This window comes from Anarrhichthys ocellatus, unplaced genomic scaffold (genome assembly GCF_004355925.1).
Source record: "Anarrhichthys ocellatus isolate YVR2014 unplaced genomic scaffold, GSC_Weel_1.0 scaffold59, whole genome shotgun sequence".
Taxonomy (NCBI): Eukaryota; Metazoa; Chordata; class Actinopteri; order Perciformes; family Anarhichadidae; genus Anarrhichthys; species Anarrhichthys ocellatus.
The window spans coordinates 438,211-509,517 of record NW_022280089.1 but is presented as its reverse complement, the minus strand read 5'-3'; the positions used below and the strand labels follow the sequence as shown (position 1 = coordinate 509,517).

The 71,307-nt window shown below is 43.0% G+C and overlaps 5 protein-coding genes across 13 annotated transcripts in view; all 5 read right to left on the bottom strand.

Moving 5' to 3' along the window:
- Window positions 1-17,738, bottom strand: part of mark4a (MAP/microtubule affinity-regulating kinase 4a) — a 24,720-nt gene extending 6,982 nt beyond the window's left edge. For 3 of the 6 annotated variants that reach the window (XM_031871549.1, XM_031871552.1, XM_031871553.1), the window contains exons 1-13: window positions 17,038-17,737; window positions 14,283-14,480; window positions 13,502-13,555; window positions 7,948-7,996; window positions 7,514-7,579; window positions 4,887-4,957; window positions 4,739-4,795; window positions 4,095-4,331; window positions 2,007-2,126; window positions 1,819-1,918; window positions 1,598-1,707; window positions 1,008-1,194; window positions 312-538 (exon numbers count right to left, since the gene is read on the bottom strand). In XM_031871549.1, the coding sequence (XP_031727409.1) occupies window positions 312-538; window positions 1,008-1,194; window positions 1,598-1,707; window positions 1,819-1,918; window positions 2,007-2,126; window positions 4,095-4,331; window positions 4,739-4,795; window positions 4,887-4,957; window positions 7,514-7,579; window positions 7,948-7,996; window positions 13,502-13,555; window positions 14,283-14,480; window positions 17,038-17,091 (1,530 nt within the window). In that variant the 5' untranslated portion in view covers window positions 17,092-17,737. Of the gene's footprint in view, window positions 1-311; window positions 539-1,007; window positions 1,195-1,597; window positions 1,708-1,818; window positions 1,919-2,006; window positions 2,127-4,094; window positions 4,332-4,738; window positions 4,796-4,886; window positions 4,958-7,513; window positions 7,580-7,947; window positions 7,997-13,501; window positions 13,556-14,282; window positions 14,481-17,037 lie in introns of all 6 variants that reach the window. The other 3 variants (XM_031871550.1, XM_031871554.1, XM_031871555.1) reach the window with 2 other exon arrangements.
- A 17,864-nt stretch (window positions 17,739-35,602) lies between these two features.
- exoc3l2a (exocyst complex component 3-like 2a) lies at window positions 35,603-46,281 on the bottom strand. Its single transcript, XM_031871648.1, has 13 exons — window positions 46,069-46,281; window positions 43,408-43,943; window positions 42,305-42,522; window positions 41,091-41,841; window positions 40,870-40,984; window positions 40,677-40,787; window positions 40,495-40,595; window positions 40,199-40,309; window positions 39,981-40,116; window positions 39,556-39,678; window positions 39,291-39,446; window positions 38,277-38,398; window positions 35,603-36,457 (listed from the first exon to the last, which is right to left on the bottom strand). The coding sequence occupies exons 1-13, from the start codon at window positions 46,159-46,161 to the stop codon at window positions 36,136-36,138; spliced, it is 2,895 nt and encodes a 964-aa protein (XP_031727508.1). The 5' UTR covers window positions 46,162-46,281; the 3' UTR covers window positions 35,603-36,135.
- A 3,733-nt stretch (window positions 46,282-50,014) lies between these two features.
- On the bottom strand, window positions 50,015-54,871 carry ppp1r14aa (protein phosphatase 1, regulatory (inhibitor) subunit 14Aa). Of its 2 annotated transcripts, none has more exons than XM_031871546.1 (4): window positions 54,637-54,871; window positions 52,764-52,844; window positions 52,461-52,506; window positions 50,015-50,385 (listed from the first exon to the last, which is right to left on the bottom strand). In XM_031871546.1, exons 1-4 carry the CDS (start codon window positions 54,838-54,840, stop codon window positions 50,261-50,263), a joined length of 456 nt encoding a protein of 151 aa, XP_031727406.1. In that variant the 5' UTR covers window positions 54,841-54,871; the 3' UTR covers window positions 50,015-50,260. The 2 variants fall into 2 exon arrangements, with proteins under 2 accessions (XP_031727406.1, XP_031727405.1); XM_031871545.1 differs by having other exon boundaries at window positions 52,474-52,506.
- Window positions 54,872-55,954: 1,083 nt separating this feature from the next.
- Window positions 55,955-60,684, bottom strand: dlb (deltaB). Its single transcript, XM_031871625.1, is given in 8 exon segments — window positions 55,955-57,121; window positions 57,242-57,458; window positions 58,077-58,268; window positions 58,270-58,439; window positions 59,576-59,833; window positions 59,956-60,013; window positions 60,115-60,354; window positions 60,455-60,684. Coding segments are annotated over 8 exon segments (1,905 nt in total). The 5' UTR covers window positions 60,506-60,684; the 3' UTR covers window positions 55,955-56,402.
- A 9,761-nt stretch (window positions 60,685-70,445) lies between these two features.
- Window positions 70,446-71,307, bottom strand: part of LOC116396791 (uncharacterized) — a 3,694-nt gene continuing 2,832 nt past the window's right edge. For all 3 annotated transcript variants that reach the window (XM_031871627.1, XM_031871626.1, XM_031871628.1), the window contains exon 5: window positions 70,446-71,307. This exon is cut by the window's right edge and continues 259 nt beyond it. In XM_031871627.1, coding sequence (XP_031727487.1) covers window positions 71,130-71,307 — 178 coding nt within the window. In that variant the 3' untranslated portion in view covers window positions 70,446-71,129.

Below are 71,307 nucleotides of genomic sequence, written 5' to 3'. Positions count from 1 at the left end.
AGGTGAAAATGACAGCTGTGTCACATCAGTCAAGCTTTATCCCGCACTCCACAATTAATCTCGTGAAAACTGAATTTCTGAACATCATATGTTTTTTGTTTACATTTTGGCAAACTATTGCTGCTTTGGCAACAGCTTCTGTTCACACTGTACTGATAACAATCCCCTGGATTATTTCTGTACAAAAGAAAAAGTCTTAATGTGACGACTATGGGCCTAGATCGCAAATTAGAAGCACTGCCTTTTTTTATGATTTATAAATCATACTTTTTTCTTCTCTCTGCTTCTTGAGGAGGACATCTGTCACTTACTGTGGTGGCCGTCATGTCTTTGCGGCGGTCTGGGATCTCAGACTTGTTGGGGTTGTTGGCACTGCTGACCATTGGGCTGGAGGGAGGGAGGCTGTGGCTCCCCATCACGCTGCAACTGGTCTTACGTGAAGGCATTCGTCCCTCCCGCAGCTCACGCTCGCCCGTGCTAGTGGGGCTCCGTTTGGGGTGCATGACGGGCATGGAGGGCCCGCCTTTGTTGTGGAGGACAGCAGAGCACAGACACACAGAGACTCGTATAAGGAATATTCTGCAAATACACTCTAGTGGGTTATGAAAGGTATGTCCCCTCCATACAAACAGTCAAAGCCCTGCACTAGAAAAAGGGTTCCAAACGGGTTCTCGGAAGCAGCTCCTGGCTGGGTTCGAGATGAAACCTTTAGAATATAAAAGGGTTCTCGTTAGCAACCCCTGCATGGGTTCCAGATTAAACCATTGCAATATAAAAGGGTTCGCTGTAGCACCTCCTGAGGGGGATCTAGATGAAACCTTTGGAATATGAAATATGAGGGTGGAAAGGCTCTGGATAGAGCCTCCAGAGAGTGTTCTTGGCGGAACCATTACACCATAGAAGGGTTTTCCGAAGAACCTCTCCCAGGGGTTTCTGGGTAGAACCCTCTGAATGGGTTCCAGGTGGAACCTTTATAAAAGGTTAGAGAAGTTAGAGAAGAGACTCACAGAAGTCGCTGTGTCGTCGCTGCCTGTGGTAGGTGGAGGCACTGCGCTGGGTCTTGCTATGTGAGGAGGAGGTGGATGACGAAGAGGAGCCGGTGGCTGAGGAGTGCTTGTTGGTCCCATTGGTGATGGGACTGGGTCGTACCCTTGCCAGGGACAGGCTACTAGCTGTCCGAGCCTCACTGCCCTCCTATAACGACACAGTGATATTAGTGTTTGAGAACAGATATTTCTTTTTCCCCTTCCATGCTTTATTTCCAAAATGTTCTTATAAGCAGCTAACACAGTAGAACAAAGCTGACAACATGGAAAGAAAGAGTGGAGATACATTCCAGATATTGTGGTTTATTTTATTTAAGGCTGTTTGTTTTCAGATGACATTTAACACATGCATTTAAAAAGTTGAAAAATATATGTCAATATTTGCCAAGTAAGGAATTCAAAAGTACTAAGTATTATAGTTTTCTATGTGCTACTGGTGATCAAGGAAAAGGTCAACCTGGTATTTCATTCATTGTCAATTGCTCTGGTTAGCATGTCAGCCAAATACTTTATATGCAAAAATAAATATTGGGTAGATCTATATAACTCACATCGCCTTTACGGCCCAGTAGTAAGTAGGTGGCGGTGACTTCATTGTATTTCTGATTGAGCAGAGCATCCTTGATTTCCTCTGAAGTGAAGCCCATCCCCACCATTACCTCTGAGGAACACAAAACATCACATATGAAAGGCAAGAGAAGAGACAGTTATAGAAAACATCGACCAGGTTTCTTATGGTCTCTTAGCAGTAACAGCGGTCCAGCTGACTCACCTATGCGAGCCGGATCGCTGAAGTCTTCAACAGGTTCTATGTGGGGCTTCAGGTCATCAGTCTCGTAACCTGAATTTATCCACTTGTCCTTCATGACTTGCTGTCGAAACAGAGACACAGAAAAGCTTCAGTTGCGTTTGAATTTCCCGCAACACTAATTTGTGCCTCATGTGCTTGTGTGTACTTACGTCGAGGGTGCAGCGTTTGGTGGGGTTGAGCACCAGGAATCGGCGAAGGATCCCCTCACAGTCTGTGGACATGTAGAAGGGCACGCGGTACTTTCCTCTCAGCACGCGCTCCCTCAGCTCCTGTTGGCCAGATCCATCACATGTTAGACATACAGCTCTTCAAATTCCAACTCTGCAACCAGACCAGGCGGCAACCTCCATTTCTGAAGCCATTGCGGAAGTGTCTTAAATTTGCATTCTCTCTACTGGCCAGCAGGGGGCAACTCCTCCGGTTGCAAAAATAAGTCAGATTGTATGTCTATGAGAAAATGACTCTACTTCTCTCTTGATTTATTACCTCAGTAAACATTGTAAACATGAGTTTATGGTCTCAATCTCTAGTTTCAAGTCTTCTTCAACACAACATGAAGTTCATTTAGTAAATGATGGCCCATTTAGAGTCAAACAGACCATAAAGTAGGGTATGCTTTAGGGCGGGGCTTACTGTGATTGACAGGTAACGGCCGCTACCAGAACCGTATACAACGTCTCTACGTCACTCCTCCACTTTCCAAATATGGTAACTTCCATTCATTGGTTGCGAAAAAAACAACATGGCAACGGCCGTAATCCAAGATGGCGACGAACTCAAGGTTTCAAAATGTCAGTCCACAAACCAATGGGTGATGTCACGACGACTATGTCCACTACTTATCTACAGTCTATGAACCAGATGCACATATGCCATTTTTTACATCAATATGGTAAGAAGAGTACTTTTGTATTGGGCATTATGAGAGTGACAGCATGATGCATCACAACACATTCTGCACATTCTTTCACTCGGACGAGGAAATTCTGACTCCCCCACTCATAACCACCACTTTGGTTTATGTTGAACTTTTAAATTACAACATATCTAAAACAATTAAGACCAGTCAGACCAGTCAGATGTGTCTGTTGCATAAAAGTCCCCAGGTCCCTCACTGCATGCAGTACTGTACGCTGGGATGCGGTCGGATATGAGATGGGTAAAACACACATTTGTCTCCATCCTCTGGTCTCGAGCTCTAGGGGGCCACTCATTGCCATCTGCTGGATTTTGGATAGAAATACTATATTTTTTAGGTGTTGTTATTTAGCAGCGGGTTCTATTACACAATAACATTACAGAAGATAAAGACAGAGAATAATGCTTTCACACTACTCATCATTAATCATGCCTACTTCAGTGGATCATAACATATCACCTATGGAATTAATCTGCAGATGCTCAAACTTTTATGTGGATGAGCCACGACAAAGGCCGAAAAAGGCCTGCAACAGACAAGGTAAGGCTTGTTTTATCTTTATCTGATTGTTGATCACTTGCGGCCCACTACCTTAACATTTTAGGCTGATGGGTCCAGTAGTACGCAAGATTATGCGTGGACAGACAAGATACACACATACACTTGGGCTGTCCTCGACAAAGGAAATTCTTCGTTGACTTACACTCTTATGATTTTGTCGACTAAACGATTAGTCAAATTAACAGATCTGTAAAAATGAGTATCTCCACAAAGAATCACACAAAAGCAACACTTTAAATCTTGTGTTTACCAGAGACGTGTTCGTGATTTTCTTGGAAATAAGTCAATCAGAAAGAAAAAAGCATAAAATATGACTACCGGACTAAAGAAATCTTTGTCAACTATAAGACCAAAACGACCAATAAGTTGACTAAGAGGGGGCAGCCCTAACACTCACACACGCACACACACACACACAACCTAACACATGATCTCCCCACAGTCTTACATCTGGCGGAGATCATAACATTTAAAGTAAACCAAACCACTCAGCCCTAAATGATGATAAAAATACACACTTCAAACCACATGGGTTTTATACAGCCCAATAAAATGGTTCCACAGTGTGAAAATAGCAAATATTCATATATATATATAGAGAAGAAACAGGCATCTAGTCATCTTGACTAAATCAGGTGGCTGTCGGAAACATTTCAATACATGTGAAGCCATTACTGTGACTGTAACCCCCTGAGGGAAACTCAAGGCCCTAGATGTAACCAGACAGACAGACAGTCCCTCTCTCCCATCCACTCGCCTTCAGGTTCTGCCCATCAAAGGGCAGCGAGCCGCTGACCAGCGTGTAGAGGATGACTCCGAGACTCCAGACGTCCACCTCGGGCCCGTCATACTTCTTGCCCTGGAAAAGCTCGGGGGCGGCGTAGGGCGGCGAGCCGCAGAACGTGTCCAGCTTGTTGCCCAGCGTGAACTCGTTGCTGAAGCCAAAGTCGGCGATCTTGATGTTGGCGTCGGCGTCCAGCAGAAGGTTCTCCGCCTGAGTCGCACATATATTCATGTAGAAGAGGAGGGGGGGGGGAGAAAAAAAAAGAACAGCAAATGAGAGACTGATGGGGGGTGGAGCTTGCGTGTTGTCCAACAACATGGTTACTGTACATGACTCACAGTGTTTCTATGTCACTGTGTATGTTTAGGGCTGTAATAGTCTATTAGAACAGGCCCTGGCTACCTCCTACCCTTCCCAGCATCTCTATTCACCAGCGCCTCACCGTGCGATTAAGATGGTAAAGGGCCCTTTTCACAGACACAGATTAAGACTAGTCACAGATTATAACTTTCTGTTCAGTGTAATCTGTCAGTGGAAGAAATGCCCCAGCCTTGGAAAAGCCCTAATTCACCAGCTCTCTGAAAATCAGCCCCCAAAACATCTTCAGAGCCTCTCACCTTCAAATCTCTGTGGACAATGTTCTTCGTGTGGCAGTAGTGGACAGCGGAGACAATCTGTGAACATGAGACGGACAAAACTGAAGTGCTGACGACTGAACGTGAGGATCGGTACAATGCGGGCATCCAAGAGGCAATGTATTCATACCTGTCGAAATTTGGCTCTGGCTTCAACCTCCTTCATTCTCCCATGAGACACGAGGTAGTCGAACACTTCACCTGTGAGCAACAGAGACAGATCAGTCAGCTGATGAAGCCAGAAGCATTATAGCTATTTGATTACATATTGCTGGTGCACGCAATCAATTCAGTTATTAATATTCATAAGGTATAAGTGCTGTCAAAGTGTCGACTTTATTGTCTGCAAGGGGAAGTTTGTCCTGTAGCCACGGGAAAACAGAGAATGACACAGAATTAGAAAAAGAGTTTGACATTTTGGGAAATATGCTTATTCGCTTACAGAAGAAGATCACAAACAATAAAACACACCCTTGCTTATCAAATACACTCAGGGGTTATGCGGATAATATGGCTAACGGCTAATACGGCTAAATAGCTAATATTAGCTAATGTTCGCAAAGTTTTAAGGGGCCATCCTGCTACGTTGATTTGAATGGGAATGTCCGTCCTACTACTATTCTATTTCTATGGTGTATGCACTACTGTTCAACAGACATACAGTATATCATTTTTCAGCTTATACCAATTTAGCATCGGCATTACATTTAGATAGATTCACATTTTTTCCATTGCTGCCACATAAGCTTTCGCTGATGACAGGAAATATTAGATAGAAACACAACTTCTCAATGACTGACAAGCTTTTCTGAATGACAAAGAAAAAGAAGAATGCCTGGCTTAGAGACTAGGAAGATGACTAAGGTGGGGTAGGTGGGGTTGATATTTATATTTCACTTCATAAACTAAGATGATCGCCTCGTGGCTGTATGCGCCTGCAAACCAATCATGTTGCAGTTTACGTCCATGTCTGTCCAAAATGTCATTAGTTCATCAACTGATCCTATTAATCTAAAAATACAATTTTATATTTCCTGTGTGTTTTTATGCAAATCACCACTATAGATGATGATAATAAATATTTGAGTTCATTGGTTATAGGCCTATTAGAAATGGACTGAAGTAAGATGAACCGAGTGAAAACTATATATTTTAAGATAAAACAGATGTTGACAAACTGCATAATTTGCAAATGGAAAAAGATAATAAATCGCAATATATCGCAATGTCAGCATATAGCAATATCGCAATAATATGGTATCGTGACCTATGTATCTTGATAATATCTTATTGTGGGCCTTCTGCTGATTCCTACCCCTAAATAAAACGATAAAAGGCCCTTTCCTCATGTCCCTTTCAAAACATAAAACTACTTATCCCCACTCCTTTTCTGACCCCCGCCACCCATCCACCATCATTTTTGTAGAGTCTCTTAGATGTTGTTTAATTACCACTGTGTTTGAGTGGCTGCGAGATGATTTGGATTAACAGAGTGAACCGTTGTTGGATGTCATATTATTCATGCTTGGAAATACTGTTTATGAAGATAGATAGTTCATTTTAGCCATTCAGTCACCACTGCAACTCCCTGATACATGCTTATGGTCTTTTTTATCCTCAACCTAAAGCACTTTGGGCTTGACAGAAAGCCACATTTGAAACAGAGTCTGTGACATTCTCCAAGGTCACAGTAAGCAAACGATACGGTTCGGGCCAGAACACAGAAAAACAGGATTGGTGACCGACACAAATAGAACCATAAAAGAGACTAAAGGAAGCCAGAAGAGGAAAAAAAGGAGAGCAACATTCGATACGATGTGCTACCATCACTCCTGAAACTGTGTCTAAAGTCAGTTTAAACAGCTTGGAGGCTGCTCAGTTATTTATGTTGTGGTTCCATACTCTGGCTGTTGAACTGTACAACACCTATTGGGTGGTAGTCAACAGTCATCTGATGGTGACTACATGATCCCACTATGTCAGAGTGCTGGAGCATCACGTGTTTGGATGAGTAAAGAGTCAAATAAAGTAAATAAATAACTAGTAATCTGGTGAATGCATAGATGCATATAGCTCAAAAAACTAATTCAACACTACATTGTTTAAAAGAGTGGGAAAAGACACAACAATGGTGAAATAATTTCACTTGATTTTGACTTGTTTAAATACAAACGATATTAACACTACTGAAACAGTATTTATCATTATTAACAGTACCAGCTCTCATATTTTTCAATTCCCCTCAACTGCAGAGGGAACAAAGCTGTGTATCTTAAAGAAATACTGACACATGTTTGACAAACATGCTCCCTCTTAACTTGACTGTAAATGTAAGTCTACAGCCAGCAGACCGTTAGTTAGCTTGGCATAAAGCCTGGTTTCTTTTTTGCTCTAGCGTTACATTATATCTTGCAAACGGACATCATTCTTCTCATCGAACTCTCAACAAAAAGGCAAATAAGCTTATTTCCCAAAATGTCAAACTATTCCTGGAAATTGTATTTGAGATATGGACGAAAAAAAACAAAAAACTCAAATGTACCCGTGTTGTTACAATTTTGCCCGTTAGCCATTGTGTTTCACCATTCATCCAAATGGAGGAAGTAAAGTGGAAAATGATCCAATCATGGTCACACACACACACACATGAGAATTCCCTGTTGGGAGCATGGACAAGCCGTGGTTCCACCAAACCTGTGACTTTCTGCATCATTTGCACACATAGTATTTCCCGGACGTGACAGCGGATATACCCACCTCCACTGGCGTATTCCATGATTAGGTAAAGGGTCTTATCAGTCTCAATCACCTCGAACAGCTGCACTGTGACCCAAAACAGAATCAGATTAAAATCAAATAGATATCAACAAATCCTGCTCCCATCATAAATAAACAGCGCAGACGTGTCTGCCTGTCTTAACACCAATGACCTCACCATAATGCTGTGGGTTTTTCTTTTTTAATTATCCATATGGCATTTCAGCTTTACGCAATCCAACCTGGTGACCTCCATATGAGGCGTGAGATGACGCTCGCTACGATCAACGAACGCTCTGAAGCTTAATCAAAGCATTACACTTCTGTCTGGGCACACACACACACACACAAACACGCGGAAGCAAAACACACACACACGCAGGGACCCAGCACTCAGACACACAAACACATTGAGATGCATGTATGCGCCTTACCTATGTTAGGGTGATTTAAGCCTTTCATTATTCGTACCTCCCGAAAGAGCTGGGAAGAAAAAAACAGAATTTTAATGCCTTGATGATATTAGACACAGATAGACCTTGTGTTGCAGACGCTGCATTTGAGTGTTCTCAATCTGGGCTTTAGAGTGCAGCAACGAGGGACAAGAAATGCATTGACATTGTAGAGAACCGTGTATGTTCTTTGACTTTCCTGGCTGGATACCCATGTCTTTAGGTCCCAGGACAGACTGACATGTAAAAATGAGTCGGCATTTTATTATTTTTCTCATTTTAATAGGGCGGTCGTTAATTTCAACAGCTGAAAAACATTTGTGATGATCCCTATTTTTGTTCTTCTTGTAAACATACAATTTTAAATCTCTCTCATTTTCTGGAGCGTCACCAAAATGTTAGCAAATGGTTGAGGCCAAAAACAAATCCGTCCACTGAATTCCCCTGGAATAAGTTAATGAGATTCAGCACAAACAGGGAGTAAAAACCTCCGTGTCAGAGGTGCAGAGACACACCTGGACGGAGTGAGCTGACACTAATGTCTTGTGAATCCTGTGAGTCAATTCCCTTTATCATCAATGAACAGCCAGGTCACCCAGGTGAATAGGGTCACAATGTAACTAATAGGTAGCGTTGATTACTTAAATTAAGACAATTCAATTGTAGTACAACTTTTCTGAAATGTTATGTATATAATGGTAACTGTTGGTGAATTTAGGAGAAATCTACAGACGCAAATAGACAAAGTAGTAAAATAAAACACCTAAATGTGTATTTAGGATGTTTTCTCTCCACTAGTGTTAGAGGACACGTGATATGGAAGATAAATAGCCCAAAATCTCTAAATTGAACAGTATGAAAAACAATGTTTTTGCCTTAAATTGTTTCAAAATTTAATTTTGTGTTCTGACTGCATAATTCAAAGTTGGGTCTGAAGACTACAAGTTTGAATAAAATCTTTGCTCCAGGCTAAAGGCTCCAGGCTACATGAGCTGCTGCCAGCACACACAATGCCTACATCTCCTACTAAACCGTTGGCATTCAAGTTGCATTGTGGGAAACGTAGGGTTTCAACAAGAAAGACGAAGGTGTGTAATAAAAAAAGATGATGTCCTGCAATTTTGCTGAATTGATTCCAATTCTTTTTTTTAACTGCCCATTGTGAGTCTGACAGTATCGTAGAAATGATCACCACAGTGGAAAGCAACTGTTTTAATACACCACTTCAGATGAAACGTCCGTTCAAATAAGATGGGCCCTGTGCTGTGGTTGTTTGTCATATTGTCTTTATTAAAGCACACTAATGTGCGTTCAATTTAGCTGCTGAAATAAAACAAAGACCCCCTAAGAGATCGGGGTAACCAGGACAAGCCATTTATACTTTTTGTCCTAAAAATAACACCATCCCTTGCCATCGAGGGAACAACCAACAAAGCCCCCTCGCTGTTAAAAACAACAACAACAACAACAAATGGCCCACACACAAATGGGATGAATCTGCAGTCAAAAACTTCTACTCTCCATCCGATCGCTTCTCACTGTGGTGTGGTATGTCTCCTCTGGGGGACAGATTTGTACACTTTGTTGGAGAACAGGGGGATCCGGTTTGAGCCAGCTCCCGTGGTTTCACATCTATAACGGTACACTCCCTCAACAAAAAGGCCATCGCTGAAAATGAGTGACTCTCCTCCTCCACGTCGTCAACTCCACCAACTGGGGTAAAAAAAAAAATGTTAAAAGATGGTGCGATAAGCTTTTCTATCCTCTTTTCTCAACCCTCCCCCTCTCCTGTTGTCCCTCCGTCCCCTCCTCCTTCATTCGATTCCTCTCTGGCAGTCTTCTCCTCAAGCGGCGCCCCCAACGTCACTGTTGCCATAGCGACCCAGGTATTAAGACCGGGCTCTTTCCCAGCTTCTCCAGCTGTGTTCAGAGGGAAACTTGGGATACGTAGTGCTGAAGTGTCTCATCATCCAGGCATCCCATTAATCCCCCCCCTCCCCTCAACATGCCCGTCACGGCGGGCGCTGAGCCATCAGATCCGTCAAAACAATAAACAATCCCCTGGCAACATGTTCGACCCCGGTTATCGCTAATGACCGCAAATAAATAGCAATCCTACGATAAAGCTGACCGAGAGGGACACACATGCTCCGTGGTATTAAAGGCTGCAGGCTGCAATTAACAATATAGCAGATAAAAACAAATTGTATTAAAATGTAAGTATTAAATATACTGCTGGTCATATAATTAGAATATCATCAAAAAGTTGATTTATTTCACTAATTCCATTCAAAAAGTGAAACTTGTCTATTATATTCATTCATTACACACAGACTGATATATTTCAAATGTTTATTTCTTTTAATTTTGATGATTATAACTGACAACTAAGGAAAATCCCGAATTCAGTATCTCAGAAAATTAGAATATTGTGAAAAGGTTCAATATTGAAGACACCTGGTGCCACACTCTAATCAGCTAATTAACTCAAAACAACTGCAAAGGCCTTTAAATGGTCTCTCAGTCTAGTTCTGTAGGTACACAATCATGGGGAAGACTGCTGACTTGACAGTTGTCCAAAAGACGACCATTGACACCTTGCACAAGGAGGGCAAGACACAAAAGGTCATTGCAAAAGAGGCTGGCTGTTCACAGAGCTCTGTGTCCAAGCACATTAATAGAGAGGTGAAGGGAAGGAAAAGATGTGGTAGAAAAAAGTGTACAAGCAATAGGGATAACCGCACCCTGGAGAGGATTGTGAAACAAAACCCATTCAAAAATGTGGGGGAGATTCAGAAAGAGTGGACTGCAGCTGGAGTCAGTGCTTCAAGAACCACTACGCACAGACATAGGCAAGACATGGGTTTCAGATGTCGCATTCACTGTGTCAAGCCACTCTTGAACAACAGACAGCGTCAGAAGCGTCTCGCCTGGGCTAAAGACAAAAAGGACTGGACTGCTGCTGAGTGGTCCAAAGTTATGTTCTCTGATGAAAGTAAATTTTGCATTTCCTTTGGAAATCAGGGTCCCAGAGTCTGGAGGAAGAGAGGAGAGACACACAATCCACGTTGCTTGAGGTCCAGTGTAAAGTTTCCACAGTCAGTGATGGTTTGGGGTGCCATGTTATCTGCTGGTGTTGGTCCACTGTGTTTTCTGAGGTCCAAGGTCAACACAGCCGTATACCAGGAAGTTTTAGAGCACTTCATGCTTCCTGCTGCTGACCAACTTTATGGAGATGCAGATTTCATTTTCCAACAGGACTTGGCACCTGCACACAGTGCCAAAGCAACCAGTACCTGGTTCAAGGACCATGGTATCCCTGTTCTTAATTGGCCAGCAAACTCGCCTGACCTTAACCCCATAGAACATCTATGGGGTATTGTGAAGAGGATGATGCGAAATGCCAGACCCAACAATGCAGAAGAGCTGAAGGCCACTATCAGAGCAGCCTGGGCTCTCATAACACCTGAGCAGTGCCACAGACTGATCGACTCCATGCCACGCCGCATTGCTGCAGTAATTCAGGCAAAAGGAGCCCCAACTAAGTATTGACAGTATTGACTAAGTACATGCTCATACTTTTCATGTTCATACTTTTCAGTTGGCCAAGATTTCTAAAAATCCTTTCATTGTATTGGTCTTAAGTAATATTCTAATTTTCTGAGATACTGAATTTGGGATTTTCCTTAGTTGTCAGTTATAATCATCAAAATTAAAAGAAATAAACATTTGAAATATATCAGTCTGTGTGTAATGAATGAATATAATAGACAAGTTTCACTTTTTGAATGGAATTAGTGAAATAAATCAACTTTTTGATGATATTCTAATTATATGACCAGCAACTGTATATATCATTTCTAACTGACACATGTTTGGTGTCCTCCAGCATCAGAGAGGCCAGTATATAAACCTCCTATAACCTGCTATTTCCTCTGAACAGATTGATTTTTACTTCCCTCTTCTTTTCTTCCTCCCCCTCTTTTACCCTCCCCTATACAATACATCTCCCTCTTTCCTTCTCCTCTCTACATACATTACCGTCCAGATTATGCTAATATGGGCTCTTTCATGTCTTCGGTGCTGAGGATTTTCTCTAGCCCACGGGTATGTAAAGAAGCCCCGCTATCATCACCGGCCAATAGTAAGAGCAATCTCTCCAATCAGCGGTCGCCTCTCTCCTCTCCATTGTCTCTCACGGCAGCCGGTTCCCGGCTACAGTTTACAGTTGCATTACAGTTGCTGCAGAGCATCTAATATTCAAGGCAGGTTTGGTACACGATATAAGCACCAGAAATATGATGAGTCAAAGTGTCAGGATTACAGGAAGCCAGCGATCAAATGGCCAACGGGTGGTTATGGGAAAAGAGTACTTTTATGCACTAAAGCCTTGATCATACTGTAAAAACTCAAGGTCACCGCTATCGTTGCACTGATTTACAAAAATGAAAGAGAAGTCAAATGAAAAATAATACTAATCAAGAGGGAGTTATAAGGAGATAAGAGAGGGACACACTTGTAGCTAAATGAGGGAGACACTCTGGCCTATGTGCATATATACTGTATAAGCAGCATTATGGACAAATATGAGTTGATTGATCAGTTGTCTGTGCTTATATTCCCTCACTGTGAGATACTTCTTCACCTGGCTCTGTGCGATCCAGATTAATGTGGTCTAGAGATAAGCTGGAGATATCCGAGCATGTGATCAACCCGTGACTGACGGGCCATGTGTCCGGGAGTGTCCGGGTATCAACCGGTCCAGGCCATCCTTCTCCCGAATGTCTAACATTCCAACTCCTGTGTCTGAAGCACGTGCGCGTCAGCGCCACGCTGCGGTTGCCCTTGATAAGTGGCGAAACCAAAGTGTCCACTTTTTTTTCCGCCTCTGACCTTCACGCACAACAAACCTCCAGAGTCCACCGGACAGGCTCAACACTCAAATTTGCTGACCACAGCAGGAGAAAAAAATAGGAAAAAGTCCAGTCCATCAAAAGCCTTCCTTGTGACAAACAGCGAAAGCTTTTCTGAAGACACAACGAAATGGCCACCAAACCCCAAACATCGAAGACTGGAAGACAAAATATGAACAAACGTATGAGTTCCGAGATGAGTCCCCCCCCCCCCCACCCCCTCTCAGGGCAGTGATTAGCCCCAGAGAGAGAGACAAGAGATGATCACCGGAGCAGAGGTCTCCCCTCGCTCCCATCCAGTTCCTAGCACCTGCCAAACAGCATCACATCCCACAAGCCCTCTCTCCCTCTCTATCAGCTGCTCTCTTGTTCCTGCCCCCCTCTGAGGAGGGACCAGCTGAGGATAAACCTGAATCTCTCCAAGTCCCCGACGGCGTGTCGCCTATTTTGTTGAATTATATCAATGTGACCGAAAACCATCCACATTTCTGATGCCTGGCCGCTGCCGATGAGGGCCGATTGTATTAGATGGTGTAGCGTGTGTCTTTCACTTTTTGTACCTGAAGACGCGATGCACATATTCCTCAATAAATAGGCCATCGTTATGAAGAGGGGGAACTCACCTTTTGTAGGCTGGTTGGGTTCAACTGAGTTTTGTCAATGATTTTTATTGCAACCTGGAAGAGACGTTAAGCAAGATTTTGATGAGGAGAAGTAAACAAACCACCATTTCAATTTGCCTCTCCTTATAACAGCCTCCATTCATTCCTACTGATGTCATTAACACCTCTACCTATTGTACAATACACAGCCCTATCTCAGTGTAACACAAATAACATCTATGAATATGTGCACCACTGTCAATGGAGCCATCTTTTACAATGGGTAAATTGCACCTAATGGTTTTATTTACTAAAGCTTTAACTCTTGAGTAATGTATAATAACCAATTTGGGGTTGCCAGGTTGTAAAAGATTTCCAGTGTTTGTCTTTTCTTTTTCTGTAATAATGCAGTTATAAACTATTAAGAAGAAGTGGTCATAAGGTCCTCAGTCAAAGCATCCCAAAAGTTGTTCTCAATGGTTTATTACTGATCTATTAAGCTTTATGAAATGGCTTACTAAACATTATAAAGCAATTATTTACAACATATAGACATTTCACAAAATGTACCTTATCATAAAGTGGTACCCATGCGGATTGAAATGATTTGTCTTAACTCAAACCACTAGCTTGAAACTGAAAAGGTGAGTTTTTCATGATATCTTCCCTTTCAATACTCGACCAAATCATCAACTGACCGTCGCCATTCATCACCTCGGATTCATCATCCATCAACTGCCCATCCATCTCCTTCCTCCCTCCCTCTCTCCCACCAAGGCCCTCCACTGCCCCAAAGTCTCACCTCCTTGCCCGTCAGGATGTGGCGGGCCAGCTTGACCTTGGCAAAGTTTCCCTTGCCGATGGTCTTGAGCAGGCGGTAGTTGCCAATGTGCGGCTGCTCGTCAGAGCAGGAGGCGATGGAGTTCCTGCACCGGGCGCCCAGCGAGCGGCTGGACTGGCTGGTGGCCTTGTCGGAGCGGCTGGCCCCCAACGACACATGCTGAAAGGAAAAACAAAATAAGGGTGGGGGCGGGGTTAAAAAGAGAGGAGAGAAAGAGTGGTCACTCACTGTGCCAACACCATAACACCTCCATATAGGGCTGGGCAATATGGAGACAATCAAATATCATTTTATATATATGACCACATACCGCGATATCAATATTATCGGGTTTACACAATGACATTTTGATAAATAACCATCAGTAATGTGGATATAATGATTAAGTGGGAGAAGGCAAATAATAGAGCAGCTATAACAGTCTGGTAAGTTCAGAAAACTACAAAAAACAGGAAAAGACAACACTTCTGCCATCATGACATCCAAAATCTAAGATGTTATCTAGTCACTTATCATGATATCGATATATTGCCCAGCTCTACCTTCCAGGACTGCCTGTACCCATGGTGGTCTCCAGAAGCTACATGATCTGGGTTAGTCCCTTTTGTCTCTGCAAGCTGGTTATGAACTCTGGTCACCAAAGAATATGGATACAACATACTGTTTTTAGGCAGCAGCTAAACTGTTTTAAGGCACAGGTCCGGGAGAACTCTAACTAGAGTATTTGCTGTACTTGTGGGAGTCACTGAGCTGCTACACCAGATATTTTGTTTCTCCATGTGAATACATGCCCCTTCGTTTCTGGGTTAACAGCTGTTGTCCCCCACGTGAACACATTGTTTCCATTTTGGGTTTCAGCATCATCTCCTTTAGAGGTCTGCTACTTGACCTCCGGAAGATGTCTTCATGCAATACGACAGAGCGTAAGGTAATACTTTTCTGCTGCAACCTGAAGTAGCCCTGGAGTGTTCACAGCCCTGTTAGCCGCTGCTGCATGTTACCACCTCGATTCTGGACCACAACGCTTCCGAAGCCTGAGTCACGGACAATGTTCAGAGAGGAAGCCGAGCGGAAGACAAAAGGAGGACAACAACGTGCGTTTACACAAATGAAGCCGGATGCATCGCAGTGTGAAGCAGCTTCTTGTCATGTGACCAGAAAAGATACAGAGGGATAATGATGATGATGATGGGGGGAGGAAAACAAAAGCAAGGAGATGGAGAAACCAGGATATAAGTGGAGAGAAGACGGAGACAGACGATAAAAGGGTGGAGAGAGAGGGATGTACAGCAGGAAAGAGGGAGCAGATGCCGGCACTGTGGTCCCTGGCATCACACTTCCATCCCCCCAGCATGTCATCTTGCTCTCAGCTTCACACACACTCACACAACCACGTAGCCTCACGCCCCACCTTCAGACACTCCCTCCTTCCCTGTTCTCATGCCCCACCTTGAGCCAATTTGGACCCATGTCTCTCCAAATCTAAAGACGCCGGCAAGTCCCAACCGACAGCAAGGGGGCCGGGGTGCATCAGCTCCACCGACTGTACGGCACAGGCTCGCGTCGAAGCCATTGGGCCTCAAACCTGTATTCCCACCCCCACCCCCTGTCCATTCACTCATCTGTCACCGTCGCTTAACTGTGGAAGGGACGACAGCAGGATCCAGATCCATTTTAAGTGGAAGGAAATGGCTCTGCGTTCGTAATCAATCGTGCACTCACACTTAGTGTAAACTCACACACTTGTGCACGTCCAGTTCCACACACACATACTCACATCTACTAGCTTAACCATCCCTCTGTGCTGAGAGCTCTGCTAACAAACAGATGGGGGGGGGGGGGGGAGTCTTTGCCAGAAGAGTTTAGGGCAGAGAAATGCCATAATGCAACGCCAATCAGTCATGTCACCATTTTGATGGAGGATACATTCATAAGGAGTGTGCAGATAGATAGACTCTGTCATATTCCGTCTGTCTCACATGAATAAATCCCCTTCGCCTCTGTCTTCATTAGAGGCCACTACTGTTCTCCACTGTACTGAATGTATGGCGCTGTCTGACACCCACTGGCTCTGGGGTTGGGCGCTTTGTAGGCTGCGCAGCAACGGACTGCACATCATTTTACGCAGTAATCCCCCTTCGCTTCATGCGAACAAACCTAGATATTCTCCCTACATTTATTGTGGCCTTCTGCGCTCACGTCCCACCCATCCAATTTCTGGGGAATACACGCACGCACACACACACACACACACGCGCAGGCAAACACACACAGAGGCGGCAGCAGCAGCAAGGAGTCTAATGTGACATCACTATCTCTCCACAGCCTTATAATAAGAGGTGACGGCTGGTTTTTCAGGCTTTCTGCGCATATCCGCTGAATGTTATCGTATGCGGATGGACTCATTCCAGGCTTGGCTCGCCATCGGCTCATTCCCTGCGCAGACACTCAAGGTTAGCCATTTTTTGTAAAAAATGTAAAGAAAAAAAGAGCCTGTTCTGCTTAAAAGATCCATCCGATATCACCTCCAGAGTCCTTTCCCCCGATGAGGAACATATAGCAGCATCCATGACCCCCCCCTTTCCCCCGCCTACACTGTGTGAATGAATGCCAAAGGCCACATACATATCTTTTTCTTTTTTTTTTTTGCAGGGATGCACGGTTTATCCTTTGCATGCACACAAACATAGAGGCTATAGGCTTCAATTGCACTTACATGGTCTCCAGTACTCCTGTCGTTCCCAGACGGTAATGCAGACCGAGAGGACATGTTGTTTTACTCTCTCCCCTCTTTCCCTGAGTGAGAATCGCGGTGCGTTTGCGTGGATGCTATTCACGGGGCTCCGAACGGACACAATAACATCCGCAGACGCGACCCCGACCGTCCCCAAATCAATCTGCCTCTTCTCCAGCCGGCCGAGCCGCGGTCGAGAGGAGACCTCTGCCTGTCATGGCAGCGACGGATATCTGGAGGAGAGGGGGGTGGGGGGGGTGTCCTCTCAAACAAGCTGCATTTTTTTCCACCATGCACTTTGCAAAAAATAAATAAATAAATACATGTAAATAATGAAAAACACGGCCGATCAACGATGCAGCAAATGCAATGCAATGCAAATCCCGAGCATCGAATGAAGTGCTTAAAATGCGGTGATGTTTGGCCGGAGCCCAGCGTCTCTGTGGCGACTATCCACCCCCTGCCTCATCTCGCCACACAAAACAAACACGGCTCCTTCTGGATGAGTATCTCCGTTCGTCAATAGCACTGCCCGATACGTTCGTTCACTTTAAACCCCGCGACGCCAAATGCAACCCGCTCCCCCTTTTTTGCAGCAAGCTCGCAGGAAAACACAGCTCATGGTGCGGCGGTGTGTGTGTGTGTGTGTGTGTGTGGGGGGGGGAGGCCGGAATGTTCAGAAATCGGTGTTCCCGGTCGGTGAGATGCGCACCGCCGTCAAGTCAGGAACAATGCATCGAGTAGGAAGTACCGGTCTCTTTCTTTTGACATAAAGGCATTTATGAATCAACAAGAATTCATTGTAACATGCATATTGGGCTGAAGTTAAAAGTACCACAGTCCTGCAATGAGTCTTCATGAAGGTTATGCAGTTTGTGGTGCAGCTGGTATTCTATTATAGTACTGACAGGTGTTTCTATTCTATTGTGAGGGTACACTAAAACAGCACATATCTCTCCTGATAAAAAACATCCTAACATGAAGTCTCACCTTTCAAATACAGACATACAGCTCCATCAAAAGAACATCCACATGATAGCATAAGACAAATTAACGAAGCCAAAGACAAGTATGGCCATCAGGAGGAGGGAAATAACAGGCGACTGAGTCTATAAAAGTGTATTTAGTGATACGCTGCTGATATGTATATAAATATGTAATTTCTTGTTGTTGTATATAAACAAAAACTTCATCAATAAAAACATCACAGACCTAAACAATCATTACATAAACGCTAGATTGAAGTAACAATTGAACACGCCAGTGTGCTGGTGTGTTCATGTGTATATTTATTCATCTGTTTACTTATAAAACATGGGAAATCATATTTATCTTTGTTGTATTCTTTTTTGCTTACATTTAATATTCCCTCTTGTTTTCTTACACGTGTGGATGATGTGAGGATGGATGCCCCAGTTCTTTAAAGCGGTTACAATTTTATTTTGAAAACCACCTTCTCTTCACTTCCTGTCTGATTTGTCTAACCACAGCTGAGATGCGCCACATCGGAGATGCTCACAGGTCCAGCACACAACACAACGTACCGCCGGTGTTACCAGCGTAGATTTGTGCGTAAATCAGCAGAAAACTCGCCAAAGATGGCCGAAGTACAGAACCTCTTCATCTAAAAACCTTTTGATTCATTTTAGTGTTTTCTGCTTTTATACGATCTGGTGTTTAATGACGAGTTGTGTTTGCATGCAGTGGTCTGCACAGAGAGAGGAACACTTGGGTGCCAAGGGATCTTCTCTCAGATAAATCAAATCCTTTAAAAAGACAGAGGAATAATTTGAAATTAAACCCTGTGTCTGTAATGCGATCAAAATGACAGAAAGATTGCATTGGCTTCATGCTAACCCTATCCACTTCTCAGCACACCGGAAACTGCATGTAGACTGTCAAACTTTCCTTTTTGATAGTGCTTATAGTTAGGGCTGGCTCAGGTTCATAGTTAGGGCTGGCTCGGGTTTATAGTTAGGGCTGGCTCGGGTTCATAGTTAGGGCTGGCTCGGGTTCATAGTTAGGGCTGGCTCGGGTTTATAGTTAGGGCTGGCTCGGGTTTATAGTTAGGGCTGGCTCGGGTTTGCCTCGGACTACCCACTAGATATGCTGCTATAGGCCTAGACTGCCGGGGGACTTCCTTGGATACACTGAGCTCCTTTTCATCTGTATACATCCATGTCCCATTAACGCACATTACTGTATTTGCTTCTTCCCTGGAGTCTCTGTGCTTTCTCGCCTCGCAGGTTTCCATGGACTGTGGTTACATCTGGACTGTGGTCTTGCCTTCTGCCGTGATCCTGTCTGACACCCACTCCTATATTATTATTATTATTAGTGACAATTATATTACTGATACCGTTAATGGTTTTATTATCATTATTATTCTATTATTGTCACAATCAGGCTTTGCCTTGGGTGTTTTGTGTGTGGTTTTCTGTAGCTCCTCACTTCCTTCACCTGTCCCTAATCAGTTCATTCAGTGCACCTGCCAGTCACACTCTCCCTCATCAGCACAACTCTCCTCACCTGTTCTAGTCACTATTTAAACCCCTGTCTTTCACTCACTCACTGCCAGATCATTGCTTTTGTTTCCTACCTACCCGCCCGTTTTGCTCTTCCTGTTCCCGGTTTCCCAGTCTGTCTGCCCGCCCTGTTTTTGCCCTGCCTTGTCCTGCCGGATTTCCCCCCCTTGTCTCATCCTTGGATTACCTGTTTTTGTTTCGTGAGTTATTAAAACCCTTTTGTTCACTACTCTAACCCTCTGCATTTGAGTCCTCATTATATCCACTGCTCCTGTTATTAGTTGTCATTTTTCCATTATTATTCTGCTTACTACTCATTATTTGAATAATTGATGTCATATGCATTGGGTGTGTTGTACTATGTATGCTCTGTTATGCTGTTCATTCTGTACACATGACATCTATTACACTTCTATCCATCCTGATGGAGGGATCCCTCCTCTGATCTCCCTAAGATATCTTCCCTTTTTCCCCCTAAAGTAGAGTTTTTCCTGTTCCGATGTGAGGGTCCTGGGACAGAGGATGTCGTATGTTTGTAAAACCCTCTGAGGCAAATTTGTGATTTTGGTCTATATGTCACGGGGCATGGTGAGGACTCAAGCACAGACAGCCAGATGCAGTGAGATAAAGGGTTTTAATGAAATACGAACACACAGGGAATCCAAGGACGAGACGAGGGGGCAAATCCAGCAGGGCAGGCAGACATGGGAAACCGGGAGCAGGACAAGACAAACAGACGGGTACAACACAAACAATGACCGGCAGTGAGTGACTGAGAGACAGGGGTTTATAGGGTGACTTGAACAGGTGAGGAGAGTAGTGCTGATGAGGGAGAGCTTGATTACTGATCAGGGACAGGTGAAGGGAGTTGGACTGGTGCTGAGGGAGTGGCTGACAGGTAGAGTGCTTGATTAGCGGCAGGTGAAGAGAGTTAGGCTGAAGCTAAACAAAGACACACAGAACACAAGGCAAAGCCTGATCGTGACACTATACAAATAAATTGAATTGAAGTGAAATGTACACACAACCAGCTGATGGGCCTTTAGAGGTGCCAAACACAGGAGCTGTATCCACCCTTCCTGTGGCCCCCGGAAATGATGACATTTCCATGGATACCTTTGTCTTCGCTCTGTCCATGTCCACTAACGGCCCCTTTTGACTTCCAGAGGGTCATCTCTGGGGTTGGCAGAGAGAAGAGACGTGCCGATAACACATCCGTTGGCGTGTGTGCTCCTGTGATGGAGTGGTTGTAAGGAACTGGTCCCCCATTGGTTTTTGTGATGGCATATCACAGTCCCACCGCCACGTATGTGTATTATGCGTTCCATGTCTGGAGGTTTGTGCCGAGGCATTATGGTTGATGCCCTGTCCGTTCATTGGGTCCCTACCTGTTGGACATGTCTGGGCATGTGCAAAACAGGTCGGTGCTTAGCACTGTGACATCAACAATCTTAAAGACATTTTCAAATCTGTCTCAAAACAATAGTCAGGTGCCCATTTCGCTTGTTGTATTCATTCTTTCTGTTCCTATTGGCCTTCCAGAGATCCCTTGGTCCTTTAAGGCAATTTCAATGTATGCAAGTGATGGGAGATAAAATCTACAGTCTTCATTCGTTGAAAAAAAATACATCCCACCGTTTAAATAAACGAGGTACTCCCCAGATGAATAGGGTTAAAAAATGTACCTAGGTCTCACTGTGAAACTTCCCATGTTTACTCAAGTTAAAACTATTCAGTTTGGTACTATAAGTTTTCTGAAATGGTACGTTTAAATGTGTAAATGAGACGTTATCTAATGGTAACTTTTGGTGAATTTAATAGAACTCTACAGATGCGAAATAGACCAAAATCTCTAAATTGACCAGTGTATGTAAAAAAAAAAAACTAAAAAAAAAACCTATTTTTCTTGACCGGGGTGTGTTGGTAGGTCATTTCTTTTAAAAACATGTTTTGTTATAGCTGTTGAACTTCAACAGGAAAGGAACACTGTTTCAACACAGGATGTCCATGTGGTTCTGGTTTGGCAACGGTCTAATGTGGTATGAAATCCAGTAAGTTTTGGGATCTTGTAATGTGTCTCTCAGTGGCTCCACTTTGTGGTAGCCACATTCATCATACTCATAAAGAGCTCAGTTTCCAGCTTCACCGGACCTGTGAGGCAGAGAGGGGTTTTTCTGCTTCCCCTGCTTCCTCTGACCCTGATATGTTATTGCATCATTGTAGAGGTGTGTGAACCCTCCCACAGCTGCCTCTCTGAGTTTCTGTCTGCTGCCAAGTTACCTACTGGGCTCCACATGACTGGACTGGTCATTCTTATTTTTTAGGCCTTTTGTTGAAGGGAATGAAAAAGCCTATAGCAGATGGTGTGTTCATCAATTCAGTAAGTCTTGCTAGTCTATACAGAGCAAAGCTAAATTTGTGGATTGGTGCCCTCAGACTAGTTAATTGCACATACATTTAGACCCTAATTATGAATCTTTGCCGGAAGCCTGTGAGTATTTGTTGTTACTACTTTACTTTATCCAAAGTGTCATCCTACATTTATTCTTTGGGCCATCACTTTGACTGCCTTTTCACTAGGGTAGGACATATGGATAAAATCTGCCATCACTTTATATGCAATTTCAAATCACAATATTGATGACGCAGTACATTTTCTGGTAATGCAAATGTCTGTTTTTGGCTACGGCATTGATTTAGATACTTGAACAATACGATGCTAGCAACTCTGTAAGGCTGCACTTAAGCACAGTAGTGCTTTAAACTAACTGCTAATGTCAAAATGCTAATATGCCCACGGTGACACCGTCAACACGGGGATATTTAATGTTTACCATGTTCACCGGCTTAGCTTAACATGTTAGCATGTGAATATTTGCAAGTAGCACTTAACACAGAGTACAGCCGAGGCTGATGGCTAATGTCCTTTTTTCACTACAGGAAAAAAAAAAAGAAGAAATTTGGACCTGATGGTTTAAATGAAAAGAAAAGTTAGGGGATCAATAAGTTATCAACCTGGGGGAACATGAATATCAAAATTCATGACAATCCAATAGCTGTCAAGACATTTCACTCAAAACTACTGTCACGACCTGGCTCCGACAGCCATGACCCAATCATGGAGACGCAGAGAGTTTGCCACAAAGCACAGTTTATTAAACATAAACAATAGGTCCAACGTCAAATGGTGTCTGGCATGAGCCGTTCTTGTTCCTCCACGGGGTGATGGGAGAGGGCCCCTGTTGCCAGGAAGGCGGGGCTTTATCCTGGAGCACTGGCCCAGGTGTCTCCAGTTTGCAATCCTGTCATTAAAGGGACACACACACAAACCAGGAACATGGCAGGGAACTGTCACACTACAAAAAAAGTCAACCTCATGGTGGCACCAGAGGAAAAGTCAGGGGTTTGTTTGTTGGGATTCATCCTCTGGGCACAATGAATATCGGAACCAAACTTCATTGCAATCCATTCTATAATTATTGAGAAATTCCAGTCAGACCAAATATGTGGACAGAATGACATTGCATGCTTAGTATTATAATTATTACGTAAATTATTATTTGCATGAAGTGGTCCGGCTCATTGACGAACTGGCACAACCAGAGATTATAAGGAACAGCTACCTCTGTATAAAAAGTAGGGACTCTACAGTTGGATCGTAATAGAAAATAAGAGGAAAAACAGTGTAATATCAATGGATGTCTTCTGAGATGATCCCTCAAATAAGCCATCTCAAAAGCAATACAACTTCATAATTTGGCATGCACCAGAGGAGTTTATAAGTGCATGAATTAATAACTTAGCCAATCAAACACTACAATCTCAGGATGTCAGAGGTATTTGTGACCTTCTTGTTTGCTTGTTTGGTTGCAATTTGCATCAAAATGTGATGCATGGAAATTCTGAAAGACGAACTAGACAGTGTCGCGATGAAACTAGGGACCAAAGCATCACCATTAAGGAAAGAAATAGAGGACACGTCCAAAGCATTTCTTCCGTTCAAACAAAAGCATTGTTCATTCATAGAACATGATGGCTTCCTCTTTGTACAGCACTGATGCACTCTGGAACAGACAAAGACTTTTGCTTTCATGAGTCAGAAACATTGTACTACCTAATTAGTTGAAGGCAAACAAAACAAAGTCCAAGTGACATTAATGCTGCAAAAGGAGAAAGCCAACAGGTTTATGAGTGATGAACACAAGTAAGAACCATCATGGTGACGCCAATTGGGTTATTAAATGAGGTGCAACTTATTGCTGCACTGTAACTGCATTTATAGTCTATTATTATCAATTCAAAATTTTATTTCATTTCATCAAAATGATTTGTCATTTTATTCTATTTGACTTGATTTCATTTTTTTCTTTTTGAATGTTGTTCTAATGTATGTTTTAGCCTTACTCAGCACATTAGTACCTCAGTTTGAACGGTGCTTTCCAAATAAACTTGCCTTTCCAGTTTGATGAAGGCCTTGGGTTTGGTCTTGTAATGTCACACGGAAGTCGAGGATGGCAATGTGTAACTGATGATCACGCAGATAACCACTATTGTCTGGATTCAAGATGAAAAAATCACAAAAAGAAAAAGTCATACATGCCTAAAACATTTGAAAATATGCTCTACATTAATCAAGTCGGTTACTTTGGCTCATTGGTAGTGAAAGAGCTATTCATTTGTTGTTTGTATTTAGCTGTTTTACTCAGAAGTAGTATTGTTTAATTATTCTAGATGTTTGCTTTATTCAGATTAGATTTTTGATCGATTTTTCTTTTGTTCGTTATTTGTTTAGTGTGATTATTTTGTTGTTTAGTATATTTAATTCTGTTTTCTGTTGGGACTGTTTTTTTTTTTACCAGAGCAGGAGAGGTATGATTTCTTTGTTCTTTGGCTTGATTGCTTGTTTTCTGATAAATAACATTTTGTATGGACAATGGACTGCTTTGCCTGCGTATACCACATCAGTGGCCCTTTGATTTATGTTTTATTTAGATGTTTCTAACAAATACAAGTAGCATAGCGTGGCACAGTATGTTGTTTCTACCTTGTTATGCAACACCTCTGCTAGCCTGTAGGTGTCCCTAGTGAGCTTTCATCTGACACTAAATACCTCCTAGGTTAGGTTGAGTCAGGAACTCCTCCCCACTGCCCCTCAGCTGGCTTCAGGATCCACATCAGTCAATGCTTATGACCTGTCTTTTAACACAGACAGGAGAATGCATGGACTGCCAGCACAGATGCACTGATGGATGTTAAAATAGATGAGTAGGTTCAAGTGTCACAGGTCAAATGGACAAAATTGTGAAGTGTGCGAGGGCAAATGTGAGGGCAAGCATGTGTCGCACAGTCAGCAAGAGGGCAGAGAGGATGTGGAGTCATGAGGCTCAAACTTTAACCCTCTGCTAATGAATAATGGCTGAGGGTCATGAAGGGGTGAGAAATGCTTCTGGAACTACGTGATGCATTCACGACTCATTATGGTCTATGGTGTTTAGAGCTGTCAAACTGTTTGAACTCATCTGGACGGCAAGAAGAGTGCTGGTGTTTCCACAGATTTGTGATAACTATTCCCTATTATGTCTTCTGAGCCAGATGAAAATGAACTAGAAAGAAAAGTTTTGTCTGGTTATGAATATTATGTTTTTTGAGTTCAAAAGCCTCACACTTATACAGTCCGCTGTAAGTGCAAAAATGCTGATTAATTTCTCGGTTCAAGGGCTGTTTCCTGCAGCATGCTATATTCTAATATACTCCTTATATAAGAGTCCACTTGAGCTGAATGAAAGGCAACCACAAGAAATCATTTTTGCGATCTCCATTTAATGTTTTTTAACATGTTTTTAAAAATTCTCTGTTTGAGAATCACGTTTTTGTGAGTATCTTGGCCCGGAGTTATCCAACTTCTCAGAATTACCTTACATACTGATGACCACCGACAACTTAGGCAAGGCAAGGCAAGTTTGTATAGCACATTTCAACAACAAGGTAATTCAAAGTGCTTCACATGCTCCTCTGATGCCAACCTCCTGTCCCTTCCACTCAGGACCAAGCACCGGACATGGGGTGACAGAGCCTTCTCCATAGCTGCCCCCTTCCTCAGGAACTCTCTCCCCAAACACATCCGAGACTGCACTGACCTTTCCATATTCAAATCACAAATCAAAAACCACCTATTCAGAACTGCTTTTAATGTGTGACCGATATTATGTGTTTTAAAATGTTAGTGTATAACTTTCTTTTATATGATGGTTTTAATGTAAAGTGTCTTTGAGAATCACGAAAAGCTCTCAATAAATAAAATGTATTATTATTATTATTATTATTATTATGAAACCATTAAAAGCATCAAAACATAAGGCAAAAGAAAAGGAGATTTAAAAACAATTAAGAACATTCATTAAAACATCAAAAAACAGTGTAAGAAATAAGATACAGTAGTACAATGCAGAAATGCAGGGAGTTGATTAATATCCTTGAATGTGGTTCAATTAAAGGCAGCAGCAAACAGAAAAGTCTTCAGTCTTGATTTAAAGGAGCTGAGGGTCTCAGCAGACCTGCAGCTTTCTGGGACTTTGTTCCAGATATGTGGAGCAGAAAAACTGAACGCTGCTTCTCCATGTTTAGTTCTAACTCTGGGAACAGAAAGTAAACCGGTCCCAGACGACCTAAGGGGTCGGGATGGTTCATAAGGTAGCAGCAGATCAGAGATGTGTTTTGGCCCTAAACCATTCAGTGCTTTATAAACCAACAGCAGGACTTTAAAGTCAATTCTTTGTTGGACAGGAAGCCAGTGCAAAGACCTCAGAACTGGAGGGATGTGATCCACCCTCCTGGTCTTAGTGAGGACTCGAGCTGCAGCTTTCTGACTGACTTTTTACAGAGACCTGTAAACACACCGTTACAGTAGTCCAGTCTACTGAAGATAAATGCATGGACAAGTTTTTCCAAATCCTGTAGAGACATAAGTCCTCCAATCCTTGATATATTCTTCAGGTGATAGTAGGCTGATTTTGTAATTGTCTTGATATGGCTGTTCAGGTTGAGGTCTGAATCCATAACTACACCTAGAGTTCTGGCTTGGTTTGTGGTTTTTAACATCAGTGATTGAAGCTGAGTGCTGACTTTCACTCGTTCGTCCTTGGTACCAAAAACAATTACTTCTGTTTTATCTTTGTTTAATTGAAGGACATTCTGGCACATCCAGTTGTTGATTGGTTCAATGCAGTTACCCAGCCCTTGTATGGGATTATAGTCCCCTGGTGATATAGTTAAGTAGATTTGTGTGTCGTCTGCATAATTATGATAACACACTTTGTTGTTTTCCATAATCTGAGCTAGTGGAAGCATGTAGATGTTGAACAGAAGAGGCCCCAGTATTGAACCTTGGGGAACACCATATGTCATTTTAGTCAGCTCTGATGTGTAATTAGCTACAGACACAAAGTATTCTCGGTCCTTCAAGTAGGATTCAAACCAGTTAAGTGCTGTGCCAGAGAGTCCCAGCCAGATTTTTTGTCTTTCTAGTAGTATGTCATGGTCGACCGCGTTGAATGCAGCACTGAGATCCAGTAATAGACTGAAATTCTGCCATTGTCTGTGTTTAAGTGGATGTCGTTGAAAACCAAGCAGCAGGAGGATGACTTCAGATGTTGTATAATGTCTTCTAGGCTTCTAAGGTCGATTGAATGAAATTGTGTCATGATATTTGAATGGTTGTTATCCAGAGAAGGGGACAACACATATCCTGTGGTTGGTGTGGAGGCACTGACTGTTTGTCTAATTTTCTGAATTTTGTCAGTAAAAAAGGAGGCAAATTGATTGCATGCCCAGGTAAGAAATCATTTCATTGCTGTTGGGGTCTATGAGGAAAACACAACACAGACTGAGCCAAGCTCAAGTAATTACAGCCAAAATAGCCTATAATATGCTATAAAATAATTTAGTTGTTATTCAGCTTGTAAGGTTCTTCTTGTGGCTCTTTAGCAAAATTTCCACCATGTGAATCTTTTCCACCTTACACCTACAGTATACACACAACATCAACAGTGTGTCAATGACTTCCTCTATGTCACGATCAGGCTTTGCCCTGTGTGTTCTGTGTCTTTGTTTCTTTCTGTAGCTCCTCACTCACCTAATCAGTTCATTCAGTGCACCTGCCAGTCACACTCAGCTCATTACTCTCACCTTCTCACTCTGCCTCTTCACTATTTAAACCCCTGCCGCACACACACCCACTGCCAGATCATTGTTTGTTTTCCGACCTACCCGCCCGTTTTGCTCGTCCTGTTCCCGGTTTTCCAGTCTGCCTGTTCTGCCTTTTCCTGCCGGATTTTCCCCATCGTCTTTTGTCTTGTCCCTGGATTCCCTGTTTGTTTTTGGTTATCATTAAAACCTTTTTTCACTACACCTGACTATCTGCGTTTGAGTCCTCACCATGCCCCGTGACACTCTAATACAGATATTTAATCTTTAAGATGTTTATCATGTCTTAATATAATTATAATTGGTATCACTGGAATTGAACACAATAGACAATAGGTTACGCAGTAGGTCAGCATAACCTCCTAGCAATGTGGCAACAACACGGCCTCCAATCAGAGATCCAGTGGTGTGCATCTTTGGCTCAGTTCGGGTTCTGGGCCACAGGTCACACTCCTGTTCTATCCTTTCTTTCACCTAATCGAGAGATAAGATAAGCTCTCTTTTGGGGTCCAAACGTAAGTTTACTCTAAAATCCTACCTCAGATTTGGGTTTCCTGCAACACCTCTTCCTGATGGGGTGTAGAACACAACCTGCTTACGCAAACAAGGCGGGGGAGAAGGCACAAGGAGCCAAAGGTGAGACCCTGTTGCTATATTTCACAAGAGCAGCCATTGTTTAGCTCCCAGACTTATTCCTTGCCATGCAAAGTAGTTTCCGTTCCTGCAAATGGCCTGGGCCAATAAATTTGCTGCTAGCGGCAGGAACAGACAACTTGCTGGCAGGTAGGGGAGACCACAACAATACAACATGGGGAGGCTTCTTTATCTTTCTTTACTGACAGAAACACTGGCAGACAAAATAATGTCATCAGGAATATAGTCAGAGACATTTCAAATTGTAAGCAACAAGAAGTTCTTTATTGAACGAGTTGTGATAGCGCAACCAGACAGACCTTTATAAAAATTCAAAAGTTTTCTATTTTTGAAATCTGATAACTCAAGCCAAGGCTGAGTGTAACAAAACATTAGCTTGTGCCATTTTTTTTCTGTCACAACCTACTATCACCGTGTTTGTGCAGAAATTCCTCCCATAGAGCAAAGGTGAGGCCTCTAGGATAGACTTCCCTCACAAGTACACAGCCTTTGAGGATGTCCGCATGTCCACCCTGTTTTCCGTGAAAAGATCTGACAACATTCGCTCACTGTCATCGCCACTCTCTCCTCTTGTCTTTTGCCTCTCATCTATTTTTACCTCCATGTACTGGTGGGCAGCATAACAAAACAACCTAACAACCTTTTCTGGGCAAATAGGAATCTTTTTGTGGTAAATTGTAGAGTTAATATCATTGTAAGTATTGCATACAGAATAACTTGTGTAAACCATAGATTGTATATAAGAAGTGGACATAGTCATTGTGACGTCACCCATTGGTTTGTGGACTGCCATTATAAAGCCTTGAGTTGGGTGATTTCGCCATCGCCATCTTGCTTTTTTGCAACCAATAAACAAAATTTACCATATTTGGAATGCAGAGAGGTGACGTAGAGAGGCCGTATACGGCTCTGGTAGTGGCAGTGACCTGTCAATCACAGTAAGCCCGCCCTAAAGCATATTCTGCTTTACGGCCTTTTTGACTCTAAATTGACCATTATTTACTAAATGAACATCATGCTGTATAGAAAAAGACTTGAAACGAGAGATTGAGTCCATTAACTCATGTTTGCAATGGTTACAGAGGGAATAAATCCAGTGAGAAGTAGAGTCATTTTCTCATAGAGTTCTATACAATCAGACTTATTTTTGCAACTGGAGTAGTCACCCCCTGCTAGTAGAGAGAATGCAAGACACTTCCACGTTGGCTTCACTCGGCAGAACTGGAGATTTGCCGCCTGTTGTAAACAAGACCAAGACTCTAGAGTCATGTTAGCAGCACTGTTAAACTACACTTAGACACAATGGTGCTTTAAGCTTAATAATAACATCAGCATGTTAATATGTGCACAATGACAATGCTAAACAGATATAATATGTATCATGTTCAATACACTATGTATGTTTAGCGCAGTTGGTGTAGGTGGAGAGAGCATAGACTATAAGAAGTGGATGTAGTCACCGTGACGTCAACCATTGGTTTCTTGCCTGCCATTTTGAAACCATTGAGCTCTGCATTTTGGCCGTCGACATCTTCTTTTTTTTTTTTGCAACCAGAAGTGACACAATAGGGTGGAGCTAAATGCCAATGCAACAATTAACTTTGATGGACTGAAAACACACTGTGAAAGGGTTAAAGTTTTAAGAAGGAATTATGGACAACTCCCAGACAACACCTTGTTAGAGACCTGTCAATCACAGTAGCCCTGCCCTAAAGCATACTCCGCTATACGGTCTATTTGACTCTAAATGGACCATAATTTACTAAATGAACATCATGCTGTATTGAAGAAGACTTGAGACCATCAATTCAAGTTTAACATGTTTACTGAGGTAATAAATCAAGTGAGAAGTAGGGTCATTTTCTTAGATACTTCTATACAATCGGACCTAAGTCGCTTGGTGATCAGGAATATCACAAAATGTTGTGGTAAACCATCCACCATCTATATCATCAACCAGGCAACAGACTGGCAGACAGACTGACTGACTAGCTACCCTCCCGAGAGCCACGCATGGCTAAAAAAGCAAACTGATGGATTTATAAGATCCTAATTCACTTGGTTTGCTTCTTTCATGATGATTGCCATCTGGAGGTTGGAGGTTTTCCATCATCTTGTTTATCGCTGTATCACTGGTTGATTGGCGTTGGCCAGGTCTGTGAGGCCAGGGGATGTGCTCGCATAAATAGGCTAAAGACATTCAGGACAACGCCTCCCCCTGTTTTTTTCTCACTATTATATAGACGTCAAAATAGTTTAAACAAAGGAAAACAAATAATCCCACAGGTTAGGATGTTTACAGTGTAAGTGGCATCAGGCCAGCGGAGACCTGAGCAAAAATATTTATATCACTGCATCCACCTAGGATGACTTTTAGCACAAATCAACATTTGGAAAAAATAAAAGGCTTGTTTTGCTGATACATTTTTGCGAATGAGAAATGATTTAAAGATAGTGTCAAAGTCTATTTTAGATTGTGGTCCCTGTTTTGAACAAAGCTGAACTTCCTCCGCTCCGTCTGCGTCTGAGGCTCGGGGACGATGATTCAGTGTGACAGCTGATAACGAAACAAACAGGTTGGCGTGTCTGTTCGATCTGGAGTTGAGTGGGCACCGGCAGGCAGGGCTGTGCATCTGCTCGTTGCTAAATAAAGATCCACTTGATGGATCCGCTGAGATAACATAAATCAGGATATCCCATCAGGAGTGACGGCGTGCACCATTGTTTTGGTTCAAGTGGGCAGCCATCCTGACAGACGGTGTAGACTGGACATGGGAGAGGACAGGAGGTTCTCTCTATTGAATCCTGCCCTGACGGGTCATGTCACAACAGGTCATTCCTAAGTGCTTATATAACCACAAATGAATGACCTGTTCCTGATGACTGACAGGGCCACACCTCGACCAAAACCACCTAGGCTAAGTGATTACGATCGTGCTAGACGGCCGATGGAGACTTTGATAATGTGATGAAATAACCTCCTTTAAAATCGCGATGAAATGAAGAATGCCTTTCTAACACTTTTAGATCACATCCTCAGTCATACTGTGCACCTATTTACCAATATGTACAAAAAAACATATACAAAATATATCATATATTTTTATATCAACAACGAATCATTTTCTCTTTCTGTAAAACTAAATATGACGTGCGCTAACGCACGCTGGAACCGACCGACATCAACCAATAATATGATATCCATTCATTAATCAATCTGCAACTATTAGTGACAAGGGAGGCTAAACAACAAATCCTTCTTCAGCGAAGGAATGACTCGCCATTCCTTGCCTCTGATTGGCACGTGCTACTGCCTTTGTTGGTTGGGTTTGTTATGTATCGGCATGAGGAGTGAGATTAGTTAGGGTTAGGGTAAGAATAAGTCAATCAGAGGCAGAGGGTGAGGTTAATCCATTCGCTATAGGATTCAAAATATTGCACAAGGGAAGTGTGGTGTGGAGCCACAGTCCTCTGCTACACACATGCGAAAGATTTGCTTTAAATCCTTCTTGTAACTGTACTACGCTCAAATAATGTATATATAAAGATGCTCTAACTTCCATTTTACTGGGACTGCTAAGGGACAGCATCAGAATGAGAATGTGTTCTGTAGGTTGACACATTTCGCCATTTTCAACCTCGACTACATTTTCTTGTCATTTTCCACTTTATCGCTTATTGGTACAGTACAAAAGATGGATACAAAAGTCAGACTCTCAATTGCTTAGTTACAGTAGTTACATCTCAGCAAACATTCCTAAAAACACCTTAAAAACTCACCCCAAAAGCTCTAAAAACCCAATCACACTTACTCTGAGACGGGACACTTATACTGTACAGTTCAGTAAGGATCTGCATGATGGACAATGATGGTAACACAACACAGTTTTTATGCTAAGCTAACCATCTCCTGGCTGTGGCTGCAGGCATATTTCCCAAATTGTCAAACTACTGCTTTAAAGAAAAAAGTATTGGCATTACATGTTGTGGTTTGTATGAAACCCACTAACCACAAATTGCATGTGAATTGTTTTACTGACAGCCACGTTCCAAAGATTTTCTTAACTTCCTACCTTCCAAGCAGCAGTTGGTTTCGATTCATTTCAGCATGCAGTCATTTGCTACTGTGCTAGCAAGTTGCAGGTACTTCAACTTGGTTGAGACACATAACAGTGAACGGTAAATCGACTAGCTTTTGCACTCAAAGTTAGGCCAGCATTGTCATGAGTCAATAAAGTTGAGAACAGGAACATTTTGTATCTGCAAATGACAATGTATCTGCAAGTGAGTACAATAAGTGAAGGAAATTGTTCAGTGTGAATACTGACCTATCTACAGCAAACTATCTGTTTCAGTAAAGTTGATTTTGGCTTTCTATAAATTTAGAAATAAATCTAGAATCTTATAGTGTGGAGGTTGTGGGCAGTACCAAAAGGGATCCTTTAATAAAAGAATCTAGGGGAAACGGTTTTCACTACTTTTCATTGGCACTAATGCGCCATCTTTTGGAAGTGGACCGGGTTAATTGCCTGATATCTATTTAAAATGGTCAATATCAGCCCAATATTTCATTGAGCTGCCATATGAGGCCCGGCGCTCCAACCCCATCTAGACTAAACAAGCCCCAGTGCTCAAAACTGACCTGAGACAAGTGCCCCTTTCATCCACAGCAGTCTAATTAATTGAATATTATTTATGCTGCAGGAGAAGCAAACAAACAGAAAAGAGTGGAACCACCGAAAGTGCATGACAGTGTGAACAAAGACAGGGCATGGCTTGCTTCCGAAAACAAACAGCCAGAATACAGCCAGATGGGTTTTCCATTGCAGAGCTGCGTTAATGAGAGGAAGCAGGGGAGTGCTTCCCAGGGATTGCATTGTGATAGTGAGGGCCGCTCCACCTCCAGCGGCCTGAGCGAGGGAAACCTCCAAGAGTTTGGCCCTCGGTCCTACCAGCCCTCCTCAGTCCGAGATGGTAATCCCCGTCTGGGATACCTGAAAAACAACGATTCAACATCCGCCTTCAGTCTACTATACGAAAGGATGTCTGATAATGCTCTCAGATATTACTCAGAAGCCACGCTGCCAAACTTAACATTCGGTCCATGCCAACTTAACCTAATGTTCTTCCTGTTCTGTCCCACAAATTCGGGGAACTTATTCGAAATAAAAACATGCGCGCAGTGGATTCCAGGGTCAGAGCTATCTGAGATCTATTTTCGGTAGCAGGTAAACAGCTTGAAGAAACAGTTGAGGATGTTTGAAACTTATAACATACATATATGAGTTTTTCCCTTGTGTCGCATTCACAAGTTTGCACGCTGGTTATATTTAGCCGTAAATCAAACACATGTCAATAGGAGGAAGTGGCTGCAGGACTGGACGCATTGCAAGATGGACAGTCAGAGACATTTAACGTGTGAACGCAACAAAGAAGTGAGAAGCATTGTTCTTAAAGTCACGAAACACAAGTAAGAATAACTCAGGTCTGACAAATGCTGTTTTAATCTTGCACCGTCTGGTATGATGCATTCAAAGAAGATGAACTTAAAAGCACAGGTATGATTTTCTTAAAAATATGATTGCAATGTAATCATAAGGACAAACATAAGTAAAGTACATTTAATACATATCTTGTCCTTCATTGTGCAGGTTTTCAACTTCCTACTGTTGTCCAGGTTTACTTTTTTTATCTTGATCATGCATCTTAATATGATTATAATGCACTACTTCCAAGCTAATTTGTAACTTCAAACAAATGATGCAACTAATCAACTGCCCTTTAAACTGCATTTCACCTCTAACATGAATCACATGATACTTACTATATTAATGGATGGAAAGCCGAACCCTAAAGCATGCATTCCAGAGGTAACTCTCAACAGACAAACTAAAATATAAAGACTCCCTCCACTCAAAACTGTGTTCCGCTGTTAGTTACTTCACTGATGTTCGAGCTTCACTCTGCAGAATAAGTAATGTAGGATTCATGACGTCACAGCTTGCTTGGGAGCCAATCGTGGTCCAGTATTCAACTTACACAAATGTGATGTGGAAACTTGACATTAACAATATTTGCAAACTTATAGATTCTGGATATTTCCATGAGGAAGAAGGAGGAGATGTAAGATTTGGGTAAATTAACTTTTTAAAGAAGAAAACCTCTTCAGGACAATAATAATAATTTAGTTTTTAAAATTATTTATATAATAACATTTAAGTGATATTTTCTGCTTTCATCACTAGGTGGTACACTTAAATAGATCGAAGAAAAAAGACAGGATTGAACACATTTCTCTTAATGATCCGATTGTGCTGGAATTTAGATTTCTAAAAAACTAAAAAACGATACATTTATTACTAAATTATTTCCAAACTTAAACAGATGTACCAGCTGTTGGTGCAACATATCGAGTATATAGGATCAACAAGATCAACTGAGGACCATCATGTCCCCTGGATGACCTGCAACTAAACTTTACCACACTGACCTCACTGCTGAGCGCTGATGATGAGATGCCCAAACACATGACCAGGTTTTACCATGATATGCCAATTTGTTCGACCACCAGCCGTACAATCCAACACCTTGAAAATAGCAGCAAAACCAGAAAGGTCACTGTGCAGAATGACCCCTGCTGAGGACGGCCGACTTTTGTTTTGAGAAGCCGACGAGCAGCTTCGGACATGAAAAGGCTCCGTGGCTGCTTTTGCACTGCACACTGAACAGCAGAGAGGAAGTTCCCTCCTAGCGCATAACGTAAACTTGGTTCCAATAAAAGCATCCGTTGGCACCTCGGTGGACAACAGGAAATCTTTGTTTATCTAAAAACATCCCGTTGTTGGCCTCGGGGTGCGTGACCCCCATGCTCGCTGTGCGGCGGTTAGAGCGTCACATAGCAGCCGCGGCGGAGCCACATATTTCAAGATCTCAAAACAAAGTGGCCAAATCCTCGACATAAACAATGAAGGCATGAAGTGTACATGTAGGTCTGCGTCACACCATCGTCTGTTTGTTGAAGTGCTTTTGTTTAACGTAACTGTAGGCTTAGTGTCTGACGCTCCCATGTTCAGAGGCACCTAAAGTTAGAAGTAGGCAGAATAAGACAATTAATTGTACAACAGTTGACAAACCGATATGCAGGACACAATGACGGAGCAGATGGGTCTGTTTAGTCTACCCAGTCAATGGGTTTTTATTATGTTTCCAGCAACAGATCCATTTCATTCACAGTGAGAGTTCAACACATTTCCATGTCCATACACTATATCCTTGCATACATGTGGTCTATATACCAGAGTGGGTATATATGGTTGGGTAAATACATGTTAAACAACAGCCTAAATCATATTGCATCTGACAGCAGTTGTTTTTTGCAATGATGTGGGGCTTTTTTAAAAAGCTAAAAAAGACTGAAGAAGTTACATTTTCAGGATATTTGATACCACTTGTTTGCTTCTGTAGATCAGCATAAGAAATCATTCTGATTATTACGATGCGCAGTCTGTTTCACATTAAAAAAATGCACATGTGGTGATGAAGAAATGTCAGTGAGTGTGTACAGTACGAGCAGTACCTGAGCTCAAGTTTCTGGCAATAATATTTGGTGCAATCAGTTTCTGGTCAAGGTGCATGTACATCTCATCGCTATCTTCACAGTGTGTGCCTGTGAACGCTCTCTTAACACGAACGCCAGCCGCTAGTCCTCTCTGTGGTGTTTATTCACGTCTTCCATGTTCTGGCCCTCGACAGGTTTAGGCGTCGTGCCTCTGCCCCTAGTCCCGCGGCTCCGCCTGGGACGGTGCTCTGAGAACCAGTTGGAGACGGTCATGGCGAGGCGGAGGAGGCCCAGGCTGATGCAGTGCACCTCTGAGGTGATGGGAATGTCGGAGAAGAGGGCACGGTCCCCGCACACCAGGCCACTGCGGCACTCAAAGTCTTTGACGATGTTGAGGATCTCCTGGCGCTCGGCTTGCCGCATCATCCCTCTTATATTCAGCAGGGTGGAGACGTGCTTCTTCCTGTTGGGAGGAAGGATACAGTGAGGAAAGGGGGTGAGACGGGTGTTAATGGAAATTGGGTCTGCTTGGTGTCGTCAAAGGCCGTCGCATCTGTCTGAGTCAGAGCCTTTGTAGAAAGTGGAACCAAATGTTCTGTTCTTGGGAAGGAACAGAACATTTGGTTCCACTTTCTACAGGGGCACATTTCATAAGGGTCTTTATGTTGATAAATCATTACTTATGCTTTATTTATTGGATGTAAGCCAATAATAAGAACAACTTGTGTTTGTACATATTTTAAATATATATTTATAATTCTTTCTCTTTGCTTGTGTCTCTTATTTTGCAGGTTTCTAAAAACAACTTTAGCATCATGCCCCATTGCATTTAACTACGCATAGTACTTGCTACGTTGCAATCCTTGTTTATCCAGGTTGTGAAAAGTCCAACACATCTAGATACCTAAACGACAGAACAGATTGTTTACAAATGAATCCCAAAACGAAATGCATGACCGCTGGAGAGTGCCAGCTGTGCACGCAGATTCATGCATGTGGTTAACGTTGTGAATTGAAACAAAACTTGGTTCGGTTAAGCAAAGGATCATGGTTGGTTTAAATAATGGTTGTTATGTAGCCTGGGTTACGAGCGTAAATTAGCTATGTTACATGCATGACCTAAGTTGAATACGTTACGTATAACTTCAAATAGGTCAATTACTACTGCCCCGCGATGTGGCTGACTAACGATAAACACCACTTTTTATGATTTTTGAAGAGTGAATGAAATCACCAGAAGTAAAAATGCTAACGTTAGGCTATAAACGAACTACACCAGGGTCACATGACTTCAGGTCGCCATCACTAAGCTAGAGGACTAGTGCTCTAGTGATGACATTTTGTAGTCTCACTGGGTTCGACAACAAACCATCAAATCTCCACTTGTTTTTGATGAATTTGTGTTGAAGGGATGAAGTGTTCGCTGAAACGAAAGCAAGTGTCATATGAAGTGTCAAGATACTGGGACCCAAAAGCTGTGCTTCTCAACGGCTTGTGTCTGATCTACAAAGCAATCGAGTTAGCAGTTGGCATTTAAAGTACACGTTTGAAAAAAGAGGGTCTGTGTTTGAAGCGCTGACTTGTATGCCCATGTGTAGGCACAGCAAAGTGTGCACGAACGGACTCCGCTGCAGTTTAACGAAGCACCCAGAAAAACTCAAGAAAGGGTGGCAGCCTTTGATCCCCTAAAATACCAGCAGGGGATGCCATGCGGTAAACAAAAGGGGTGAGTCAAGCGGTGAGTTAGCATGTCTCCAGGTCTGAACTACTATGTTTTGTCCTCCTCTTCCACACCTCTCCCTCTTTGATTCCAAGTGTGGCACCAGTCTGTCTCCTGCAGGGTGGCAGGAACAGGAAGTACTCGGCGTCAGCTTCCTGTCTGCTCTGCTGAGAGTTGTGCGTCACGCGCGGTCGTAAGTTGCCAACCGTCACCTGAGTTTTTGCACAAACAGCCCTCTTTGGGCCCCCCCCCCTCTCTCTCCATCCCCTCGAGGCCTCATCCATTCTCAAAACAGACCCGCTAGCCTCTCCAAAAATAGCACCGTTAATGTAGATATGTTTCCGCACTCCTTTTCCTTGTTTTGATCCATTGTGAAAAAAGAAAAAAAAAAACATACAGTCTTACTTTTTCCATGCTTTGGCAGAGTGCCAAAAACAGCACCGCAAATGTGCAGCAATAAGCATAAAAGAATATAGGACCTTCGGGGGTACAGTAGAGAGAGGATCTGTTTCCTGGTTCCAACAGAAATGTCCCAGCACTGTTAATTTGCTAAACTGCTCACCGTATATCTGGAAACTCTTTCACCAGGACAGCCACCTCCATCTGGATAGATGGAGTGTCCTCCAGGAGAATGATGTCAGCTAGGTGGCAGATGATGCTGTCTAACCAGGAGGAACTTGATTCCTGAAGCAGAGAGGGGAGACAAAGAACGCAACGACAATTTTTCATTAGCGGACCACAACAAGTATTAATTGCCATAAAAACAGGTCCAAATGACCTCTTCACCCGATTAATTGTGTGCTTTTAAGAAGCCTTCAGAGGAAACGCAGATTAATGCCTTTAAAGTCCAGAGGCCAAACATTTAGCTGATTTACTGAGTGAATAACAAAGCTCCACCTCTGTTTTTCTAGGTCGTGTTTTTCCTTCAAACATTCAGAAAAAAGAAAGCAGAATTCTCTGGCTTGGCATCCACTAAAAATAACGAAGTCTTTTTTAGACAGCCATTAAAAACTCAACCCCCCCCCCCCCCCTCCGTTTTCCACGGACACTCCATGGCGAAAGAGGCCATCAAGGCCATCCTAGCGCCACATCAAAGCCGGCTAGCTGACAGGAACAGGAAGTTCCTCCTGAACACAGCAGCTTCCTGTTGTCAGCTGAGGTGACGGACACTTGTTTGAACTCGCGCACAGAAAGGGGGCAAACGCCACGCTGTCAGGCCCAGTTGTTTTACACTAACTTCCCCCCTCTGGCAAGTGCTAACGTAAGCCCGGTCCATCCATCTCCATCTAACTGACGGCAGCCATTTTTCAGAGCTCGCTGCTGTATCAACACTGTCTCAGTTATTTCTGACCTAGGAAGCTCAAGGGTCAGACTCTGTGTTCCCTGCGCCAGCTCTGCTCCGTGTTTTTAAGAATCAGCAAGTTGGAATTGTTTATGATACTCAGGGCTTCCTGAAAAGCAATCATTAGCTCTGTTTTGAATGCATTGGGTTTTAATTCTCCTTCTAGAGGTCTTGACTGTACTGCAGAGTAGTTCATTGCTCATTGGGTATCCAGGCTTTAATGACATGACTTACCAGATCCTTAAAGAGTCCTTTCAGCTGTTTGGCCTCATCTTGGAGGCGGAAAGCCATTCTCTTTCTCATCTTGGAAGATGTACAGATGACCCGTCCCCGCATGATGGCTCGGACATACTCCACCAGGACCCGCCGGTGCACCTCTCCCACCAGGGTCTGTCAGTCAGTCAGTTAAAACAACCAATCACTGACTTGTTACATATGACCCTCAAGTAAATGCTGTTAAGTGTTAAACATCACCTCTGATCCATTGAACAAGTGTTACCTGATAAGGCGGAGAGTCCATCCTTCTGAACTTCTTGAAGTGTTGTTTAATGGTGGCTTCAATGGCCTCAAAGGCCTCGGTGTTGTTCAGCCATTTTCTCTTCATCAGTTTGTCAAAGAAAGGCTGGAACGACAACAGACCAATCTCTGATTAACAGAAGACATTTACTCAAGTACTCTTCTGATGGCTAGCTGCTTCAAAAACATTTTCTGTTGTATTTGTTGTAATTCTCTTCACATCCTGACAGCAATCAATAAATCAAATGCTCTGACAAAAATAGAAATCCACCATTTGAGGCTGCAGCAGGGTTGTAATAAGCTTGTGCTTTTGGATTTGGGAGTTTTCTTTTACCGTAGGACCAACATGATTGAAGTTTCTAAAATGGGCATAGTTCCGCTTTAAGGACTGCGATGAGGCTTACACACCCTGATGTGCTCAAACAGCCTGTCGGTCAGCACCCTTACTGACTGGTTGATGATCCTGTCCAGGGAGGAGTTGGCTCTCTGCGCCGTCTCCTCGCTGCCCTGTGGGTCACACTGCCTGCAGCGCTCCACTAGGGATCTTAAGGAAACACAGGAGGAAAGGAAGCTGGACAAATTGCTGCAGGAAATGGAAATTTGTTTCAGTTGAATAATGAATCTACCTGAGAGGAGGGCAGCAGTTCACCAAAGCTATGGTCCTGGAGACATATCCATCCCCTCTGTCTCCAAATTCTGCCTGGGTCTCATGAAACATCTCCGCCTTCCTCTGGAAACTGGACACAGAGCTTTTATGAAAACCTACTGAATGCAAATATAGTCTAGAATTGAGCAATCATGTCCAATCCTATAAAAACACTGGGGTTTGCCCCCCCCCCCCGCTCTGTATTCAAGATATCCTTAAATCAGTTCAGCAAACAGTTCCTCACTGATTTATGCCTCACTGATTGCATATACTCACTTGTTGAGAAAGTCAGCCAGTCCAACGAGACTACAACGAGCCACTCTTGCCCCTAGAAACTGGTTGACAGATGTAGATCTGTCCAAGTCCACCTTCAACCTCTGGAATTGAGAAAGGCACGAGCGATAAGACAGCTGCATTTTAGGCTAAAGGGACATTTCACAGTGAAAATGACAACTTACCTGGATGACTGAGCGTGCTAGGTGGGACTGATACTCCTCTATGTGCAGGGTCTGGGCCCATCGCCTCTCCTCTTCATCCAGAACCTGAATCAGCTCTATGGTCACCTTCTCCTGAAAAATCACAGTGTGAATTTAAAACCTGTCTACTATCTAGATTCTAGAACAACAACTTTGTGAAAAGAGCATTTCTCACCCTGACGATACTGATGCAGTCTTGTTCCAGACGCTCCACTGTGTCTTGGGGCAGGATGGGCTCCAGTGGAGCATAGTTTATGGGTGCGGTTGTGCCAATGGTTCCTAGGACATCCCTGGTCAAAAGTGAGAACTCGTTACTAATTAAGTCCAGTTTCCAGGTTTGTAGTATCATCCTTACCTTATTGCATGAGAGGTGCACTGTCTGATAAGGCACCCTACCTATTGTAGATGTTGTAGAACCAGTCCAGTAAAGAGTAGACATCTGTGATTTGCAGAGGCCCCCTGGTGATGGTCCGGAGACGTTTGGCCACGGCTCGATGGTAACTGTCCACGTACACCTGGAAGGCAGCAAACTCCTCCGGGTAAATGGACACGGCATTCCTCCTGGCTGCATCCAGGTCGTCCACCATCCGACTCCTCAGGCGCTCCAGGTACGAGGCCAGCTGGCCCGCCTGGGTGTCCGCCTGGTGTGGCAGGCTCCAGTCCGCCGCCTCCATCACGGCCTGCCTCCACTTCATCTTGAGTCGTCGGGGACGCTGGCCGGGCTGGATCTGGGGGGCCTTTTGCTCTGGCTTGGTCTCCTCTCTCAGGGCCCAGGTCGCATCGGCATGCTCCTCCTGCTGGATCACCAGCACCACCAGCCCGAGGTTGGGCCCAGCACTGGGCTGGCGGAGAGACTCCCGCACTACGTCCCACATCTCCCTCTGCAGGGCCTCGTACAGGAGCTCCACGTCTTTGGCCTTCCGCCGGCCTGAGTCCAATGATGCGTTGGAGCTGATGGAGTCATCGAAAAGTGAGGATGATAAGGGGGTCATACTGGGAGGGGTGCTGGGACTAAGGGTAGGAGTGAGGGTCGAAGCAGCCGCGGTCGGAAGGAGAGACAGCAGCTCGCACTCTCGTTCCAGCTCCTGAATGTGTGTGTCAGCCAGGAGAAGGTCCCTGTTGTTGACCAACTGTAGGATCTCCAGCACTGGTGGGAGAAGAAGAGAAAAAAAGGCAGCTGTGTTTATTTGCAACAAAACGGAGGGTTGACCAGCAAACTGAGAGATCTGTTTTATGGTTATTGAAGAGCTGTGCGTGTGCTTGACTGGCTTATTTGTTGCTGATTCTCTTCTACTCCTAGCGAGGCTCCCTGTGGAGCCTGTGAAAAGTAGCCTGATCGAACCTCTATCTAGAGGAACCTGGGGTGGCAGGAAGTGCGGTCATTTCCTGATTTCACAGTCTGGTGGTGATTGAACCCAGTGTCTCGGGGATCTGGGGACCTCTCAGCCTCATCAGAGAGTTGTCTAGGATTTGGAGGAAGTACTGCCGAAGCTTAACTAGGAAGAGCAAAGGTCTAAGGGGAACTCCTTGCAAAAGACAGATTCTTCTGGGTCATGGTTTTAAAACTTTTGACCTGGACCTTTTACACCTGATGCCTCCTTGATTGTTACCTGAGAGGGGCTCTCTGGTTTTGACCGCCGGCTCTTCCTCCTCTGTTTCCTCTTCGGCCTCTTGGGATGCCTTGTCTGACATGGACTCCCTCTTCAGCTTGCCCAGACTGACCATCCTGAGGAAGGAGGGCCGTCTGGAGGCCTCCGCCTCGCCATCTGTGCTCAGGGTCCCGCAGGGCAGGCTTTCTCTGCGCTCCTCCTTGCGTCGACCTGTAATCCTGCACAGTTTCCACAGCAGCAATGGAGAAAATGAATGATTTCCCGTAGAGAAAACAAGGCAAAAATTAGAGCACACAATTAATGCCCAAGCTACATTTCTAACCCACATCTCTTCAACCAGATTGTTGACCGCGTGATTTTTGCATATACAGGAACGTATGAACAGTAAAGAGACTTGAGGTTTGTAATTACTCGACAGTCTGGCCCAGTAGCAGCTATGTTTGGAATGGCACATACTCAACACAAAACTGTGAGCATGACTGCCTCGGTTAAAAATAATCGTAATCAACAAGTCGCTGAAACACAAAAGAGGTTCCGTAGATCAACAAGTTGCATATTACATAACGCCTCAGGAAATACCAGCAGCAACGCTAACTTCTCCTCTGGGACTCGGAGGCTAATTCTTCACACTGTTAGAGCTATTCAAAAGGGCTCTCTTATTATAATTTTTTTGTGGAGTTTTCCACAGAGGAACAGAGTGTAGTATGTTGTACCGATTGTAAAGCCCTCTGAGGCAAATTTGGGATATTGGGCTATACAAATAAATTGAATTGGATTATTACGTTACAGTTTTTTTTTTTTTTTTTTAGCCCTTAACAAAGGGTTTTCTACAGCTCCATCTTTTTGTTTTCCTTTTTAATCTCGTGGTTCTTTGAGTTTATTCAGTATATATATATATATATATATATATATAGTTATATAGTAAAGTATATCTTAATCAAAGGCATCATTTTACTTTTTTTGTGTGCACTCCACTAGACATGTCATCCACAGAGTAGCTAAAGCACTTTTTACTATTTTATACCATAAATCCACAATTCAATGACACTACAGCTAGAATCTTCTCAGGTTCTAACTCTTCCTCCTCCCCAACCCCTCCTCACCGGAGCAGGGTCATAATTCCTTCGGAGCCCCTGCGTAGTCCTTTCCTTTTCTCCCTCTCTGGTGGGAGACTGTTTGAGTTTCCGGGGGTGTAGTAGGGAGAGTTGTTGCCCCATACGCTGCGTCCTGATATGCGCAGCCCCTTTCCCAGCTTTCCAAGGGTTTTGAGGGGCGACACTCCACAGATGCGCTCCAGTGTCCCCCTGAGGGGCTTCCCTTTGGGGTTTCCGGCCCCGTGCCTCTCTGCGTTCACCTCGTTCTCCTCCTCTTCTCCGTCGCGGCAGGATCTGAGCTGGAGGTTGCCTCTGACCTCCCCCATGATGAGGCCCATGTCGCCGCCGTGCTTCTCTTCGTCGTACAGGTCCACGTCCTCGAAGGGGTTTAAGTTCCTGTTCAGGTCCTTCAGGTCATTCAGATCATTTAAGTCCAGCCGGGGCAGGATCAGTTCACCGTTCACTCTGGGGAACTCCTGGCAGCTCTTGGACCTTCCCGGGAGCTTTTTCAGAATGGGCATGGTTGCACTTGAGATTTTACCAAACTGCAAAACAAGGACAATGTCAGAATTTGTCCTAATGTTCAGTTACAAAAAGATCAAATATACGAGCAACTGATTATCAAATGAATGATTTTCCCCCCCAGTAGCGGGTACACTAAACTATAGCAACCCCATATTGCAATATTGCTTGCATAAATAAGCAGGATATCGAGACATGACTCCATCCTTTCAGTGCATAGGGAATTGAACTTATGAAATGTGGAAAACGTTTTTCTGTTGCTAAATCAGCCATTAGACAGTTTATATAACTTGGAGCATACACATATGTTCACCTGCCTGGTTATGCAATGCACTTCCCTTAGCAAATAGGAAATATGTATTTAAAATATTGCTGCGTTTACACATGCTGACCTTACGTCTTATAGAAATATTACATTATTCAGAAAGAAATAGTTTATATAATAATAATAAATAAGAATGATTTTCATTCACCTGTTGATTCGGGGAATATGTATTTTATTTGAAAAGGCCCAATTTAGAGTGAAATGTTAAAGATTTTTTAAATAACATTTGTTGCCTAGACTTAGATTGAAATGCCAGAGACATGTCCATTTTGGTCTTTCTTTTTATGGATGTAGTGTATCCCAAGAGACATCTTTGTTTAAAGTTAAATAGTTGAGTCTGCCACACAAGTTAAAGGATAACTTCACATTTGGTAAAGTACATCCTAAAACAACACACATGTCATATGTACAGTAAAACAGTTTTTTGTAAAGAATCATCATTGTGCAAAAATGCATTCCATCTAAAGCGAATATAAGTCTGATTAATAGAGATCAAATGGTCTTCTTTTCTCTTTTCTATGAATATGTGAGGAAACAAAAAGCCTGGCTTTTGCACAACAAAGACTTTGGATGATGGATAACTCAAACTGCTTCAAATGTAACTTAAAATGAATTTTTTACATATACTGTATATATATATATATAATATGAACCTTTCATTTAACATTGGTGTGTTTGACATTTGTGATCTTAGTCATCACCCAATGTAGAATTATAGCATTTTAAACTCTTAAATCTATCCAAAGAGAATTTCTACTGTAGTTTCACTTTTAAACATTTTCACATAAATTCAATAATATCACCTCAATAAATAATCTTATCCAATATGTGAACTTAAAACTTAAAAGAATCAGGGAGCGGGGACGTAAATGTACATATTTGGATTTAAATCACTCTCGGGTGAAGCACATCTAACATTCTGAATTAATGGCCACCTTCCTGATATTAAATTTGGAAAATCCACATCCATGTTCTTTGTCCTCAGCAGCAATGTAGTTCTGAATGCACAGACCTGGAGGGTTCTTTGTCTAAACACAGTCCTCTGCTCCTGCCCACTGAGCAGCTCCATAGTGGGGACAACCGTCTGCTTTTAGTGGGAGATTGAATTCAAAATAATGACTTTGTGCTAACAAGCTGACCTCTATATACTCAAATCAAGGGGAGAATTAACGTCCTGGCATTTACATAATTTAGTCATAGAAATACATCCATGACAAATAGAATTCATGTCCACAGATTTCTGGTTTGGTGATACTTTCTGATTATAAACATCTTTGTTCATACCCAATTTATTTTGGTGTATGGATGAGGGCAAACTTTCCAAAAGAGAAAAGGAAGCACATATACGGATGTGCTTTCCATGGTTTTCTCAGCTGTTATGCACTTGGGCTCTGTGGCATGCGTGTGTAACTTTTGTAATCTTTATTTCTATGATTGAACACAGCCTTCCACCATTGTGTGTGGTGCTGAAACCACTCGATAACTCCTCTTCATACTGTTTAACAGACATCTCAGGGAAACACTGTAAAGGTGTTTATGACCAACAAAAGGTGGCATGATAAGAGGAGACATCCTTAAGGGCTCTCCTTCTTCATAGAACCGTTGAAACAATTCAGCGCTCATTAAGTTCAAAACATTCTCAAAGCTAATTAAACCAGAATCTCCCTCAGACAACACGTTTCCCTAATTCTATCCACTGTTTCCAACCTATTTAAAGGGAACACAACATAATGTCCAGGGACCCTATCTGTGTGTGTTAAAGAAAATGTCCAAACACACTAACTTCCACAGAGAAACATAGTCATTTGAACATCGGCACTTACCCAGTGAGATTGAACTTGCAGTGTTTTCAGCACAGTGTCATCCTGGAGTGTGCTGGGCTGTGCGGGCTGCCAGGTCTGTGGAGTGTGTTGCATGCGTGTGTGCGACCGATGAGTGTGAGAGTTTGTCCGACGAGTACTCGGTGACTCAAGAGAGCAATGTGGCTGCCTGTGGTTTCCTGACGGGCTCTATTGTGGTGGAAGGTGATATGTTTTCCTGAGGAAACGCCCCCCTCTTCCCTATGCCACTGACCCTCCGCCCCCTCTGTACCCTGGGGACCCTTCTAATTACACTAACTGCATACAGTAGAGGATAGGACAGCACATTGCCCTGCAGTTGTTTTATGTGTTAATCAGCTACACACACACCCTGTCTGTGTTTGCATGCATGCGTGTGTGTGTGTGTGTGTGTGTGTGTGTGAGTGTTCATCGTGACTAATTTCTGTAGGTAATGAGATTCAGTGGCCTTGAGTCCAAAATTCCATTCATACCTCATCGGCAGTGTCATCTTCCTCAGCGGAAGACTTTAAGTGGACTGATACGAGTTAAAGAGACGGTCAACACTGGTGGTGCTGCTGCTTTACTGCAGAGCGTCAAGGTCACACAGAGAACAGAACATTAACAGTTGAAGGATATATGAGATGTGTGTGCAAATGGCCCAGAGTTGTGCGATTAAAAACAAAATAACCAAGCAAAGCAAAAACTTAAGAGATACCCTATCTGGGGTCCAAACAGACCTGTATGCTCCTCATCGTGGCTCCCCACTGCCACCTAGTGTACAGTCTGGTGTAGGACAACAGGCGGCATCCCACTCCAGTGAGCAACCCGACTATCTAACCAATCTGTCTCCTCATGTGTTGTGTCTCATTCAAAGGTTTGACAAAGGTAAAGTCCTCAGCAGCCAAACCTGTAGTCCAACATGACCTTTAGCTGCCGGTTCTTCACGCTTCTTTTTTTACCCACTTTTTTATTTTATTTTTAAATTACAAAACAGAACAAATCAACATTCAAATCAAATTAAACAACAAAGACTTTGGATGTTGTCCCAGCATAATCACATATATTATTGACAAAGACAAAATAATGATAATAATAATAATAATAATAATAAATAAATAGCTACAAATTAAATTTAAAAAAACATGTGGGGAGAAATTTACAACTACAGAGAATGCTAACTGAGCAAATCAAGCACAATCTTCATGCTTCTTAACCTACATTTTACTAGACTAGTGCAGTGCCAAACAGCCAAACTGAATCATGTGACTATACTCCGACTCATTGTACCTCGAAATAACCCACAAAAGGCCCCAAAGCACTCAACCGTACTTCCCGTGTCCTTGAAATGTTAGTGGTTTGCAAATTCAGATTTGTTTCACAAAATATAACAATTCAAATATAATGCATTAATATACGTTATACTAGCATCATATTCTATTGAAAATTTGACATAACCTCTGCGGTTATAAAGTATAGCACGGATCAGATTAGCGGGGTGATTTTCCTGGCGGTAACTTTGTTAGCGTTACAAGTTAGGATGAAATCCCACAGTGGGCAAATAAAGTCTTACTCACTGGGGGGATGCACCGGAGTCACGGCTTACTGACGGTCACACCAGGGAAATTCACTCTGGTTGGATTCCAGTTGGCTTTCCACTCATGTTGACTCCAGGGAAGAGAAGAAGAGTCCAGGCTCTAAGGCTTTATACAGCCTTCAGCAGCCAAAGTGAAGTGCAGAGCTGGGGTCTGTAAAGGCCCACTATAGGCGACTTGCTAGACTCAAGCTTGTTCCTGGCACGTGGAGTATTTTACTGGTATCAATACAGACATGCAAAAAGGTGCCGTAATCCAACCAAGGATGTTGGATTACGTGGCGTGTGTTTTAGCCAGTCAGCTACCAGGGCGATCTGGGAAAATCGTATTCATGACAAGGTCCACAGTGAAGCATTAAGCTGTGATGACTGATGTGAGGCAGCCATGATGGGTCATCTTAGGAGTCATTGAGGGAGTGCATCGTGGGGGAGACGTGATTGAAGTCCATATTTTATCAACACTGAGGAGTCACTGTGGTCAGCAGAAGAATTACACTTTTGATAAAAGTGACTTGTTTTTACTAAGATTTTCTTTTACTTGTATGTAAAAGTGTAGGGCCATCATCATTTTTGTAGAGGCCCAGATGCTACATGTAATCACCTACTTGGGATCTTGCTTCGTATTATTCTTTCCCTTCCAATTGCCGTGTACTAAATGTATGCCTTTTGTCTGCATGTATTGATTTGTGCTCTTGCATCTCTCCTGCACAGGTTGTGTCTTTTAAAAAATAACTTCCGTCTTCACAGGAAACAACTTAGTTAGGTTTAGGCAACAAAACTACTTGGTTAGGTTTAGGAAAATATTGTAGTTTGGGTTGAAATAACTACATAAGTGCCGTTACTGAAGTATGCAAGTTATGTACAAGATTAGGTGATGGATGACAGACAAAATCATTTTGTAGCATATCTACGATTTTTGATGCACTATTTATCGTAGTCATAGCTACAAATGCTTGATGAGATCATCCTGACCAGAAAGAGATATGCTAATAACTCATGTACCACTCTGCTTAAGATACAAAATAAAGAAACATCTTTCAAGAAGACACAGTCCAATAACCAATGACTCAGATTATGACCTCTACAGTGTCAGCAAACTGAACATTGGAAGCTACAAAGACAGGATCTTTGCTATGATATTGTATGACATGAACCTGTACAGCACTTATGAAACTGGTACTGCCTTTTCAAGCTGTTCAGCTGATCCACACATTGCATGCCAAAGCACAACGTAGTACATTAAACAGGCACCCACAGTGAGAGAAATTGTTTTATTAGCAATTCCTGCAAAGGACCAGTGTCTCTTTACAGAATGAAAATGTAGTAAATGTAACTGCACATCTCAAAAACAGAAGAGATGAATGATAGTGAAATATGGTAAAGCTACAGTGTGTATGCAATGCAAACAGTGTCGCATCATACTGGTATGTTGGGTCTGTCCTGTAATCATGATAATAAATATCATTCCTTCCCATCATAACAGATGTTAAATAAGTCATATAGTATGTGCATTAATAAAGAGTAAGATAATTAATTGTTCCAGTCGAGTAAAAGTGAGAATTACACGTTTTGGTGCTGAGAATAAAATGTCTTTTGGAATACTGTGAGTGGAAAAATGAATATTTCTATGGCGCATTTCTTCCTCTGTGACTACTGACTATTTGTGATGAATGGCATCTGGAGAGTAACGTTCTTGCTCTTAGACTATCTATAGAGTTTATTTATATTTCACGTCTTATCCTTATCCTAGCAATAGAGTGCTGCAGAGATGATGTATTTTTGTAGGCCAACCAGGAAGTGAACGTCGCCCTAGTGATATGAGGTTTCATATCAACCTCAACGCACACTTACACATGTTTAACATTGTAACTACTTGGTTAAGCTTAGAAAAAGATCATGGTTTGTGTTCAAATAACACAACTTAACAACCGTTACAACGTAATTAGTGTAAAAGAACAACTAGAATTTCTTAGGTTATGTTGCGTTACAAGCATAACAACGCTACGTATCAATGGTAAATTCAATGTGAGAGAAATCTCCTGGATCAAAGAGTTTGTTTTAGACCACGTCACTTGCTCTGACCGAATACAAAATAGCTGTCATTGGATACTGTCTGGAAAAGGGTAGGCACCAAAATACCTGGCTGGTACCATCTGTCAATCAAATGAAGCAACTCGGGAGAACAGCGTAAATCTCTTCTCTATCGAGAAAAGCCTTCAGTGTTGTTCTTTGCTCTTTTTTCAAGGGAGATACTCTCCAGTTCTGATATAACTGACGCTATTAGCATCTACGCTAACCTCTTCAGGAGATTTAGGACTCATTCCTGCAGCACTCTATTATTTTAAGTGTTAAAGGAATGGTTTGACATTATGGGAAATATAAAAACAAATGTTGTGGTTGTGTTTTGTTGGTCAGGAGCAGTGACTTCCTGGAGCCTCATCATCACTTTTTCCTTCTTTACCTTGCACGGTCCAACAAGACTGGTGTTTTTTGTTGTGGTGTCATGGCAGCGTGTGCACTGTGTCTTGGTTGAGGAGGGGGGGGGGGGGGGGTCGTCAGAGGGCCTGGTTCTGGCCTCCGGTGTGGTGGGAGTGCTGTGGGTTGTTAAAGTGGTAGGGCTCGTGGCGGTAGTGGCTGTGGCAGATGACCGGATGCTCGATGCCCTCGCTCTGCAGCTCTTCCTGCTTGTGAACTCCCTCCAGCTTCGCCACCAGCTCTCTGATGAAGGTCTGAGGAGGAGCAGGGGTCACATGGAGCTAGTGAGTGGTTCAGTAGGTCTATTACATTTGTCAGTGTGAGCACAATCCGTTATTCGACAATGTAAGTAAGTATTTTTTTGTCATCCGGGTTTATTTTCAATGCGAGTCCCAATTCCCACAATAGCTCATCTAATATCAATGTTGAAGTTGACATTTGGCATGAACACAGCAAATCAATTATTTTCTCATGTTTGTATAACATTTGGTAAAAACTTCATGAGAGCACACAGACAAATGTAGCCGTTGGGCTTGAGGCTCAGAGCTACAGACAGGAAGTTGAAGAGCACTGAGAGCTACAGACAGGAAGTTGAAGAGCACTGAGAGCTACAGACAGGAAGTTGAAGAGCACTGAGAGCCGGTCGAACACATTGTTGCTTTTGGTCTTTTCAAGGGATTTATTGGCATTCGGAAAAATAAAGGATATCACAAAACTTTTTCCTTGAACTTTTTAATTACTGTAACTTCATTCATCTCTCCAGCACTTGTTTCACTTGAAACATCCTTGATTTCAACTAAGACAGTCTATATGGACGTAGCACTCTGAAATATACACCTGGCATATTCATTCATAAACATTGTCAAACACTGACTGTCAATAGGAGGTGTGTGTAAGATGGGAGCATGTTTCAAAAGATGTTAAACTGTTATAATCTATACTATACATAAAAGTATATTTTCCACATATTATGGGCAATGCCTGCAGAACTTTGGCCTTTTTAGAAAAGAAATGAAGAGCTTTTGTAAAGCATAGCTGTTACAGAGGAAGTGTGTGATCATTTTTAGGGTGGAAATCCCAGTTGGGGTGCACCATTAATGAAACCACTATTACAGTAAAAGCCAATTAGCTTTATAAGCAGTCCACCATTTTGTTCCAAGACCAACATTAAATGATAAACAATACAGCCTTTACCAGAGTATTAACCCAGCAATTAGAAGTGAAGCACCAGAAATAGTGGGAAATATATGTAGCTTTTAGTCATTTACACCATTTTTTGAGTGTGTTTTGAGTGTGTTGAGTGTGTCGTATGTCCATAGATGGAAAAGGGCCTGCGAGAGCAGCAGAGTCTTGGGAGGATGAGCCGAAGGCCACTGACAACGCAGGTCCAACTCTGTCTACTGTTCTGAGTTGTGGTGTAAATGTGTTGCTCAGGAGTTACTTTTTAACACTGAAAATAAGTCACCAGACTGTGATGTCAATGCACATGCCAGACAACTACACTTCTTTGAGGTCACCTCTTCTACTGCTTACTTTGTATAATGGTGAGTTTATAGTCTGATGTATCCAGATATGGTGTGTTATGGCAACAGCACAAGTAGAGGTGGCCAAAACAAGCAGCCCCGGTCTTCAATTAATACTGACTGTAAACATTGGTTTGACTACGGATTCATTTCGGTTTTCTTTCTATGGACATTAATCAGCAGTAATAAAGTTGATTCTAGTCTTGGCTGGTCATTTTGAGGCTACTTTACAATAACAAGAAAAAAAGGAAGTAGAGAGATGCTGTGTCGAAATCTCATCACACAAGCAATGGAAGTTAGAGACAGCCAGCCCTCGATGCCACACACTGTTCAGTTTAAACAGGAGGAATGATCAGAGCAAACAAAACCTTGTTTCAATATACATATGGACACTAAGTGCTGGTTTAAGACACTCGAATATGAACATATGTTATAACGATGCTCCACACCAGAGTCCAATAAAAGAAGTCGTAGTAAGAAAAGCAGCAGCTACACTGACTCTCCCTGCTCTTTTGCACTGAGTTTGCATCTCTGACCACCAGGCCACGGCGAGGCCGCAGCGAGGCCACAGCGAGGCCGCAGCGAGGCCGACGCTTTAGTCCAGAAAAACTCAATTGTTTCAGGCTTAAAACGGAGAGTGAAAGGCTGAGAGGGCACAGAAAGCCATTGTTGAGGGATGCGGAGTGACTGTGGGTCGAGGTGTCGGAAGCTGCAGTTTCACTTTAAGTGCGTGTGACACAGTGTGTGTGACACAGTGTGTATGTAATGCATCATGACTAAATATGTAATTTAATAAATGTCATTACCGAGAAAACGTACCTCTGTGTTGCTACTGCACCTTCGGAGAAGCTCCTGTCAACAAAAGGGGGATAATGTTGTAACAAACAGCCACATAATCATATATACATTTTCAATATTCTACCATAAACACTACAGTGTTTCCCATAAAACTGCATAATGATATTCACTCTTTCAAAACATGTCTATTTGAGTGACTTTCTGAACAGAATCCGTTGATCTCGGTGCAGAAACCTTCTGATGGTGAAGTTGAATGAAACCATTAGCAATGCTGTAGAAGGTTATGCAGTATCACACACAGGTTACATTACCTGTAACCTTTTGACTCGCTCCTCGTCATTAGGCAGGTCAATCAAGTCATCTATGTTCACCTCGTCTGGCATATCACCTTCCTGATGCAAACACATGGACACACAAAATCTTCATGAGTCACCAAACACAATGTCACACACATCTATCATCTGGTTCAACTGATTGAACCTTGCTCTTCCCCACCTCCCTCATGTCTCCAAATATAACCAATAGAGTTGCCCCATATAGTACCATTTATTCCAATGCTTCATCGAGACTTACAGTACATCACACTTCTAGTAAGTGTAATATTCAAACCCACACAGTTATTATTTAATAGCTGCACCTCTACTTAAAATGGAAAATTCTAGATGTTCTGTGTGTCATACGTGTTGTCCTGTAATTCATCCAAACACATCTGAGATTGTTTGAAACTTGAATCGAGTGTAACATCCAAAGCCTGACCACGTTGCATATCCATCATTTGCATGTTTAGGCTCTGGGGAGCTGAACAGCAACAATGTTCATGTAATACTGGAACAGTGGCTCGCTCTGTTTGAACAAACGGCCATTGTACCAGCTGAGCAGGGCAAAAAGGGACAGTCCCATGCAACCGTCCACATCACTGCACTGACTCCAGCTCTACAGCCAGCCACCATCATCTGTACAAAATGATAATTGTCTGTTAGTTATGCTATCATAATTGGGCATATGAAGAACAAAACAGATTTAAAATATTTAAAAAGGAGACACATCATGAAAAAGTAACTTCTTCAGTGCTTGTCCAAATACATTCTGTAGTGCCCATCAACCCCACAAACTGTGAACTAAGCTGACCCGGCTGCTTATTGGGCTGCTTGAATCAGAAAACATGTGAGTCAACGACCCAATCAGATTAGGCTCCTCTTCCTATGTCACATGCATGCTCATTAGAATATACCGACCCCAGTCAGAGTATCTCCACACCCACGGCAGCTTGACAACTACCTTTGCAAAGGTGCGCCATATTTAATAAAGTGTTTTTTTTTTAACAATTAACAATGTAAACATGTTCTAGTAGAAGACCAAAACACAAGACTGAACCTGAAAATGAGCATGATATTTCCCCTTTAAATCATATTCAGAACCATTTGCTCCTTTATTGTATACATAATCAACGGTTTTAATAGGCGCTTTATGTGAATACTCCATCGGCTCTCTTTGAAAGCTGGGCCCTGTTTGGTCCTTTTTGCTTCACAGAGCTGCCTTATCGTTGAGATGATCTCCTGAATTCTATTTTTCTCACAATCAACATATTTGGCGCTCGCAACACGAACCCCGCATTTTAATGTCCAAAAAATGCATGTCCCCTCTCCATATCCCCCTCATTAGAGACCACGAATTGCTCCCGCTGGGTGCCTCAGCAGCCAGATGTGCAGTGTTTACCTCCTCCTGGGACCTTTTTATACAACTCCTTCTTTCCTCCGTAACCTTTCCCTTTTTCCAAATCGTTCATCCTTCTCTCCGTTCCACACTGCCCATGTAAGGCCAGCCCCGAGAAAGATATAGATCTCCGAGAAGGGGACAGATGTGGACCTCACATCTACAGGATGCTTATGACCTTGTAAGGAGAACCAGGCTGCCCCACCTCTCCTGTCCACAGGTCCACCTCGTAGATCACCCACATGGAGGCCTGCAGCTGAGTCTCAGGACTGTGTCATCCCAATGTGCCTTCATGTCACACTCTTGTTCAAGTATAATTACTTTATATTTAAATGTTTTTGCCATGTTTTACTGTAGGGACTTACACCTACAAAAAATTGTCTTATTATATAACACAGTGGGAAATATTCTAAAAAAGCAGAGCAGCCTAAGCAGATCCCTATCTGGTCTGCTCACTGCTCATCCACCCACCTGACCCGAGTACAGCCGGACCAGGCTCTCGTCGATCCACTTCTCCAAGTCCAGCCGCCTCTGCAGCTCCTTCCGGTTGTACTTCACGGTAACCCGGGCGTGCCTCTTCGGGATGGGACCGCCGTGGTCCTGATATAACCCCGGATCTGATGAATGGAGTTCATCCGTTTCCTTGAGCGTTGGCCAAGTCCGATCGGCTGCCATGGCTGCTCTGGACTGGTCCGACTGGTTTCGCGTCCCCCCTTTTCAAACACAGGAGGAGAGAGAGAGATAGAGAGAGATAGAGAGAGAGAGAGAGAGAGAGAGAGATAGAGAGAGATAGAGAGAGAGATAGAGAGAGAGCACTGGACTGGACTGGGAGGAGACGACGGCACAGACTGCTGAGCAGAGGCCTTTTTTCCCTCCTGAGGTGTTTATTTACAGGATTTCTATACAAACAGCCAAGTAAACCATGATTACATTTCATTCAAATATAGCCCATAAAGTGTTGTATTGTCTGATACTACAGGTTTCTGGTTTGATGTTATATCTGTTTGTGCATTACAAAGGCTGGAAGGATATTACTGAGTCTACCATCTGAGTAAATATGACTTAAGTCTGCTAGCTGTGTTTGTAGCTTATGTTTCACATGTTACATGTTGCAGTGTCTCACCCAAACTGAGCCAAAAGCCAGCAGCGTGACAAAGAGGTCTACTGTACATGCACATCTGTATGCTCAGATAGCACAGCAGAAACACATAATAAAACGTATTCTCTTCTCAAATGTGAGGATTTGCTGCTAGCTGTAAATTGAGCATCATTGGGTTTTGAATAAAACAGGCAAAGTAGCTTTTTTTAAACAAAAAAAGCAGCCAACTAATTGAGAAAACAATCACAAGAGAGACTTCAATTCAGAGTCGCATCAAAGCAAATCTTTTATTCCACATTACAACCACATGATGAAATTAAATAATGTGAATGAAAACATGTAACATAACACAAACTTTGGTATGAACACAAAATGGCACATGAAGGAGCAATGTGATCAGTAGTATATAAGCTATATAAATATAAATTACAGTAATGGCTGACTTTGCATGACAAAGCACTTTTCTTTCTTACACCCCTGCTCTAAATATCTTTGGGATATTTCACACGGCCCTCACAGCCCCATGAAACATCCAGGTACGGCATCAAGCGTCGGTCTTCATTCGGCATCATATAAATATATATTTCTACATCTGTGACAATCAAAGTGAAGCCTTAAACATAACTTTTCAAATAAATAAATAATATAAAGAATACAAAATGATGGTACGCACAATAAGGAAAAAATGTCCAAAGGAAGATTGAAAAGCAAAACAAAAAAATGTAGTGTTTTAAAAAACAAATGAGAAACAAGCAAACATTAAAAACAATAACCCAATAAAACATTTTTTTTTTGGGCAGGTTTTCCAAAGAGTGTGGTGACTTCCTGTATTTGGTTTGAGTTGTAGGTCCTATGAAGAGTGGATCATATTATTTGTTTCTTTGGGTCTTGAACATGAAAGAGCTTTGCCCCATATACTTTTTCAATAATCTTTGTAAATCGTCTTCATCAGAATAGTTCATTTGTCAATATTTAGCTTCTTACGCTTACATTTTGAATGGTACATTATCTTCTGCATGAGCAGAGTGGTTTTCATCTTGTGAATTCGCTCCTTTTCTTCACTGGACGTGAAGAGCGAGGAGCAAGTGCTAATATTCCTTTACCCCGGTGTGAACATGTATTTTTTCTCTCTGGGGTTTCATCTCAGCCCTGCACCGGAGCCCAGGCCGGCCTCGTCCCTCCACATAAAGTCCTGGCGCTCGCCTCTGACCAGGCTGCTCTCCACAGTGTTCTGCCTGTAGCCGGATCTTCCGTCCGGGCAGAGGGAGAGGCTGAGGCGAGCCGTGCCATTGCTGATCTTGAACAGGCCGTTGGGGCCGAGAAAGGCCTCTCGTTCGCTCCCTCCCAGGTTGTTGACCGTATCCAAGTCGTTGTACACCGCGCTGTCGCTCAGCTGCTTCCTACCCTGCAGCCCCCTCCTCCTCCTCCTCAGGAGGACGATCCCCACTGCCAGGACCAGCACCAGGACGGCCAGGACGCAGGAGACGGTGAGGGTGGCGGAAGAGGGCTGGGAGGTCTGGCGCAAAGCCGGCTTGAAACTGGGCTGCAGCGTGAACTCACAACTCGGACCCATGAAGCCCTTGGGGCACTGGCACACGGGCCCGGTAAAGTGGGTAAAGCAGGTGCCGCCGTTCTGGCACGGGCGGGCGCCACAGGCGTCAGAGCGCACGCTGCAGTTCTTGCCCGTGTACCCCAGGGTGCATGAGCAGGTGTAATCGTTCACACCGTCCTGGCAGGTGCCGGCGTTCTGGCACGGGGTCGAGGCGCAGTCGTCGACGTTCACCTGGCAGTTGGCACCAGTGAAGCCTGCCTGACAGCGGCACAGGACGCTCTGGCCAAGGTCCAGACACTCACCACCTGCAGCAGATGAAAAGAGAAGTGTTACATGTTACGGTCTCTGCATGAACTAGTGCAGTATTGATGCAGGAGTGTTGACAGCGACAGTTTACACTTCAGCCACAAGGTGTCGCCACTCACCGTTCAGACAGGGCCTGTTGCTGCAGCGGTCCAGCTTCTTCTCGCAGTTGGAGCCGGTGTAGCTGGGGGGGCAGCGGCAGGTGTAGCCGCCGGTCGTCGCCTCCACACAGGTGCCGCCGTTGAAGCAGGGCCCGTCGGCGCACGTCATGGCGATGATCTCGCAGTTCTTGCCGTAGAAGCCCTGCGGGCAGGTGCACGAGTAGTCGTTCTCCAGGTCCTGCGGACGGAGGGAGGGGAAAAGCATTCACGTTAAGGGGGGAAGTCTGGTGCTGGGGGTGTTCCATTTGTTTTGAAGGGCAGCTGTTCATTTTCAGTATGCATTCAATATGAGATCTAGGGAAACGTATCTAGCTTCAGCAGCAACAACTAATGCGTTATAAGTCATTGCCAAAATGTAAGCTTTTGCACCACTGCGCTCGCATTAGAAGATACACTTTGGGTCCCCTGCTACTAGTGCAACAGCTGTATTTGAGATGCTGACTCTGCTGTCTGCAGACACCACCAGATTGCATACCCTCAAGTGCAATATTATTCTGCTATTGCAAATTCCTTGTCTCCTCACCTCACCTATCTCAATACATTAAAATACTATTTATGCTGGTGTGTTTAGTATTAAACACTTTTATTTTCATTTTGTTCTTTGTTTTTATATAGTAGATGTTCATAATGTAACAGTAGCATAAAGTTACTGTTCTTATACTTCTACTGCTGTGACACTTGAACTTCCCTGCATGTTATCCACACCGTTTATCTCATCTTATCAGCATTTCTGTAATGCAACATTAGTATGAGTGCACCTTCAAACCGAACAGACGTAATCCCATCGTACACTCACGTTGCAGCTGCCTCCGTTCTTGCAGGGGTTGCTGTCGCACTCGTTGGTTTCCAGCTCGCAATTGGTGCCTCCATAGCCGGGCCGGCAGGTGCAGGTGTAGCTGCCCTGGCCCGTGTTGGTGCAGGTGGCTCCGTTGGCGCAGGGCTTGTGGTTGGTGCAGTAGTTAAGGTCCTGGTCACAGAAGAGCCCCCCCCCAGCCCTCCTGACAGTTGCACTGCCACGGCTGGCTGCACGTCCCGTGGAGGCAACCCGGGTAGCGGACGCACTCCTTGCAGGAGGGGCCCTGCCAGCCCATGCGGCACGTACAGCCCCCAGGGGCCTCGCAGTAGCCGTGCTTCTCGCTACAGTCCGCCGAGCAGATGGCTGGAGAGAGAGAAAAGGAGAAAAGGGAGGGTGTGTGATTACAATGGGCACGCCTTCTCATACATCACACACACACACACACACACACACACACACACACACACACACACACGCACACACGTACAGGGCCCCCTGTCTGACCCCAGCCCTGCACAAGACTTCACTGTTTGTTAAGTATCAAGCCAAGCAGCTGGTAGGCACACTGCCGGAGAAAAACGCTTTCTTTTATCTCCCAAACACACACACACACACGCACGCGCACACACACACACACACAACCAGATCACCTTGAAAAATGTGTGTGTATTGGGGGCCAATGGCTCTTTCTCTCATTGTAACAGAGAACAAAAGGCAGATGGAACACCACAGACCGTCTTGCAAAAGAGTAACACACAACACTGCGGGACATCAGTCAGATAAAGGAAACCCTCTGAAAAGATTCCTGTCTTTGTAAGACATCAAGAATCAACCTGAAGAGAATGATGAAAACACTTTTCATCCCCACCTTGACAAAACGTGAGTCTTGCTTTTTAAGTCTAGGGGGGAGTAAAGGTTTGGGGGGTCTTTCCTTGCAAATATTTATTCCCTCAGCGATTTGTGTACAAACGGTTTGGTTGTCTCAACTCTCAATCCTCTCAATTTCTTCAGTTGCTCAGATGTTAATATATTGTTTTGTTTTGTTTGTGTTTGGAGAGTCACGGATTGGAAACTCATGTGAAGCCCTCCTCCATTTGAGTAACTGTTTTCAGAAGAATGCTGTTTACTGAATGAGTTTATTCTACTGTTTTTATCCTGACATTTTACCCCAATTTGTACTTTTATTTGCCTTATTATATCTAATTGCAGAGCTAAAGTGTTTACATTTAGTTTAGAATTGTGTAAAATAGTTTGTAACTTTGTTTTGAAAGGTGCTATATAAACAAAGTAGATCTAAATAGGCTTTTGTCCCAATTATAAATTACTTATTCGCTAAAGAAATGTGATTTTTATGATATCAAAAAAAGACTACAAATTAACAGGTTAAAATCAATGTATTTTAGGGAATGTGAGGTTGAATAGTGTTTTTCCACCCAGAAAACGACATTGTTTAAGTGCCTTGCTCGAGGGCTCTTGGGTACTTATTAGCATACACTTACACTCAGAGCAATAGTTCCCCTTCCAGCCCTCCAGGCAGATGCGGTTGCCCTCCTCGTCGCAGGTGTAGTGGCCCAGCGTGTCGTCCCTCGGCCGGCAGTACTCGGCGCAGCCGTCCCCGAAGTAGCACTCGTCGCAGAAGACGTGGTAGGAGTAGCGCAGCTCGCTCTGCTCGCCGAAGTGCACGTCCTGGGACCAGTCCTCGCCGATGGCCAGCCTCCTCCTAGTCGCCAGGCGGCTCACGAGGTTGTTTTGGTTGTCTGTGGAGAGGGATGGGACATCTTTAAAACAAATGCTGCGATGATGCTCGGATGGAAAGACTATACACAACAGCGCGTGTGATGTATCTCGGTTAAAGTTCCAGTGAATAAGTAACCCTTACCTGTGTATTCAGTAGGAGATTCTGCGTTCCAGGCTTCAATGATCAACGAAAATGTTCCCTAAAACAGAGGGAAAAAACGCGTTTAGTGCAATGACCGTGATGCATATCTCATATTGAACATATGCAATTAGTAGATCAACTTTGTGATGTTCTATTTACCGGCCACTTGAAGTGGAAGGGCACCCTGATGGGAGCGCTGCTGGAGATGGAGGTGTGATCGGCTCTAATGACGTTGGTGTGTCCGGTGCCGAAGGTGCATGGCGGCTCCGCGGAGATCACGTCCTCTGGGTGTTTTAGGCAAATCCTGAAAAATATGTGACAGTCCCGGTGTCTCCTGCAGATGCGCTGCGCCGTGTGGAACGAGTTGATTTTAAGCTCAAACACACCGGAGGACAAAACCTGCATTGGCAAGAAAAAAAACTACATATCAGACACACACACGCGTAAAAGACATTTTGAGTGAGTCATTTTTTTTAACCACCAACAGAAGCCAACTTACCACTTGCACTAAAGCCAGCGCCAGGAGGTATCTCAGGTGTAGATGTGCCATTTCCTCTCAGTGTTCTGCTTTTCACTTCTAAGTAGATGTCCGCATTCGTCTTGTGCAATAATATTCCTCAAAAGATGTCAAAGCAAAACTCAAAAAGCTGTCATCACTTTGAACTCTGCGATCCCGTCGGTTTCTCTTAAATCCGTGTCTCCTGATGATAGTCTTCTCCTGCGTCCTGTTTTTTACGCACTCCTCTTGTTTTGGTTTTGGTTCTGGTGCGTAAAAGGCGCTGACTGGTTTTTATATCTTCTGCTGCTGCGCGTCACGGGCAAAGAGGTGGAGCCGCAGCAGACCTCGAGGGACACGGGCGGTGGGGGGATCGGCTGGGGATTTAGACGACCCACATAACACCTGGACGGGGTCCTTTATAGGAATATGCTTAAGAAGCTGGCGCGGGGCAGATATGTGTTTGCATGAATCCTAACCGCATGAGGAGTGTGAGATAATGTGGGGGATGGAAGTGAGACGCCATTAAAACGTTGGTTCAACTAAAAGGCCTAAAAAACCGCAAACTACGCAACTTTTAGTGATGAAGAACATTTCATATATTTGTTTCATAAGTGAATGACTGGAAAACGGACGACTATAGAACCAATATGAAACAAACGTCATCCAAGTCAATGTACATTCATTCAGATTTTGGGGACTTTGTCAAACAATGAATATAATGAAGACCTCCTACATTTCATCAAACATCAGCAGTAAACTTTAACACCAATTTATAGATCATTGTTTGAAAAGGTGTTTTTTTCTTTTCTTTTTGGAGCTTCACACTAAACAAAGATCAGAAGGAAGCGGTGAAGAATGGCGTATAGCTTCTTCTTTCTTTACATCCAACATTATAATTGCTCTGGCGCGTGTGGGGTTGACAAAGAGTGGGCAGGGCCCCGGATAAGGAGTTATTGTGTGCGTCTATAGGCCTCTTCTGTCGCGCTCCTGCGTCTGGAGGAGGGTGCGGGGAAGAGGAAAGAAAGGGGTGCTCACGCGTGTGTGTGTGTGGGTGTGTGGGTGTGTAAGTGAGGCGGGGGGGTCCTGCAGAGTTTGGACTATCATGTTGCTTTTGTCTGGAGCTCATGCGAACAGCTGTATGGTAATCAACGGCACATGGTCGACCGTGTGGGGGCTCAGAACCCGGCTATTGTCTTCCAAAAGCGTCCCCTCCCCCCTCACACACACACACACACACACACACACAGTGACGCGCGCGCACACTAACCCCGTATTGATTTTAGGAAGGACTCTGTCGGTTCCAGCACCTGTCGCTGGCAAGGACGTGGTTAGAGGCTAAACACACCTAAACTTTGTGTTATGCACACAAAGAACAGAGCCAACCTCCTGCACTCATAGAAACCTGCATGACTCATTTAATATAACTCAGCAAAAACAGGATGGATGTTAAAGGATTTTAAAAAAAGTAAATATCGATTTGTGCTTGGTTATTTTGGTCGTTGCATGCAGGTGAGTATAACTACTTCTGTATCCCAACAGTGACGTTCATTGGCATATAGATGTGATCCATCTTCACATAAACAATCACTTTATTGATATAAAATAGCGAGTTCAGACAGTGGACAAAACATTAGAACAAAAGTCAAAGATTTCAACGTGGTATCCGCATAGAATGTCTGTCCTGTTTATTAATCCCACACTGTGCAAACGTTACGTGTCTGTGTATGGTGATAGTAGGTGGGTGAGTGGGGGGGGGGGGGTCCTATTGATATTATAACGAGCAAAGAGGACGCGTGCCTGAGGAGGCACCCTGTATATCCTGGCACGCTTCCCTGCAGGACAACAGGACAAACGGCGGAGGAAAGGAACAAACAGTTGTATGTAAAGTAAGCAGAGGAGTAAAAAAAGGCTTTTAGGTCAAACTCGAGTCCAGAACAGTGATTCTAATAAGGGGGACCAAGGATCTCCAACGAATTGTAGGGGTGTCCCTTACAAAATTTGGACAATTTAGATTTTACTGCAATTTCTGTAGGTCATCCAAAAAAAGATAAAAATGACTGTAATTACAATTTTTACAATTAACAGTGTATTTCCAACTCCTACTTTTTTTAAATGTGCTCTGCTGACTGCGTTAGTTTGATGTGTCAGCATTAAAATCATCATAAAAATGCTAAACACTAAAAACCTAGAACACACATTCGTCACACATTAAAAGCAGTTCTGTAAGTTTTGATTTGTGATTTGAACGTGCAAAGGTCAGTGCAGTCTTGGATGTGTTTGGAGAGGGAGTTCCAGAGGGAGGGGGCAGCTATGGAGAAGGCTCTGTCACCCAATGTCCGCTGCTTGGTCCTGAGTGGAAGGGACAGGAGGTTGGCATCAGAGGAGCGGAGCCTACGGGATGGAGTGTGGTGGTGAAGCAGGTCGGTGAGCTAGGAGGGGGCCTGATTATGGAGGGCTTTATGAGTGAGGAGAAGGACTTTGTATTGGATCCGTTGAGGGACGGGGAGCCAGTGGAGATTCTGGAGAACAGGTGTGATAAGCAGGCGAGCAGCAGAGTTCTGGATGTACTGGAGTTTATTTAGGATTTTGGATGATGTGCCATGAAGAATACTGTTGCAGTAGTCGATTCTAGTAGTCGAGTTTCAGCAGCAGATGAGGAGAGTGATGGGCAGAGACGGGCTATGTTTTTTAAGTGGAAAAAGGCAGTTCTGGTGATTTGTTTGACGTGGTGTTCAAAGGAGAGGTTGCTGTCGAACATGACTCCGAGGTTGCGGATGTGTGGGGAGGGAGACAGAGTGGAGTTGTCGATGGTGAGGCAGAAGTTGTGACTGGTTTTAGTGAGGGATGTGGGACCGATGATGATCATGTCAGATTTATCACAGTTGAGTTGGGTTGAGTTTCAGTCTCACAAAGATGGGACAAAAGTTGTAGCTAAAAAGAAGCTCTCCCTCCCCCTAATATTTTAAAATAGCACACATTGTATGATCTCAGAGGAAAACTGGTAAATAGATGATTATTACAGCCAGTGAATAAGAGAACATAAGCACATAATGGCTCCACCTCTGTGGCTGCTCTTGGTCTTGAGGATTGAGGTATTTTACCCTGGATTCCAAATAAAATCTAATTTCTTTAAAACAATTCTTACAAAAGAATGGAAGGATGTAAAGAGAAAAAAGCCCCGCCCCTGCTCTACATGAAAAATAAATCATATTATTTAAGCAAAAAACATACAGCGTGATCACCTGTTTCCAAATGTCATAATTTAAAAATTCTTCATCTATGGCTAACACTTTTTTGACACTTGTGTCTATGAACCCTGGTGTGTGTATGTTTGTGTGTGTGTGTGTGTGTGTGTGTGTGTGTGTGTGTGTGTGTAGCACATCTTCCTATCCATCATACCACATCATACCACATCTCTTACGTCCCACAACCCAAACATTAGCTTGTATTTCTTCACGAGGGACAGACATGCTTATTTGAAACGTATGTCCATCTACAGCGGCGGAGGAGGACGCGGGTGTCTTTGTGTCAGGAGAGCAGATGGACAGTGCGCCCGCTCTCTGCTCTGTTGTCATCTGTATTACTTGCAGGAGTGTGACACGGGTGTGCCACAGGGCATGGGAACCAAAGAGGAGTCATGTCATACCCCCCCCCCTCCTCCCAGGCCGACCTCCCACTAGTTTGAGTGGCCGGCATCTGCCTCATCTACAGCCCACAGCAGCTTGGAGATCCTTCTCCCCGAGGACACTTGAGGAGAGAGAGAGGGTGGGCTGCTGCAAATCTGACCCCCACAGGCTCTCGGGGGAGAAATCGACCTGTTGTGGACACTTCTGCAGCCCCAGCCTGCTGTCTGACTGTGGGACAATAGGAGGTGTGCGTACATAGTCTAAAATATATGCATGTCATTCGGCTGATTGTCTGATCTCATTAAGATGCTGAATGCTGAAGTGTTGTTGGGTACCTAAACATGCCACATCCCCCATTGTGCTAATTTATGGTTGAGTCAGAGGGGCGTGAGGCTTCTGGAGGAGCATTATTAGGCAAATCACTGGCTGGACAGAAATATTATACTGTATCTCTTGACACTTCCTTTGTGTTGGGAGACATTTTAGGCCGTTGTTGTTCCCTTGGGCCATCTATGGCTACTTAGTCAATCTACTTTTCCTTTAGCCCTCATACACGTGCAAAACCTTCACATACAAGACCTTCATTCACAGGGAGCATTTAGAAAAATAACCCAAATGTTGACCAAAGTGCTTTACAGAGAGACTTTAAAATGTAGAAATACATTTAGATAATTAAAATACATTATACAAAACAAACCAGGTACCATAAGAACACTGTCTGCTTTAAACTAAGCTTGAAATTCTGCCATTGAAATATCACATTAAATTATCATCACCTTTACCCAGAATGCACCTATGAAAACACCTGAAACCAATTAGATCAGGAATCAAAGCTATAATAGGATTCAGGTTTTCTCTTTGGTGAACAACATTCAAAGAGAAGGTTAGAGGACTGTAACTACAATTATACTGTATTTAGTTTACAGTATAATACAGTGATATGTTCATTTCATCTTCAGTTCAAGTCATTGTGTCGGATACTATTATAGGTATTGAGAAAAAAAATATTTGTGTTCATAGTATATATTTACATCATGCTAATCAAAAAGATGACGTGTTATCAGAGCACCAGTCAGCATGTGGAGAGAGATGTTTATTTGGTGTTTGTGATGCAAAAATAATTTTTATAGAAGAGTTCATATAGTTTTGAATAAAAAAGTGTTTGCTTTTGCAAACACATACAATATTTTGTGTGTACATCAATAGCTTTTGTGTGCAGAGGTTCGGTAAAGAGGCCAAAAGTTTCAGAAATAGGGTTTTAGCAAAAACTGTAAAGTAAAGTTTTTTTTAAGTGGCAACATTAAACATGACATTTCCTTCATAATCATTAATATTGATGTTATTTTACCATTATTTAGATCCATTGCATCCATACCATAATGTGCCATTCATCACTAATAATCCATCAACTTGATCTCCATCATTATCACTATTCCATAAACTTCAAATCAGTGCCTCTTCTTCTCTCCTTTGCTGCAGGGTGATCTCTCTATTGTCCATAATGAGATCTATGATGTCGGTATGTTGGGTATTGGAGACAAAGAGTTGGGCTCAGGTGTCTCATTCCTGTTTTCTTGCCCATTATTCGTGAACAGCTTGCAAGCTCTACACTGTTGCGACCACATTCATCATCCCTAGGGTAAACTGCTAATGTGCTACTGTGAATTGTCTCATTGTCTACATTTTTTGGGCTTGATGGTCCTGTTTCCTTCTGAGCCCTTAAAGGTGCTATACACCAGATTGGGAGCATTTCTATTGCTTCTCACCTGCTCTCAACATGGCGACGGCTTAGCTGGTGGTACGCAGCTAACGGTGCTGACAGTGCAATCTACGGCAACAGTGCTGACAGAGCTGACAGTGTTTACATGAGGGGAAACTGGAGGGTGTCCGTTGGGACGCCATTATCAGCTGTAACCTCTGTATGAGTGCAGTGTTGGCCATGATCTAGCCAACGGGGTACGCTCACATGCACTAAAATGCACGTACGGCCGGCCCGGCTATGTCCACAAAGCCATAGAGAAGCTCAGGTTACAAAACATACACAGACTTCATTCTCTGCTCAGGTCGATATTACTGCACTATCTCTTTACAAAGACAATAGATGTTTGCTACTACTGTATATTAATGCTCTGAATATCGTAAAGAGTACCACATTATAGAGCATTTTATAATTAAGTCGAAGGTCAAGTATTATAATATTTCTGGTCAGTCACTGACATTTTTTTGCAAGGATTCTAGTGTATCATAATTCCCATAGTTGTAAAATATTATAATGGTACATTAACTACTTGTATTGCGCTTTTCTAGTCTTCCGACCACTTAAAGTGCTTTGACACTACATGTCATCATTCACCTATTCACCCCCTGATGACAGGGGCTACGTGAACATCAGGACTAACTAACATTACACCATACTCCGCAGGAACCGCCTGCGGGAGCAATTTGGGTGTAAGTGACTTGACATCTACATGGACTAGCCGAGCCGGGGATCGAACCCCCAGTCATCTGATTGAAGGACGACTCTGCTCTACCACTGAGCCACAGTCACCCCTGACTAGTAAATAATCAAAATGATCTTTTTTATAATGTATGATTCATTATAATGTGATAATAAGTTACTCATTGTGGTCATGAAGGAGAAAAGTTGATTTGTGTGTTGTTCTTGCATAGATTTTATTATTTTTTACTTTACTTAAAGCAAACAATGAGCACTTAGAGTAACTATTGATTAAAGAAAACTTTAAAATCTCTTCAGCTTGTGTTAACCACAGACGTTAAATCAGACATCGAACCAACAACACATTAAATAAAAGTGCTGACTCATGTCTAGGTTCATTCCTGCATAACTCTATTATAATGCATTATAATAGGGATTATGATACATTATAAAAAGATTATAATGTATTAGAACTATAGGAATTATAATACACTGAGTGACCATATATATGATGTATTACACATCATACGTAATAAGTAACCTTATAAGTCATTGTAAAATGCGTTATGTGTTATCATTATTGTTATAAAGCATTATGACATTTGTCTTGGTGCTTATAACAATGTGTTGCAGTGCTATAAACAGATTATTACAGTTTATAAATATGTTTATAATGCATTATAGACATGGGTGTTACCAAATGGTACATTGACAAACATCTTATATGACAGTTTTCTAATATACAATCAGATTATTGCCTCAATGTATGGACCAAACAAATCTGTCTCTGTGAGTCACTGATCACGTCAAAACTCCCCCCCAAGTCAACAGATCCGATGAGGTAAATAAAACCCAACTGTTTGGCTGAGCAGCAGATGTGATTACCCTTTTGTCGGGGCACAAAAGGAGGCACGACAATTATTTAATCCTGTCCAGGCGCAGCGACGGAGCTGCCTTTCCTCCAGTCCTTCCTACCGTCGGTCCTCTGGTGGCAGATGGCAGATGAAAGAGGGAGCTGGGAGGAACGAGGGAATGAAAACAGGTGGGGGGGAAAACTGAAGAAAAGGAAAAGGGCACCAGGGTCAACTGGGGCAATAGAAAGGGAGAGGAAACCTACATATAGACTGGCAGAGGGAGAGATCGATGGATAGATTTTATTTTCCCCTTTACATTGTGCCTCTCTAAGTCCATGCCTCTTTTGGCCAGATGTCCACCAACTCTGTAGAAACATAATTTACATAAGCAATACTACAGATCTGTTGGATAATGCAAGATAATGCTTGGAGAAAGATGAAGAATAAAGCAACATATAATGGCTCTACTGACATTTCTGGACAATATTTGTCGAGTCAAACTCCTCTTTTATATGCAATATGTTTATATGTACTACCACTATAGTTTAAATTAGCTGTATATATTATATACCACTATAGTTTAAATTAGCTGTATATATTATATACCACTATAGTTTAAATTAGCTGTATATATTATATAGTATATACCTTGTATCTGCTGATCTGTATCTGTGTTTCTGCTGATGCAGCATGAGATTCAACCACATGAATGCAACGCCTGTTGAATAATAGTACAGAGCAGTCGATGCAGGAATTCAATATTTGAATTTAATCAGGCACAGGTTTAGTGTAAATATTCACTTTCCAAGTAAGAATAGAGCGTATTTTATTCTAAAGAAAGGAGACGGGGCAGAATAGAGTTTTATTGTACTCAAAGTGAATAATGCCCTGTCAGAGAGGCTTGAGTCTCAGGTTTAAGGGCTCCGTAAAGAACTGAAGGTAATAGACCAGAGCACAATGTGAATACAGCTGCCTATTCAGGACGCCAGCACTCCCCCACCCCCCAAGCCAGACACTAATGCTGCCCCCTGCCTTCCAGCTATATGGAGGGAAGCCCCCAGCGGACTGCTGCATTCCGCCCTCCTCCCTCCCTGCTGCTGCGGCACGCAGGACCGACCCCCGGCAGCTGTTTAGCCAACTGAGAGCAGAAGGCGCTGCAGCAGGGGAACAATGCAATGTGAATTAACTCTCCCTCTTTATGTGTGTGTGCGAGTGTGTGTGTGCTTGCGTGCGCTCGTGACAGTGTTTTTCATGAGTAATTAAGAATGGAACTCTGCAAATCAGGCAACCCCGCCATCCTAAAATCTAATCCCATAACATCCTTACAGACGCATCTTTATGGTAAAAGGTGGAAACGTTCAAATGTTAACTTCGAACTTGAGCTAGGCCTGAACAAACTTTGTCAATGGAAAGAAGAGTCTTGTTTTATTCACATACATTTGTAAATTATAAGCATGTAAGGAGAGTATTAAGCAGAGTAAAGTATTGATTTAAATCTTTGTTGTTGTTTTTACCATTTTTGTTGTCAACTGCAACATCTTCTAGTCATCTGAAAATCCACAGCAATCAATCTGTGTCAAAGTCTCACATTTTATGATGCACATTTGCAGCTCAGCATCACTTTAAAACCCTGAATTTGAAAGACGTTCCCCCGTTAGATGGCTAAAAAATGCATTTCATATTGAATTGAATTTGACAGTATCATTGATTAAATACTGCGACATTGCTTTAGAAATTACCCAATTGCCCTGTGAGTGTTAGGCAATAAAGCTACCAACATAAATGGAGCTAAAAAGAAACTCCCCATCTGTGACGGTAATAATGGTTCTGGTTCTGACTCTGCGTGTGTCTAAAGCAATGCTACTATACGAATGGAGCACTTCAATCTGGACTACAACAGTTGGATTGAAATACAATCAGCATGCTAAAGACTCAACAGGCAGTGCAATCAACCCAAAAGAAATAATGCTCCTTACTTGTATTGTTGAGTCAACAGGAAGGAAACACATGGCCAGGCCCAACAATAGAACTAGAAATCACTATTTGCTGCAAATTTAGTGATGCACCTTGTTGCAAATCCTCCTCAAGAATGTATCCAGTGTCCTTCTCATTCTCTCCAGCAGTTTGGTGGAGCACCCACTGCATAACCAGTAAGAGATGTTGGATTGTAAGGGAATATTTTACACTACAAGTCACAATACAACTGACTTTCACTGATGGGGCAACATCCCCATTAATATGCCAACAAGCAGCTTCAACAATCTGTAACTTGATCTTGTGAATAGGTATATTGCTGCAAATGAATTGTTACCACATAACCCATATATTGTGATTTAAGTAGTTTGAGTTGTAAATATATTCCTCAGCGCCCTTAAAAGACTATTTCAATTGTATATAGCCTGGTACATTGTCCATTGTTGAGAAGAGCAATCTCTGGACGTGGCTTCATCTTGTGTCTCCTCAGCAGTCTGGCCTCTCAAGACACCGTGCAGCAGAGCCCCCTGCTGCAATTTATATGAAGCTGCAAAACTGTCTGGATGTCTGTGGCTGTTGGACCTTAGTCTCCATCAGACGTTGGTGTCAAGATGTGTTTGAGTAAAGGACAACGAAAGATTCATACTTTACACTTCCTGAAAGACTATGCTCAAAGGACAAGTCCACCATCTCTGGTCTAGTGTCATTCTACTTTGTTCAGATTGTAAATATCCCTCCCACTTCAGATATACATCTTTAAAATGAATTACACACATATATTTTCATTTGAAAAAAAGGTTAGTAATTTCCTAAATCAGCTGGGCACTGTAGGTTACTCAAACATCAACATCTGGATACACAGGTAATACTCGTTAGGATCAATTCATTGTTGGATTTGTTGACAACGGGAAAACACTTTTTTTAAAACCATTACTGCTGCTTTTGGGTTTCTAACAGTCTATTTGCATAATCTGAGTATGAAGCAGTTCATATTTTCACTAGATGAGAAAGATCCATATGGACTTGCACATTCTGATCACTGGCTTTCTGAGTGTCCACGAGAGCACTTTGCAGAATCACAGCTAGTAAAGTTACATCTGTTCTGTTTAAATACATGAGGGGTTTATTTCATATTCAAAAGAAATTATTCAAACGTTCATATTCAAGTGTTCATGTTTGCAATGTAAAAAAAAAAAAAAAAAAAAAAAAAAACTTATTCAGTTACAGGTATTTTAAAAAATATCATATTACCTTGTTTAGCTTTCAGACAAATAGACCATATAATGGCCAGGTGCAGAAATCCACTCACCATTACAGTACATGTGATAATCTCCAGACACTGATGCAACTACAACTCATACCAGGACATACCAACGGATTTGACCGGACTTTTTCAAAATCAAAGGTCCAGTCTTTGCATGTCAACGTTAAACGAATGGAAAGGCTATAAATGTGGTGTATGCTTAATTTAAAAAAAACCCAAAAAACTACAGCGTAAGTGGTAGGAGACTCACTTTCAGTAGCAAAAAACAGCAAAACCTCCACATGTCCTTTCCTCATGGCTAACATAACTTTCTCAACCCATTTTCCTGTAACCTCACAGGCAGTAAATCCATCGATGCAACGTTTCTACGAATACAGTTTTAAAATAGAACAACAGAAAATCTGTTGGTTCCTATCAAAAAGTACAGTAACCAGCGGTGGAGTCTGACGGAAGTTAAAGGTTCCTGCACCTGAAGGCCATGTATGCAGTCAGTGGTACAACTGGGCATCTCCGTCTGGCGCTATAACGCCGGCCGCCCGTTCAGTTTGTCGTGCATGAGTGCGATGGCTCCGCCCGTGAAGTCTCTGAGAACCTGCACCGTCTCCCGCTGGAGCTGCAGCGACTCACGCACAAACTCCTGCTGGGTCTCCGCCAGCTGCTGCACCGACTCAGACAGAAGCTCTAGGGAGCGTGAAACC

Coding starts and splice junctions, on each gene's coding strand:
- exoc3l2a (XM_031871648.1), bottom strand. CDS start 46,161: ATGCAACACACTCCACAGACCTGGCAGCCCGCACAGCCCAGCACACTC. Junction 40,985..41,090: donor TTCTACAACATCTACAATAG/GTAGGGTGCCTT, acceptor ACTTTTGACCAG/GGATGTCCTAGGAACCATTG. Junction 40,596..40,676: donor TAGCACGCTCAGTCATCCAG/GTAAGTTGTCAT, acceptor TCTCAATTCCAG/AGGTTGAAGGTGGACTTGGA.
- ppp1r14aa (XM_031871545.1), bottom strand. CDS start 54,840: ATGGCAGCCGATCGGACTTGGCCAACGCTCAAGGAAACGGATGAACTC. Junction 52,507..52,763: donor AGCGAGTCAAAAGGTTACAG/GTAATGTAACCT, acceptor TTTTGTTGACAG/GAGCTTCTCCGAAGGTGCAG. Junction 50,386..52,473: donor GGTGCAGTAGCAACACAGAG/GTACGTTTTCTC, acceptor GCTCCTCCTCAG/ACCTTCATCAGAGAGCTGGT.